This window comes from Vitis riparia, chromosome 16, assembly GCF_004353265.1.
Source record: "Vitis riparia cultivar Riparia Gloire de Montpellier isolate 1030 chromosome 16, EGFV_Vit.rip_1.0, whole genome shotgun sequence".
Lineage (NCBI taxonomy): Eukaryota > Viridiplantae > Streptophyta > Magnoliopsida > Vitales > Vitaceae > Vitis > Vitis riparia.
Window position 1 is genome coordinate 14463673 of NC_048446.1, and position 72089 is coordinate 14535761.

General features: G+C 30.7%; 7 protein-coding genes and 1 long non-coding RNA gene across 12 annotated transcripts in view; 5 read left to right on the plus strand and 3 right to left on the minus strand.

Moving 5' to 3' along the window:
- LOC117932955 (LRR receptor-like serine/threonine-protein kinase GSO2) overlaps nt 1–2291 on the plus strand; it is a 4077-nt gene extending 1786 nt beyond the window's left edge. The window contains exons 2-4 of the mRNA XM_034854281.1: nt 1–79; nt 167–1039; nt 1454–2291. The exon at nt 1–79 is cut by the window's left edge and continues 182 nt beyond it. Coding sequence (XP_034710172.1) covers nt 1–79; nt 167–1039; nt 1454–1935 — 1434 coding nt within the window. The 3' untranslated portion in view covers nt 1936–2291. The remainder of the gene's footprint in view (nt 80–166; nt 1040–1453) is intronic.
- Nucleotides 2292–5915: 3624 nt separating this feature from the next.
- On the minus strand, nt 5916–6940 carry LOC117934110. The gene is made up of 2 exons (XM_034855728.1): nt 6810–6940; nt 5916–6712 (listed from the first exon to the last, which is right to left on the minus strand). The coding sequence occupies exons 1-2, from the start codon at nt 6864–6866 to the stop codon at nt 6110–6112; spliced, it is 660 nt and encodes a 219-aa protein (XP_034711619.1). The 5' UTR covers nt 6867–6940; the 3' UTR covers nt 5916–6109.
- A 5510-nt stretch (nt 6941–12450) lies between these two features.
- On the plus strand, nt 12451–15443 carry LOC117933857. Of its 2 annotated transcripts, XR_004654384.1 has the most exons (4): nt 12451–13167; nt 13241–13371; nt 14406–14769; nt 15067–15443. It is a non-coding gene; the product is annotated as an uncharacterized LOC117933857 (long non-coding RNA). The 2 variants fall into 2 exon arrangements; XR_004654383.1 differs by having other exon boundaries at nt 12451–13371.
- A 447-nt stretch (nt 15444–15890) lies between these two features.
- Nucleotides 15891–16628, plus strand: LOC117933294 (rust resistance kinase Lr10-like). The gene is made up of 2 exons (XM_034854666.1): nt 15891–15919; nt 15993–16628. Exons 1-2 carry the CDS (start codon nt 15891–15893, stop codon nt 16507–16509), a joined length of 546 nt encoding a protein of 181 aa, XP_034710557.1. The 3' UTR covers nt 16510–16628.
- Nucleotides 16466–42210, plus strand: LOC117933855 (rust resistance kinase Lr10-like). 4 transcript variants are annotated; one of them, XM_034855417.1, is made up of 7 exons: nt 16466–16541; nt 16983–17163; nt 21779–21882; nt 39659–40417; nt 40548–40580; nt 40687–40716; nt 40844–42210. In XM_034855417.1, the coding sequence occupies exons 4-7, from the start codon at nt 39700–39702 to the stop codon at nt 41950–41952; spliced, it is 1890 nt and encodes a 629-aa protein (XP_034711308.1). In that variant the 5' UTR covers nt 16466–16541; nt 16983–17163; nt 21779–21882; nt 39659–39699; the 3' UTR covers nt 41953–42210. The 4 variants fall into 4 exon arrangements, with proteins under 4 accessions (XP_034711308.1, XP_034711305.1, XP_034711306.1 ...); XM_034855414.1 differs by lacking the exons at nt 16466–16541; nt 16983–17163 and adding an exon at nt 23563–23663 and having other exon boundaries at nt 21795–21882; XM_034855415.1 differs by lacking the exons at nt 16466–16541; nt 16983–17163 and adding an exon at nt 23571–23663 and having other exon boundaries at nt 21800–21882.
- On the minus strand, nt 21880–24571 carry LOC117933856 (rust resistance kinase Lr10-like). The gene is made up of 3 exons (XM_034855419.1): nt 23625–24571; nt 23242–23265; nt 21880–23161 (listed from the first exon to the last, which is right to left on the minus strand). The coding sequence occupies exons 1-3, from the start codon at nt 24328–24330 to the stop codon at nt 22113–22115; spliced, it is 1779 nt and encodes a 592-aa protein (XP_034711310.1). The 5' UTR covers nt 24331–24571; the 3' UTR covers nt 21880–22112.
- Nucleotides 42211–50791: 8581 nt separating the features above from the next.
- Nucleotides 50792–51253, minus strand: LOC117933295 (zinc finger A20 and AN1 domain-containing stress-associated protein 1-like). The gene has a single exon (XM_034854667.1). The coding sequence runs from the start codon at nt 51251–51253 to the stop codon at nt 50792–50794; it is 462 nt and encodes a 153-aa protein (XP_034710558.1).
- A 4488-nt stretch (nt 51254–55741) lies between these two features.
- Nucleotides 55742–62001, plus strand: LOC117934092 (hypersensitive-induced response protein 4). Its single transcript, XM_034855706.1, has 5 exons — nt 55742–56046; nt 59045–59165; nt 59292–59383; nt 60551–60647; nt 61266–62001. The coding sequence occupies exons 1-5, from the start codon at nt 55858–55860 to the stop codon at nt 61634–61636; spliced, it is 870 nt and encodes a 289-aa protein (XP_034711597.1). The 5' UTR covers nt 55742–55857; the 3' UTR covers nt 61637–62001.
- The last annotated feature ends 10088 nt before the right edge of the window (nt 62002–72089 follow it).

A 72089-nucleotide genomic window follows, 5' to 3' on the forward strand; every position in this document is an offset into this window, starting at 1 on the left:
CCCAGAAGACTAGCTGATGTTGTTTCGCTAGAAGTTCTAGACATTCGAAACAACACTCTCTCTGGAAAAATACCTCCTGGTAAAGGTGTTTTTATCTAGTTTTTATCATTTCGATTTGTTGGAAAAGATTGAATCTAACTTTATCTTGTTCTTGCTTTGGATGAAGCTCTGAAGAGATTAAATGGAGGGTTTCAATACAAAAACAATGTGCGATTGTGTGGAGATGGGTTTTCATATCTGAAAGCTTGCAATTCTTTGGATCTTACTAATCAGAGCAGACCTGAACCCTATGGAGCCGGCTCAAATACTCAGTCAACAAGAGACATTCCGGAGACTGCAAATGTGCAGTTGCACTGTGACAAAGCTCATTGCTCAAATCCTTCTAAATCTTCACATGCTCCAGTGGTTGTTGGAATGGTAGTGGTAACCATTGCACTGTCTGCTATTGGAATACTTTCCTTTGCCCAATACCGTCGCAGGAAACAGAAGCTAGGTAGCTCATTTGATATTTCTGATAGCCGTCTTAGTACGGACCAGGGGAAGGAGGTTTACAGGAAGAATGGCTCCCCTCTTGTCAGCCTTGAATACTCCAATGGATGGGACCCTTTGGCTGATGGCCGAAATTATGGTGGTTTTCCTCAGGAGGTTTTTCAGAGCTTTAGGTTCAATTTGGAAGAGGTGGAGTCGGCTACCCAGCACTTCTCAGAGGTTAATTTGTTGGGCAAGAGCAACTTCTCGGCAATCTATAAAGGAATTCTGAGAGATGGGTCTCTTGTTGCCATCAAGAGCATCAATAAAACTAGCTGCAAGTCAGAGGATGCTGAGTTCTTGAAGGGATTAAATATTTTGACATCATTGAGACATGAAAACTTGGTTAGGTTGAGAGGACTTTGCTGTTCAAAAGGTCGGGGTGAGTGTTTTCTCATTTACGACTTCATCCCAAATGGAAATTTGCTGTCCTATCTCGACTTGAAGGACGGTGATAGCAAAGTGCTCGAATGGTCCACTAGAGTTTCCATGATCAGTGGCATTGCCAAAGGTCAGTTTCATTTTCTGCTGATCTCTAGTCCAAATCTCTATTTTTTTTCACTTGGTTTTGTGAGAATTTGAAATTATGTGGAAATTAATTCATTTCATTTTACTTTCAATTGAATTTAATGTTCCTTTCTCAAAATGATCGATCTTAACAATGCAGATTCAATTTCAAATTGGAATTCTATATTTTTGTCATCTTCAAATGATCCTTGTAATAATTTACTGGGTTTTTTGAGGGACTCGAGCTATATTTTTGTAGTTTGTACTAAAATCCAAAATACTTGTTTATTGTATTTTGTTTATAGATTAGTCTTGTCCTTTCCTCATGGAAACTTGCTTCTGAAACCTGATAAAGATGTCCATTTGTCGGGTTTGTGTTAAATTGTCTGAACTGAGCTATGTTCCTCTTCCCATACAGGCATAGAATACTTGCATGGGTACAAATTGAACAAGCCTGCCCTGGTTCACCAAAACATTTCAGCTGAGAAGGTGCTCATTGACCAGCGACTCAACCCTCTGCTCTCGGATTCTGGTCTGCACAAGCTTCTTACCGATGACATTGTCTTCTCAGCACTCAAGGCCAGTGCTGCCATGGGATACCTAGCCCCTGAGTACACCACTACTGGCCGCTTCACAGAAAAAAGTGATGTGTATGCATTTGGGGTGCTAGTCTTCCAAATCCTCTCTGGGAAGCGAAAATTCACCAGCTCAATCCATCTAGGTGCTGAGACATGCAGATTCCAGGATTTCATCGATGCCAATCTCCATGGCAGTTTTTCTGAATATGAGGCAGCTAAGCTTGCAAGAATTGCTTTGATGTGCACCCATGAGTCTCCCATCGAGCGGCCATCAATGGAAACAGTTATCCACGAACTCGGTAACTGCAATAACTGTTTCTGATTTCCATGATTTCTTCTATAATTCCCTGAGAAATTTTCATGTGGGCAATGGTAAAGCTTGGAATGAGACTTTTATTATCACTAACCACCTACTGGTGATGTAACTGGTAAGGTTTACCGGTATGTTTTTGTGTCCTCTTGCTGAGGACTATGGCTTTTTGCTGCATGTTATTGAAGTTCAGTTTCTTCTGGTCCATGGGATGAATCTCTTGGGGATTTCGGCAGTAATCACTTGTATGAATGGGATGTTTCCTTGTAAAAATTCCATTATCCCCTGTTAACTCTGCTTAATTTCAAATGTTTCAGAGCCAGACATAGGCTGAATTTAGTATATAATTTACGCTATTAAGTTTTTGACATTATCATTGGGCACAAAGTTGAATGAGAGCAATAGTTCAACATTATCATTAGGCCTAAAGTCGAAGAAGAGGGAATAGGTCATTACAAGGCTTTTGCTGGCTCAAATGTAGGATTGCCTTTCTTCCTACTTCCCTTGAGGTGGTAATTGGTAAAATGGTTGGCAAGGGAAGTGGGAAGACTTGGCCTTTTCCAAAATATAAGTATTGGGTTTTGTTTGGATCTCATGCATTATGGGAGAGCATAATATCAAAAGTTTTCTGTTTGTCTTGATGGAAAATAAGGGAAGAAAAAGCAAATAGGATGAAACCATCCATATGATTTGAAGCTTCTCATTTTCTATTCAAAAAGTGGGGAAATTTGACCAAGGAGAGAAAATTGATCATGTTTCAAATGAAATTTCCATTACCCACATTTTTTTTATGGTGTTATTCTAAAATTGGCTTGGAATCATTGTTCAAAACCCTTGGAAATAAACAAAATTAAAAACATGAGTGCATAATACCATGGAGTTTATGAAACAAAATGATTCTTAGGCAAATATTAGAGGAATGTGAGGTGGGCATTCAAGTAACCATAATGAATACAACAATCGACAGCAGAAAAGAGCTCAAAAATGGTTGTGTTAATGTGAACATGACCTCATTCCAAATCCCGAAGAATATTTTTTAGTTATGCATTAAACCACTGGGAGCACGATATGTAAAAAGTTATATAAAAATATATATAAGAGAATGTTCTAGAACGGGAGTTGGAAAATGGCCGCGTTAATATGAACATGGCCTCGTCTCAAATCCTAGAGAATATTTTCTAGTTATACATTAAGGTGGTGTTTTTTTACTTAATTCTAAATAGAAACTTAATACTTAATAGTGTTAAATATTAGGTTATTTGTTTTTGTAGTTTTTTTTTTTATTTAGATTAAGTATTAAAAAGTAGAGAAAAATCAATATATTATTTTTTCTATTTAGAAAAAGCTAAATATTTTGGTTTTTTGTATTTAGTAAAAAGTTTATAATAAGTAATGGAAAAAGTATAAAAATAAATTAAATTCTGAAAACAAATTGCTTTAAGTAAAAAGCCGAAAAAACAAACACCCTTTAAGTCAATGGTAACACAACACGTAAAAAGCTGTATAACAATATATATAAGAGAAAGTTCTAAAATAGGGCAAGCTAGTAGATAAAATGATAACAAACAAAATGATTGAAAAATCCCAATTATGATTTTCATGGTTGATCACCAAAATAATGTCTTGTCCCATTTCTTTTTATACCTTTTCCCTTCCAAAGTATTGGTGTCTCAATGAAAGGATCCTATGTAATAGCACCATGCTTCCATATCAAATCACATAATACCAACACTACTTTGTTGTTATTTTGATAGACAAAATGATTAAACAATGTTCACCAATTTCGTAACCTTGGGAGAGGGCCCAAGTTAATGTTTTGTTTGTAATATTGGTATCTTATTATATTATTATTTTTAACAAATATATTTTTTTTCACATAAAAGGATGAGGTTTTATTTGAAAACCGTTCTTCAAATCAATTTTTTATTCTTAAAAATAAATTTTTATTTTTTAAATAGAAAATAGTTTTTTGATTTAGAAAACAAATTTAATAAATATTCTTTAAGAAAAATCAAGTTTTTAATAATTCACATTAAAAATAAGTGTTTTTGGAAATAAATTTTTAATGCTTTCAATTTTTATTTGGAATACTATAAAAAATAATTAAAAATATAGAGACTACCTTGAAAACTTTTACATTTTCAACAACCGTGTAATGTTGGAGTTTTGACCAAAAGTAGTCTTTTTTTTTTTGTTTTTTTGAAAAAAAAAATTGGAAACTAAATCACCTACCAAAATAATTTCGCATTCTAGTGAATTATTGCCATGTAAACCTTTATATCACAAAATCATAATTGGTGACTATAATTTTGATTTTTTTTTAAAATGATAAAAATTGAAGTCACCAACTAAAGTTTTGACTTAAACATTATATATATATATATATCATAAATTTAATATTTTAGTTTAATTTTTAAAAATAAATTTAATATCATAAATTTATTATATTATTTTTATTTTTATTTATTGATATGCAAGTGGTTAATAAACTTATATGATTGTTTTAAAAAAATAATATATGAAATTAAATAATTGATATTTTTAATTTGATATAAAAATATTTTTGTTTAATTTTATTAAAAAATAAGCATTACAAATTATTATATCAATTAATAAGGAGGTCACTTGTATACATTGAAGATGAAATGGAACAAGATTGACCACGATTTTAAAATAAATTTTGAAACCATAATTACCAACTAAGAATTTAAATTTAAGTTTGAAATTATAGTTGATCACTGTAGTTTTAACCATTTAAAAAAATATTCAAAACGGTAGTAACCAACTACGTTTACATGACGTGAATGTTTATATGGCAGAAATGCGCTAAAATGAGAATTATTTTAGTCTTAGGTCTAGTTTCCGGATTTGTTTTTCTTTTTTCTTTTTTCTTTTTTTTTTTTAAAAATTACTTTTGGTCAAAACTCTTTTTAGATACCAAATCAAGTTCACAAATAGAATTTTATTTTTAAAAATAATTCAAAATTATTTTTTGAGAATTGTTTTAAAAATGTTCCTAGACTTGAATCTCACCTAACCAAAGCTTTAAGGAGAGAAGTTCCCTTTACAATTTGGGCTGATGGATCATAGACGTACACATTGAATTTATTTTAGAAAATAAACTATCACAGCTTCACATGAAAAGATGATATAAAGTATAAATAGAATAAGCTGTCACATATATATCCACATGGTTTAGGAATATATGAGTATGAAAACTAATACTTAATTTCAAATTGAGAACCAATCATCTAGTATTAGAATTATGATACGTATCAAAATTAAATTTGGTCATCTGGTACTAGAATTATTATACGTACTAAAATTAAATTTGATTTATAACATGGTTGACAATATTTTTATACAAAGTGTTTTAAATAGAAATGTTTTTTAAGAGAAATATTTTTAAAAAAATCGAGTGTTTCTTTAAAAAATATCACAAGTGATTTTTCATGCTTTTAAAAGTGTTTCCTAAATTTTGTTAAATACTTAATTTTTTTTCAAAAATACTTCTTAGATTAAAAACGCTTTCTAAATTTGAAAAATTATGTGAACAAAATTCATTAATATTAAACCCATTTTTCTTTTCATTTTCTTTTCTTTTTTTTTTTTTCCTTTTTTTTTGTCCTATGGAGCTTTCCTTCAAACTTTCTAAGATAGACCAGGTGAAAGAGCCTAGGTCTTTTGTCTTCAAGCTATGTCCCATAACTTTGGATAAAACTTTGAGGTAAGCGACTGGCGTTGCATTGTCCAACAACTCATTTAAGGGCTTGTTTGGCTTGGGAAGCACTTTGTGTTTGGTCCAAAGACAGGTGGGTAGATGAAGGATATGCCATGCCATGGAAACCAATGTCCATGAAAAGAGAAGAGCATACCAAAAGGAAAATTAAGTTGTAATATGTATGCCAATTTGAAGTGTCTTCCAATCACACCCTAATTGACCTCTCCCATATGCATCCAAAATCTTTCATTAATTGAAAATATTTCTCAGATACCAAACATTTGACATTGAATTAATCCTTCAAAAAAGGTCTAATACATTTATATATAACTAGCTACAAGCTATGTACATTTGAGATTAAAAAATCAGCATGAGGCTAAAACCTCATACCTTGTTTGGTTGCTGGGAAAGCATTGGAAAGAAGAAAAGAAGATTCTGTCTTCTCCTAGCAACCTAATTGGAAACCTAAGCTTCTATTCGTTTCCCTTGCGGAAATCTGACCCTGAACACATGTTCTTCACCTGTGCATTTATCTACTTTGACAACCCAATGACTCCTCTTCCCAACCCCACCACAGCTACCATTAACCTTTGCCTTGGCACCTATTCTGGTTATCAGCAACCCTTCTCCAATCGGCAACAGCTGAGTTTTTGATCCGTTCACCCTCCATGTCCCCTTTCCAAATGCATTATATCCAATAACAACAGCCCCATTAGGCTTCCCACCGGCTTGGACCGCTCTCAGGATCCCTTCATGGTTCTCAAGATTGCAATCGATGAGGACGAAATCGGCTTCCATGTAGTCATTTAATAGGAGAGTCTGAGCTTCCCCAACGACAAACTCAATGTGACATGCATCAAGGCCTAACAGCATTTTGGATGAGTGTAGCTCTTCGAGCCCCCGGAGGATGCAAACGACACGGCCACCGGTTTGATGAGCCGCGGCCGCTAGGGCTAGGGCGGTGGAGCTGGTAACACTGGCGCAGGCAACAACCATAAGTTGGGCATTGTTGCCTGCAGCTAGGGCTGAAATAAACTCGGCTACATCTGGCTCTTTAGCTCTATGTCCCTGCATTGATAGTAAAAATCCGGGTCAGAAAATGATGAAAAGAAAATTTTCTAAAGTTGTTAGAGGTTTGAAGGAGAAGGGTGTCTCAAGAACTCACCATCTTCAAGGTGCTAAGGTAGGCTTTGGTGGCATTCTCAGCAGACCAACAAGCCATTTTTCTCTTCTTATCTGCTTCTTGATTCTCTCCCTCTATCTCAATCTTCTTTGTTAACTTGTGATACAAAGGTGAAGGCCCTTCAGCTTTATATTTAAAGGGTGGGCAGCCCTAGAGAAGCAATCAAGGGAGGCTGGCCATTGAAGGCACTTGTCATCACAACTGGCAATGTTAAAAAATAATAGTAAGTAAACAAATTGGAAAATCAACTAAAAAATTATATCAACTAGAATGGGCATCAATTGTCTTTAGCTATAGATTCACAGTTCAATTTTTTCGATAGGTCAAAATCGTATTAGTCCAAATATTATTGTCGCCATGAGAAATTAGTCTGCTTAACAACCATATTCAGACGCTAATTATTTATAAACTCCTGCGTCCAAATTTCTGAAAAAAGTCTAATATTCGGGAAAAGATCGATGGGATTTAGATCTCTATAGTTATATATTAGGGTTGAAGACTTTGAGCCTCCATGCGCAACACAATTGCAATTAAAAATAACATAAAGTACTAATGCTGCATTAATCAATCTTAATGCTGCCTCAAAAAAAATTGTTTTGGTGAGCTTCCTAGACACCAACTTGAGGATCAATTTTTTTTTTTTAATGGCTGATGCTTATCTTAATACTGAATCAGCACAATGCATTGGGGCTCTAAACCATTTCTGAAATATTCATCAATTAGCTGTAATGTCCCATATTAGAGGGACAATGGGAACTTTGGAACAAAAATGAAGAAATCTGTGGCAGTGTGTTAAGTTTTGTTAATATTTCTTGGAGACAAATCTAAACAAAGCCCATGTTAGTTCAGGCAACAATCCAACAAAGTTATGGTTATAAGTATATAAATTTTGATGGATTTAGCATTAGATTAGTGCAAAACTAGGTGCTAATGTAGACCGGTTTGTATTGCTACGTACGGGCTGCTTTGAAAGCAAAAACATAGTCATGAATTAGGCTATTTGTGTTCTACTCAACCTTCATTCACAATCCAACTTTAGATTAAATACATGTACATAAAATGACCATGGATATACACCAAGTGACACCTCAAGATGAATTGGATATGGTGGGGTTGTCTCGAGTTGTCCTAAATCGTGTTTGGAACTTCAAAAAGGCCTTAAGACCAAGCCGCCTCCATTAAGGTCTTTTTGAAGTTCTAAACATGAATTAGGGCGAGCATATATAGACAACCCTAATTAGCTTTGAGAAGAACAAAATAGGCTAAGGTGGGGTTGTCTCCAGTCGCCCTAATTCGTGTTTAGAACTTCAAAAAGACCTTAATGGTGGCGGGTTAGTCTTGAAGTTCGCCGTGCTAAAAGGGCATTGACATGTAATCTAGTAGCAGTACTAGTTGGATATTAATCAGAAAGCCACCACCAGAGAATTGGAATCTGCAATTTTTTTTTTTTGACATTTATCTAATATTATTGATCCTTTTGTTGCATCTGCCTTGCCTTTGTTTGTCCCTACCACAATGGACAAGGCCTTATGGCAACAAGCTCCAAGACCTTCACAAGACACAATACTGAGGGGGTATAGAGTTCAATGTATATCATGGGCCAGTGCAATAATGTAACCAAGCTATCTCCTCTTATCTACCCTATCTTGTACTGGACCTACTCCTTGGAACTTGGAAGTTCAGGAAAACTATTAAAAAACAAAATTAAATGAATGTCACCAAGATGACAAAAATCATTCAAACTCTATATCTGATGAGAAGTAGACGGAAACCAAACAAAATCATTCAATTTCTGCATCAAACACTCTCTGAAAATAATAAGAATGCTACATATTTCTGCCCCCAAAGGGCCAGAACTGAGATCTAGATCCGATCAAGTTGTTTCCCTCACAAAAACATCAATAACAAGCAAACCCCATATATAAAATTTGATACATGTCTACTGGTCTCTCTTCAATTATCACAGGCCCCATTTGTCTGATCCTGCTGATCAGGCGAAGAAGCAGTGGCAGAAATAATAAAGCTTGCGGTAACGGTTGTGCCAGCATGATCAATTTATGGATTTTTCTAATGTTGTTGTGATTCCATTTTCCTTCCTGCTGGGTGTGATTGGGCACCAAGAAAATGATAAGAAAATGAAGGGAGAAGATGATGGAGAGAAGGTGGGGAGAAATGGGAGTGTAATGGCAAGTTGGGGTCTAAAGATTCTGGCTGAATGGGCAATGCATCCTTACAAGGGAACATGTTTGCATGGGTCAATGCTAGAAATGTCATTAACTTATACAATCTACCATTACAATCTTGCTATACATTTTACATAATAATAAAAAAATAACAATTATTGTAAAATATTTTGGTGTGTACGTGTGCTTGTGCACGTGTGTGAGCTGGATTCAACATGGGTCTATATGTACGCATTTTGTACCTGGCACATGGGGATCAATACACTGCGACAGAAGCAAGTTTAGGGTTAAATCCTCAGCAGGGATTAATAATAATAATAATAATAATAATAATCTAGAGATTCTTATAACTAAGAATTATTTTTTGGTAAATCTTGAACCATAACACGAATGTGTCACATGCAAAGGAGAGATTATGAATTATTTTTGCCTGGTTGTCTCTATGCAAGTGTTGGGCTTGCACTGCCTTGGCGACAAAGCTCAACATGAGCTTTAAGAGAATAAATATTAAAAGAAAACAGAAGGTTGAAATATATAATATTCTAAGTTGAGTGTTGTTTATTGCAGCAAATCTGAAGCTGAGCCGACCCTCTGAGAAACTAAGAGGCTTAGGAGAAAATGGCTTAAGAAAATTAATGCTTGAAAATCCAAAGGGGGACTCAATTATTTTCCCTTTTATTGTTCCTCTTTGAAAGCACAAGTTAGAAAATGATCATCATATTAACGGACTAGTTAGTGTATTAGGGTTTGATTGGTAATTTTATTCTATTTTTTTTTTCTTTACAGATTATAATACAACTTATTTCCTTGGGTTTTATCAGTCTTAAGACAACTTCGGACTTCATTTCATCTGGATTTAGATTGTTTCAAAGTCATTAAATTCAAGGGTAAGTATGAATTAAATTAGTTAGTAAAACTTTTGGAACAGCTAATATAAGAAATTTGATGGAAATTATGAAGACGAATATGAAAAATTGCAAACTTAAAAATTCGAATAAGGTTGAACATTCAAATGTCCCCAAGGGGCGTTTGCATGAGAGTTTTTATTTTCCCATTCTATTTCAAATTCTAAAAACTCATTTCTGGAAAGTTTAAAATCGAGAAACTCCCCATAGTTGATTTTTTGAGTTTTTTTCCGATATGAAATGGTTTATTTTATTAAAAATTGGAGGACTCTTGTACCCTACAAAGAACTTCTTTCTCAAATCTTTCAAAATTCTTCTTGAATATGTCTATTAGCCATAATAAAGGTTTGAATTTCACATTGAGTAAACTTTGATAAGAGTTTCTAACAACCCACTTAGAAGAGCAAAGAAGTGTTGTAGAAGAGAAATAGAAAAAAAGGTATCGAAGGTTGATGATATAAAATCATATGGAGTAGGTACATCTAATTAGTTAAAATTATATACCATTTTATTATCCTTAGTAGATTAAAAGACTATTCGTGATTTTTTATACCTAGGAGTTTCTAGATAGGCTTTTTATTTATTTTTATTTTTTATGCTACCTTGTGTTTGATTATGCAATTGAATATTCTTTTATATAGGTTTTAATTATAATTGATATAACTAATAAAGAAAATTAAAAAGTCCAGATTAAAATACCTTTTACTTATCATCAATTAACTACATACCCATACTCATATAATCTTCATTTGATTCTATAGCAAACTTGAGTATTCAAGGCAATATAAATCATAGGAAGTTTTAAAACAAAATAATAATTACGTAAACCCTTAATACTCTCAAATTAACGAGTTTATAAATCAATCAATATCACTTATGTCTCAACCAAACATCCAACATCTGACTATATGTGTGTATTTTGTACTTGGCACATGGGGATCAATACACCGTGACACAAGCTAGTTTAGGGTTAAACCCTCAACAGTGATTAATATTCTAGCGATTCTGATGATTAAGAATTATGTTTTGGTAGAACTTGAACCATAGCACGAATGTGCCACATGCAAAGGACAGATTAAGAATTCCGAAAGGACATTGGCACGTTTTTTTTATTTATTGCTTGGTTGTCTCTATGCAATTGTTGATCAACTTGCACTGCCTTGATGACGAAGCTCTACACATGAGGATAAACATTGAAAGAAAACAGAAGGTTGAAATGATTTATGGTGTCTTTTATTACAGCAAATCTAAAACTTGGCCAACCTCTGAGAAACTAAAGAGGCTTGGAAGATATGGCTTCTTAAGAAATTAATTTATGCCTGAAAATCCAAAGGGAACTTAATGGTTTTTCCTTTTATTGTTCCTTTTGAAAGCACAAGCTAGAACATAGAAAATGATTATCACCTGAATGGTACCTCCCTCCATCTTCCTCAAATACATTAATTTTCACTGCACTCATTTATGGATCACTTCCCAAGGCCTTGGGAAGCCATGCAATGTTAAAGAACCTTTTTTCCATGACCAACATAGAATATCATAATTTTCTCTTACATGCAAACATAACGGTTTTGTCGTGTCCTACGACATTGTGAAACTAGATATTAGCACACCTTTTAGGAAATTAGATAGAATTCCATACCAAAATTATGGATCACTCTCATTTCATTCTTTAAATATTGTCCTATGATATAGTTCCTTTTTGTATAAATATCGTCCATTCTGAATCCAATGAATTCTTATGACGTTAAAATACATTTATTTGGCTAAGAGGATATGAGAGAGTGAAAGTTGTTATAGAATACTATCGAAGTCAATGAATTCTAAACCCAATGAATTCTCATTGACCTTAGTATGAGATTTTTTTTGACCTTATAATTTTGTGAAACATGATGAGGCCGATTATCCTATTTGGATAGGATGTGGGGAGGGGGTGATTATGATATCCGACATTGATTAAGAAAATAATTAATTCTTGATATTATATATAAAATGAACTTCTCTTGACTAGGTAGATGCATTTGAAAATTGTGAAGGGACTTCAAAACGAACAATAGTAATATTAGAGAGAGGGCCTTTACACAAACTCATTCTAAATATGCAAAAATTTAATTATTAGATTTTTTTTACAAGTTTAATATTTTTTTAAAATAATTTAAAATGCAAAAATCAAATCTATTAATACCAAAATTTTCCAAACCACACTTATTATAATTCTAGCTTAAGTTTAGTAGTTTTGAACTAGTTTTGGTGTGAAAAATTATGGTACTAATTGACTCAATTTTGATAACTAAATTGTTTTAAAAATTACTAAACTTGTTAACTAATTTTAATCGATTGTAAATTATTTTAAAAATTACTAAATTTGGTAATTAATCTAATTATTAGCTCTTTCCTTGATTTGGAATCCAGTATATCTAGTGAAAAATTCAGAAAAGTTACGCAAATTCATTAATAGAGTTACAATAAGTGTTCAATGACCAGAATAATACATGTCTCAGTATGGAGTAGTACAGGCATGAACAAAAGAATAGTATAGATTTATTTCAACTGAATTAGGGAAGAACAACATGACAAATAAGGGATGTTTATACTTTATAATCTGTTGGAGGAGGGCTTTGTGCCAAATGCCAGTTTTATACCCTTCTGATATATCACTTCTTAAAGGAGGGGAAGAGCTTGAATTTGCTTATAGATTTGTTGATTTGATGGAAAGAAAACAGATTGAATGTGATATGATCATGTATATTGCATTGGTCACCCCTGAGAGGAAGCTGGTGTTCTGTGAATTGTGGGTCTGAAAGGGCAAGACCCCAGGGAAAGCAATAATTCATTGTAATTCTCACAAACTACTTCATGGGTCATAATGGTCACATTTAATGCATAATGGGTGTTTTTCTCAAGTCTGGTTTCTTGTGAAAACAACTGAAATGTCTTTAGAGCATTCTTGCCTTCAAAGTATTTGAAGAAATGTTTGCCAATGATTTTGTACTTAAGTGCTTTGCTTATATAGCTGTAATTGCTTACTTTGCATCTTAAGTGGAGAGGATCGGATGTATGAAGCTCATATACTAATTGATGTGGTGCTTAGGATATGAGAATATCTAGATGAAATGGCAAAGACTGTTGTGGTGGAAGCATGGGCTGGGAAAAAATTTCAGGATTGAGAAAAATATCATTGTTGGGTAGTTCTATAACATTATCATATATGGTGCAATACATCTGGAGCTTGGCAGTAAGGGACTTTTCTTATGGGTAACTCCATATTCCTTGAATGACATAGTCTGTTTTTCCTGTTGTGCTTCTGTATTAATATTGTTGTTTCTAGATGCAGCCATGATTATTGGGTGTTGAATATTAGCCACGTGGACTATTTATATCAGTAAATTTCCCAGGGAAGATTGAAGTTTAGACACTCTTTTCTGGTTGATGACCAAGGGGTTCTTCAGTGTGCAGCAGGTAACCATCAGGTAGTTTTTGACCTTAATGTGAAAGGATCTTTTGTTTGCTTATAAACTGATGGGAAACGGTACTTGAACTCCTATTTTGGTATTTTCGTATTAGAAGCATAAGGTGCAAAGGATGTAATTGATATTGGACACAGAATAGGAACTCAGTACTATTAGATGCATGTTCATGCAACCATCTGTTACTTTTGAGTGTATCACATGGATGCATGGAACATAAGTAGAAAGGAGAACAAAAGACCTCAATTATGCAGTTCTGTTTGTTTTCTTTGTTCTAGATTTAGAAATATATAGGAATTTTTGGAAGATACCTGAAAATTATTATTGACACATCAGAGAAGTGCTTGGAAGGATCTAACTCTTCAAAGGTTTTCACAACTTCAAGGTAGTGTAAGGAGAAAATTATGAATAACCCAAAAGAAAAAATGGACCTAAGGGAAAAAGTGATGCATTCAGTATGGAAGATATCTTGTGAACTTTTGACTCCATTTTTATTTTCATCTCTGGAATCATTATGTTACCTGAATAAGTTGAAAATTATATTGTTATTTGTGAAGAATTTTAAAATCAATTAATTGCATTGTAAAGATTGAATCTCCATTTTCAATGCTTTTGGAAACTTTAATGTCGATAGATGATGGAACTTGAGTTTGCGCATTTCTTGGGTATGTCACCAGCATAATTTACACAGTACCCATGACCAAGCGGGGTTGTTAGAGAAAACTAATGGAATGAATAGGAGCTAAAATATTGTTACTCTTATTCGGATTAGTTGGGAAACATTTGTGATGTTCATCAGTTGAATTCTGGTATGTACAAAAGAATTCTTCCATTAAACTGAGACTGTACATTTCATAGACTTCAGTCTTATGTAAATTTTATTAATATTTTGTTATCGAATTTTAGTTCATGTGCCTGAGCATATGAAGCTTAACCCTCAATCAGGAGTCTTGTAGTCATTCACCGCTATCATAAGCTTATTTGTTGTTACTTTTATAAGTTCTAACTCATGTTAGTTAATTACAGTCTTGTTCAAATAATGAGAGGATCATAAAGAGAAGTGAAAGCAAAAAAGCGCCTTTTTCCCCCTTGTATTCTGAGGATAAACATTCACAAATAGATGGATCGATACACGCAAATGGGAGATGCTGTCAAGAATGAAACAAGAAGATGATGATAGTTGCAATGTGGTGTATAGAGTTGAAGACCGAGGACCGTCCTTCAATATCAAAGGCTTCAAGATGATCAAAGGGGATGTTAAATGCTTGAAAATCCTAACCAGGCCTTCTTTATGTTCTCTGGAAACATCATTGAAGATCATAAGAAGAATTCCGATGGGGATAATGATTTCATCACATGATGCCATGGACACAATAATCTTAGAAAGAAGGTAATGTTACTCTATATCTATGTTCATGCTCTGTAATAGTATATTTGTATGTATATTTGTATGTATATATGTATGTATATATATATAATGCACATACATCAGTCTAATGTACTGTCTTGATGCACTTGCTTGACATCCTAGAAATAAGAATCTATAGATATAACAATAAAGCATTAATCCAGGTGTTTGAGTTACCTTCTCCTTTGCTCTTGAAAATTTGGAATAAATCTTTCCATTTCCCTTCAGACTAGTTCCATTTCTTTGCAGATTCTAGAGATATAATTATTTGGTTTGCAGGGAATTGAGTAGTCTAGTTTGTTATGTCTCTATTGCTAGCAAGGCTGGCTGTTCCAATATTAATGATGCCCCTAAATAACAGCCTCAATGCACAGAGTGATCCAAACACTTTGAGGGTGAATGAAAACAGAGATTCAAAAGCCACATTTGGGTTGAGGGTAACAGAGAAAGTTAAAGGCTGCATTCTAATCTCAAGAGAGGGATGGCTGCATTTTAATCTTGAGAGAGGGATCAGAGGAAAGCAGATGCAACATTTTGGCACAAAGAGGAAAAGTTTTGTAATCCTGAGAGAAGGAATGGAGAAACATAAATGTTGTGTTTTTCGTGAGAACTTTCTCAGTTTTGGTTTTATCATTTTGCATCCTTGATATTGTTGTTTTCTCTGTTCACATTTCTGTTTATTAGTATGACATCTTTCAGCTTGTGTTAGTTTTGTTGTTTCTAGTAAGGTTAATTTTTTCTCCTGTCCCTGGAAAAAGAAAAAACCTACTTTGATTTTTCTTTTTCTTTTTCAGATTTTTATTATCAGTTACATTGTTTTGTTTCCATTTGTGCCCAGTCAAAATGACAGTATGCTAGGTTCCCCATTTTTTTTTTTAAATCTTCTTAGGTCTCTTTGTTTCTTGTGTTGATACCATTTTTTTGCATATCTTTTCTTCTGTTCCAATTAACATAGCAATCGTTTTATATTTCTTTATTTCTTCCCCTCAGTGGAAAAAAATATCTTCATTTCTGCCCTTGCTTCATGGCTTCAAAGATTCTTCTCCATTCACCACTACCACAACCTTTGATTTCCACATTTTTCATTCTCTGCTGATTAGAAAATGGCATTGTTTATTTTCACTGTTTCTAGGTTTTGCTTTGTAAATGCAATTGTTTTGGTTTTGTCCTGCTAAAGCTACTTTTTGGCATATGCAACATTGAAGAACAGATGAAGAAAATGAGGAAACGATTATCAATTTCAGTCCAAAGGTTTCAGACTTTGGCCTTGCAAAACTGTATCCAACAGATCATAGCATTGTGTCTGTAACTGCAGCAAGAGGGACAATGGGATATATGGCTCCAGAGTTGGTTTACAAAAACATTGGGGGAGTCTCATACAAAGCTGATGTTTATAGTTTTGGAATGTTGTTGATGGAAATGGCAGGCAGAAGGAAGAATTTGAATGTGTTTGCAGAGCATTCCAGCCAAATGTACTTTCCTTCTTGGGTGTACGACCAGTTCTCTGAAGGAAAGGACATAGAAATGGGAGATGCCACAGAGGAAGAGCAGAAACTTGCAAAGAAGATGATCATAGTGGCCTTATGGTGCATACAGCTGAAGCCGAGTGATCGACCTTCAATGAGCAAAGTGGTAGAGATGCTAGAGGGGAATGTAGAACTCCTGCAAATGCCTCCAAAGCCCTTCTTAACTCCACAAGAGGTGCCAGCTGAGGACCATTGAAATATTTGAACAAATCTTCCATTTCCCTTCAGGTAGTGTTATCCTATGTCTTGTTTCATTCTCTGTATCTCACTTGCCCTTGAAATATTTGAATCAATCTTCCATTTTTCTTCAGGTAAGTTCCAGTTCTTTGCAAATCTATAGAAATATATAGTTGTTGAGCTTGGAGAGATTTAAGTTGTTAGTTTGTTATGCATTTGTTGCCAGCAGTGTCCCTAAGGCTATGTTTGGTTCCCGGAAAATACTAAGGAAAGAAAAAAAAATGCAAAGGAAAATGGTTTTCTTTAGTTTGGATGACATGAAAAAATAGTGAGGAAAATAAGAGAAAAAAAGAAGGGAAAAGGGGGGGAAAATTTTATCAGGCTCTTGTTCACCGAGGCTTCACCTCTAACTTCCTCTTCATCTGTGGCTATGGCTTCTCACCGTCGTCGACCCTTTCAATGGCCACCACTATCACTTCAACCACCTTCCAGTGCTGAAAACCTACCCTTTTCAGGCACCTGAGTTCCCATGGATGAAATGCGTTATTCAAATCAAGTTTCCATGGATGAAATGAATTCTTCAAATCCAGTGAATCTATTCGGATCCATGTCTTCAAATCATGTATGAATTGAACTCCAATCCACCTCATCTTGTGAAAACCCGGAACCCAAGGTAACCGCTCTCTCTTGGGTTCTCTATTTGGGTTTCTATGTTGCTTTCACCTTTCCTGTTTCTTAAATTTCGCCAGAATTTTTCTTGAACATATTACCTATCACATATCCTTGCATCACCCAAATTGGAGTTAGCCATATCAAACATTTGGTATCATCTCTGTGCTTCCATTTGATCTCAGAAACAAGAATTGATTGAAAAAATGGGGATATTACATGTTTGAATAATTGCCTCTAAGAAATAGTGTATGCATATATTCATGACTTGGTTGGGGGGAATGGGTCTGCAGTTGTGTATTGCATATTTATATGTTGTTGGTGCCTTTGAGTGTTTGGTTATTATTTTGTATCATTTATGGTGGCATCAATTTTTGGATGGTTTAACATTGGATTGTTAGAAGTATCAGTTTCTACTCTCCTGATTAGAAATGTTACCATAAAAACAAAATTAAGATGCTTGTTGCGTTACAAACCCAGTAGATTAAATACTAAAATGAACTGAAAATAGTCAATAAATTTGGTAGTGGGCTGAGATGGGACCCTTCCATATATCTTCAAATGTGAAATTAATCACATGACACTAAATGAGAAACTTGACTAGAAGTTGCCATTCATCTGTATTATTGTTATTTTACTGAAATAAAGACAAGTTATTCTCTTGATTGTGAAAATTGTTTTTGCACTGCTGTTTTATTGTCCAAAGCTTTTGATAAATGCTTAGATATGCTGTATTCTGTCAATTTCAATTGCCTTTTATTGTCAAGCCTTTCTGGTATCTAGGGATAAGCCTGTCCTGTCTTTTGGTTTGTGTGGGGCTTGAAGGTGGGATATGCTGTAATTGGGGTTGTGTTTTCAAATGCGATGAGTTGCAATTGCTCTTGAAGTTGTCACTATTGATTTGATGACACATCCCTAGTTCAACACAACAACTTCAAGTATCAGAATCATACAGAAATACCCAACATTTGGATTGGAGCAATAACAGTAATTTCTATTATCAAAATGATCAAGATCGACCCCTTTACCTGATAGATTGATCTTGCCTCACCAAAGATAAAGTCAATGCTTCCTTGGATGTAACACTGGTTAAAGTAGTGTGTTCCAGACAAATCCATGAGGGTGTCCTGTGCCCCTAAGGCCTGACATTGTAGAACATGGCTTTATCACCGTTTATACTCAGTGCCACTGCTTGCATTCTAGGCACTCTAGGCCTTGCATCCATTGCTTTCATTGATTTCTCTAATTATCTACGTTTTTGCGGCTACCGAACAGAGCACAAAGTTCAGTTTGATTGCCTCAGGTGCTTAAGGTGGTTTTGTATAAATAGCATCATGGGGTTGTGGAGTGGCACTCTGTATAGTTGCTAATTTCCGGGGTGTTAGATTAATAATATGACTTCTTGGGAATGTTTCTGTTACTTAAAGAAACCTTTTGTTGATTTTGAAAATCTCCTTTGATTTTTGTAGCCGTTTTTGGTTGATGGCATAGAGATCACAATAAATAATTACAATTTTCTGGCCATTTTTCTGATCTATTGTTCTGTATCATGAAATTGAAAGTTTGGTAATAAAAACGTTTTTCCAATTTGTAGCACTGAAAACTTAAAGTTGTAGAAAAGGTAAAGTCGTGGAAGTTTGTGACTGAAATGTGATGGTTTAAATTTTAGCCTGCGTGGGTTGCAATGGAAATTTCAATGGCTAAATGTAACTAGTTTCTGCAACATGTTTTCAACACGCTAGGCATGAAAATTTGTTAATATTTTTTTTTTCTCAATTTTATTAGTCCAAATAGTCTAACTATAGATGGAAAATGAATAATACAGATAGTGGTGTGTATCACTAAATACAGTTAGAGGAAGGGTTGAATGAGACTGATATCTTTCTACCAATCTACTCCAAGAGTTCAATTTTTGTTTCCTTGAAATTTTTTTAATTATTCAACAAATTGATAACCATCTAAAATAAATTGTTGATTTTATTTTTCTTCTATTTTTCCTTTACTTTTTTTTGTGGTTAACCAAACAAAAGAAAATGTATTTTTTTTTCCCTTGAATTTTCCATGGATAACGAAGCAAGTGAAAAAAATTTATATTCATTTCCTTAGCTTTTTCTTTCCTTCCATTTTTCCTCCCAATTTTCTTTCTCTCGCATTTTCCGGGAACCAAACATAGCCTAAATGATGGCTTTTCTTGCCTTGAGTGATCCTGATAACTCTTGAGCCTTTGGCAAAATGGAGAATTCAAAAGGCTTTGATGTCGTTTGGTGTTGTGATTTGAAAATAGTTTTAAACAAGAAGTGAAATAGGGAATAAGTAAAAAGTTGTTTTCACTTGTTTTGAAAAATAAAAGGAAAATGTTAAATTTTCAAATATGATTTTACTTTGAGTTACATATGTTTTTCTAAATTTTTTTAAATTTCTTTGAAAATTTTCATTAAATAAATAAATTTCAAATTAGACTACACTTGGTACATTAAATTTATTAATTTATAAAAATAATTTTAAACTCAAAAACCGATTTAATTAGTACTAGAAATCATGAAATTCAATAAAATTATAAAGTCATGAATCAAAATTCATTTTGAATGACTTAGAGCTTATTTGATCATGTGATTTAAAAACAATTTTTTGTTTTTAAAAACAGAAAATTGTTTTTAAATTTTTTTAACACCATCGGGTTGTTATTCTCTGATTTTTTTTTTTTTAAAAAAAAGTAAAGTAAAATAAAAAATAATTTTTAGAGAATAAGTAAGAGTTGTTTTCACTCATTTCTAAAAGCAAAAGGAAAACATAGGCCTATTTGGTCATGTTTTCGAAACTTATTTTTAAAAATTGTTTTTAAGTTAAAAATAAGAAATAAAAAAAAGTTTTTAAAAACATGACCAAACGGGGCATTGGTTTCTTCTTTACATATAATCATATTGTTGTAAATTTTTTTTAGTAGGTAGATAAACTCCCAATCAAGCAAGACCAAATGCATGAGATTCATTAACAAGTTTGGTAATTTTAAAAAATAACTTGAAAATAAAATAATATTCCAATTAATACAAGAAATTTATGAATAAAATTTGATATATAATAATTTTATTGTTTCTCTTGTACATGTAATCATATTTTCCAATTTGTTTGTTTGTTTTTTTTTAAGAAACAAATAAACTTCAAATTAAGCAAAATGTAATGCATTGGATTCATTAAAAAGTCTTATAATTTTTTAAATAATTTGAAATTAAAATAGTAATCCAATTGAGACAAGAAATTTATGAATAAAAATTGGATTACAAGGACTATTATTTATTTTCTGTATATAATTATATTTTTATAATTTTTTTCACCAAAAAAATGAGTTTCAAATGATGTGATTTTTTGTATAGAATTTCTTAATAAGTTTAATAATTTTTAAAAATAATTTAAAATTTAAATTTTGGTCCCATTAATTGAAGATTAAAATCAAATCATTTCAGAATATTTTGGTAAGTATTAAATGTGCATATGTAATGAAAAAATAAACTCATTTCCATATTAAAAAAGTTAAACTTTATTTGATTTTAAATTCATTTGAAATGAAATATTAATAACAATGATTATTTTTAAATAATTATTATTTATTATCAACAAAAAAAATCAATTATGCTTTTACAAAGATGAATATTTTTTTAAAAAAAAAATTATAATATATGATATTTATTATAATATCTCTCTTCATATTTTACTAAAAAACTATTTATTTGAATTAAAAAATATTTTCAGTTTTAATAGACTTGAATTAAAATTAATTAATAATATATAAATTGAATTTATTATGTTTTTACAAAAATCAAAATTTAAAAATTATTTTTATAAACAACTTATTTAAACATGGATTTTTTTTTTTAAAAAAAAGTGTTTTTTTTTATAAAAAAGAAAAAAAAAACATGTCAAACACCCTTATTTTATGAAATACTAAGTTCCCATTTGATAATTATTTTTATAAACAATTTTTTTTTCTAAAATAAAAAAATAGTGTTTTTAGAAAACATTTTTCTATTCTGAAAAACACAAATATAGTGCTTTCAGAAAATATTTTTTAATTATTTTCACTTGTTTATTTAAATCAATTTTAAAAATAATTATATAAATATGGAGAAAAATTAAAAGTTATTTTCAAAACATATTTAAAAATATAGAACTCATATTAAAAACATTTCAAGTTAACTTTTACTTTACAAAACATTTAGAGAACAGTTTTTAATAACGGTTACTAAAGCTTATTTTTGAAAACATTTTCTCAACATAACTTGGAAAACTGTTTTTTGTTCTTGATTTTTAAAAACAAGCATAACAAAACATGAAAACAGTTTTTAAAACCAAACATATCAAACCTTAGACAAAGAAAGTCATAGGCTACACAGTAATCACCTGTCACAATGGTTGATTTTTGCTTAGCATTTCTTCTGTTCCAGTTAATCCGACAATCTTTTTACTTTTCATTGTTTCTTCTCCTCCAAGAAAAAATTTCTGCCCTCGCATTCTGCTTTACTGATTATTCTTCTTCTTCATTTGTCAATACCACAAGCTTTTGATTTACATCTTCTCTTTTGACGCTGAGTAGAAATGGCATTGTTTGTTGTCCCTGTTTCCAGGGCTTCTGTCTTGCTAAAGCTACAGAGGACGAAACCGAGGAAGGCAAATGCGGCATTACATAACAGAGAGAAGGAAATGCCGGGAAACAAACAGATTTTTACAGGTATTGGAACTAAAATGGCCAAAATCATGCATTTTTTGATAATTCTTTCTGGTTTTCACTTGCTATGGAGCCCTAGAAAGTGCTCTGTTGTACAAACATTGGTTGGCTAGCAATGATTGAAAGAAAGGTTACATTGATAAAATTTACAACCTGATTGGTATTTTTCTCTATTATTCTGAGATAACTGTCAACTCTTGTTGAAAAGGTCTTCCAAGGCTGCTGCCATTTGTTCATGTTGGGCTTGTGGAGGCAAAGGGATTAGGGGGCATGGTTAAACTGTCTCCTTCTCCTTCCAGCATTTGAACCACAGCTTTCATGGGAGGACGATCCATAGGGTACCATTGAATGCACCAAAGTCCCACAATTGTTAATTGCTTTGCTATTTTATCATCTCCCTCTTTTTCAATCCGGATATGCAACTCTTCTCCCTGATCCAAATGATTATATGCCCATTCTGGGAAATATAATTGGCTGGTGTTGTCCACTGTAACATCAGTATTCTTCCTTCCGCCTACCATTTCAAGCAACAGCATCCCAAAACTAAAAACATCTGACTTGTAGGACACATGCCCAAAATTTCTAGATAATACTTCTGGGGCAATATAGCCCATGGTCCCTCGAGCAGCCGTCATAGAAACTGTACTTAGCTCCTTGGAACACAATTTTGCCAGACCAAAATCAGATATCTTTGGGTTGAGGTGATGATCTAGAAGAATATTATGAGGCTTGATATCAAAATGAAGGATTCTCTGATCACAACCTTGGTGAAGATACTCAATTCCTTTGGCTATGCCCAGAGCAATATCTTGAAGCTTCTTCCAACCAAGTGAACGGTTCTTAATGGTGGTTGAAAATATGAACTTCTCCAGGGATTCATTTGGTAAGAACTCATAAATAAGTGCTCGACTAAATCCATCGGCACAAAAGCCGACCAAGCGAACAACATTGACATGGTGGATTCTGCCCATTGTTCTCACTTCATTGATGAATTCTTCCCCATTTCCCTTGGAATTGCTAAGAATCTTTACTGCAACAAGAACTTCATTGGAAAGCTTTCCTTTGTACACAGTTCCATAGCCTCCTTGGCCCAATTTATCCTGAAATTGATTTGTTATCTTCTTAATATCAGCGAAAGAGTATCTAGAGGGCTTGAGAGCTCTGTAATCTTCCAAAAACTTTTCAATCTTTATTTGATTCTCTCTTTGTAATTTATTTGTGCAATGAACACGGTAGAATATAATGACTACCAGCACAAGAAGAAAGGAACCAACCATAGGACCTACAAAAAAAAAAAAGGTTAGGGACCCCTGTTCCCTAATCCCAGGGAGCAAAAGAAGCATGAACCAATGAAAACTTTACCTGTAATCACTAGCTTTGTCACACCTGTAGAAAGGTGAAAAAACAAACAAAGGTTTTTAGCATGTTATACTTTGGACATTAATAAAAATGATTATACTTTATGTCTCAAGAATTCCTAGTGACTTGTAGAGCAAAAAACAATATCGTCTATTCTGATCTTTATTATATATGTACCATTGTGATTTTGGACACAAGAAAGTAACCTGCCTGATTTAAAGCCTCCATGAATTCCATTTCTACAACCTTGGATCTTATAATGACACTGAATCTTTCAAAATTGTTTTCATTCTAAATTAACTAACTAACTTCACAAAATGTCAGGAATGCAGGTAATCGTGTAAAGGATATGAGGACATTCGATATTTGTTATCTGACTGCTGTACCTTGAGCTTTTTTGCTGATGATGAAACATTCAGTTTCAGGTTCTGTGCTATTACTCTTCAGTCTGCATCTTTTACCATCTGCTTCACAGTTTCTGCATATTGGTTTAGACCAATTCAGATAAAAATGCTCAAATATATCATTAGGGACTGATGAAATGTTATACATCTTGCTGCAAGATAATAGGTCATAGTTGTCATAGTCATGGAAGAGGGTATAGTAGGAATCAACAACATAAACTTGGTAGCCAGGGACACTTGAGCAAGGGATTTGTCGCATGAATCCTCTGTCAGCTGGTAAGGAACAATTGAGCAAGGTTATGTCCTGTAGTAGGCTGTGGTCATGTTTGACTTTGAACTGGAAGGGAGAGGCTGATAAATTAAGGTCTGAAAGCTGTTTGGGAAGGCAATCAGCAGGATCATGGACCTGAATTTCCTGAGATTTGTAATTGATTTTCTTCACCAACAGCTTCACTGAATTTGGTAGCTCTATCATAGTCTGATGCTTTTCTGTGCAAGATAACTGAAACCCAGGATACCCACAGTGGTCTGGCTGGCTATCTTTAAGCCAGAAAGGGAACCGGATGGCTGGACCATGGTGACTGCACCTTGATATCACACACTCATTGGCAGTGGCTCCAACTTCTGCAAAGATTGTTACAAACAAGAAGCAAATAAAAGAGAGAAGCATTTTCAAGAAATTGCTCATGGCTCAAGAGTCCTGACACTGCTCCTGAGGCCCTTTATATGCTTTTTAGCTCTTCTGCACACAACTGAGGAAGAAGTTTATTATTTAGAAAGGAACAGAGTTAGAAAAAAAGAATCACAGAAGGTATGAAATTTAAAGCATGAAATACTCTCTAAGCATGTCAAAAGCAAATTACTAGATGATAAGTAATCCTACCTGCCTGCCATATGATGCTAACCTAACAATGCTTTTGGGTCAAATTGATTGCTAGCTTAATATGATATGAGAACCTTGTTTGGGAGGTCATGAGTTCAAATCTCACTGCCAAAGAAGGCAGTGTTACAGCTTATACCGTGATATGCATCATTGGATTATTACCTAAGACCTTAAAGCTTTTGAGTCAAATTGGAGCTCAATTAACATTTCCAAATAATCATCTAAACTCCTGTGAATTCAAAGGCCAATGAAAGAGGAAGAAACTAGAAACTCATTAGGTGGCTGGTGATGTTTGGTTGGGAGGAGTTGTCATCTGGGGATTGGATGTGAATATAGTTTTGGAAGATAGTCTGCATTGGGTGATCAATGCAGATTGGACTGAGGAATGAACCTTGCAATTACTATATTTATGAGTTATGCATTGTGTGTCATGTAATGGCTGGCTCCTTTCCGTCAAATAAGAAAAATTGGAGCTGACTTTTGACTTCTTAGTTCAAAGTTTCATGTCATATTCTTAGAAAATTTTAGTTGACCAAGTCAAATGAAATGTTTTCATTAATATATTAAACAGGTAATTTTTTTTTCTCTGGTTTTATGTTGCTAATTATTACAAACATGATGGGGTCTATTAACAAGCTTCTTACTTGTTTGCATCAAGTATTCTATATATTATAGATTCTTAGTTTATTATTGATTTGAAGATCTTCAAGGCCTGCTTGCATCAATGGGCTGCACTAAGAAGACAAAGCAAGAAGGAAGGAGAAAAACTTATTTTTGAATATTTGTGGTTTAGTTCAATTCCATGACTAAATAATTGGCCTTGTTTATTGGGTTTTAAAGTCTTGGTCAAGCATTTTTATTAAAAGACTTTCAAATATATTTTTACTTGATATCCTTGAATTGTTAGTATGATTGTAAACTCCATTTCATTTTTTTCTTTAAAAAATTGGGCAAATCATAAAAAATGGTAGGCCATGTGTGATAATTCTTTTTAAGGATCACCATGTTTACAGGTTCATGTTAGTCCTCAATTAATGATTTAAAAGTTGACAATTTCGTAATTCTAATTAAACCCTCTTTTGTCTTTTCCTCTTATTCCCATCCAACTTTACTTTTTTATTTTATTTTATTTTATTTATAATTTTTTTACTCATTTTTGTTATTAGGTATTAATATTATTGTTTATATATTAGTAGAATTATTCATGTTATTATTAATATCATTCTTATTAATATTATTTATTATTTTTATAATTATTATGGACTTTATTATTCATATTTTTAATATTATAGTAAAAATAATATTATTATATTTTTATTATTAGTACTACAAAGAAACCCTAGAAGATAATTTATATTTTTTTTAATTCTTAAGGCTTGTAAGATTTATTAAAAAATTATTTATTTATTTATTTATTAGTCTTTTATGCTTTATATGCTACATTAAGACTAATTAAATTATTATTGACACCCCCATTAATATTATTATTTATGATATTAGTTTTATATAATTAATAAAACTAATATTATATCCAAGTTATAGATATGACAAAAATGCATTGATCTTACAATATTAATATTTTAAATATATAATATATTAAGACATAACCTAATTTTATTTTAAACAAACGCCTGTGAATAGTTGCTCTATACTCTTTCAAAATTTTCTAAATGGCTTCAAAATGTAAGCACAACAATTATATATTGAACTTAAAACATAAATACGCTAAAAGTATAATGCATTATGACAAGCCTTAATTTTACTTTTTAATAATTATAAAAACAAATATTTTTATTGTAATATTTTCTTAATAGTTCTATTACAAAATTAAACATTTTAAAATTGATGAAATCTATATAATAAAAATTATAATAGCTTTATATTTTTAATTATCAAAATGAATCAATAATTTGTAAATTTAATATATTATTATTATTATTATTATTATTATCTTGGATAAGTTATTGATAATATTTTTAAAATAATAATTAATAAAATTGTAATTTATAACTTATGTTTATATTATATATATGGATTGGTATTAATATTATTATTATTTGATAGGTTAATAATAATAATAATAATAATAATAATAATAATAATACTAATAATAATAATAATAATAATAATAATTAGAAAAGAAAAAGAGAAAATAGAGAAAAGATAAGGTAGGGATATGCTTGATTTTAAAGTGGAAAGTGCCAGAGTATACTTAACTTTTTGTATTTTGAGGCATGTGGAAGACTTATCAAAGTTGATGACCCTTTTGGGACATTATCACCTATAACTTATCCTATATGGAAATTTTCCCTAAAATGTTTTACTAATGGGTTTAAAGTCCCTCCTCAAAGCACACGAGGATATTTATGAACTATTTGAATGAAAATTGGAGCTAAAATCAACTATAAGAGCGACTTAGTTTAGTGGAATATATAGTTAGAAGATAAATCTAATCCAACTATCTCTTTACTTATAAGACAAAACTCATTTCTTTGTATAATGGGATGCAAAAATTGCATATAAATAGGCTCTTTTTAGTTAAAATTGTGTTCCATGATCATATCACAAATTAAGTTAAATAAGAAGTAAAAATTTCTAAATTAATTTTTTTATTAAAATGATTTCTTAATTGTGAAGTAAATTAATCTTACATATTTTTGTATCTAAAATTTTTTTTACTTTTATTTTTATTAAAATAGGTGGAGATGTTTAATAATTCTCCTTATCAAATCCTAGTCCTAACCCTAATTCTAATCATAATTATTTCTCATTTCTTTTCTTTCATTTTCTTCCATTCTATTATATTTAAATACTTAAATTAAATCATTAGCTCAATTTATCAGATTCATCTTAAGGATCACGTGAAAAACTTTTAAACCACTTAGTGAATCCACTCATTCATTATTCATGATTGATTGATTAATGTAAAGATAACAATACTGTTTATATGTAATTTAGAGACTCTCACCCAGTATACATATCAATTGCTATTAGAAAATAAATAAATAAATAAGCATAAAAACAAATTAATTAAAAACTAAAAAAATTTATTTGTACTTTTATACTATTAAAACAAATTTCTTACTTGTCAATTAAAATTACATATTTACATATAAATAAAAGGTTCCCTTTCCAATTGCATGTTTTTAGTCAAGACTTTTGTTGTCTTTGATAGGGTGGAAAATTCATTGCAATCCTAATTTTTTTCAACAATTGTGTGGAAAAATGGTTGCATTCCTAATTCTTGTAAACAATTATATGCAAAAGTCAACTTTGTAATTAACCCATTTAAAGCCTTCGCCTAACTTGAAATCATCTTAAAAAACTTGTCCTGTAGCTTCACATGCATTCATGACTTCGATAGGTAGTGTTAATTTCCTGCTTGACCCGTTTTAAAGTCTTTGCCAACTTCAAATCATCTTAAAAGACTTGCCTCATAGTTTTACATGCATTTATGACTTTGATAGAATGCATGGCTTTGATATGTGGTACCAACTCAAAATACCAAAATACACTGAAATAATCACTCATGCTTGACCCATTTTAAAGTCTTTGCCCAACTTGAAATCATCCTAAAAAACTTGTTCCACAGTTTTCACTTACATTCATAACTTTGATAGGTATTGTCGACTTTCAAATGACCAAAATAATTGCTCCTACTTCACCTATTTTAAAGTCTTTGCCAACTTCAAATCATCTTAAAAGACTTGCCTCATAGTTTTACATGCATTTATGACTTTGATAGAATGCATGACTTTGATATGTGGTACCAACTCAAAATATCAAAAACCACTGAAATAATCACTTGTGCTTGACCCATTTTAAAGTCTTTGCCCAACTTAAAAACATCCTAAAAACCTTGTTCCATAGTTTTCACTTACATTCATAACTTTGATAGGTATTGTCGACTTTCAAATGACCAAAATAATTGCTCCTGCTTCACATATTTTAAAGTCTTTGCCCAACCTTAAATTATCTTTAAAAAACTTGTGCCATACTTTTCACATGTGTTTTTTTACTTTGATAAGCCATTCCAACTTTGTGCTTAACCCATTTTAAAGTCTTTTCCCAACTTGAAATCATCATAAAAAACTTGTTCCATAGTTCTCCCATGCAGTCATGAATTTCATAGGTAGTGTCGACTTCTGAAATAGAAAAATGACTCGACCCATTTTAAAGTTTTTGCCTAACTTGAAATCATCTTAAAAAACTTGTCCCGTAGTTTCACATGCATTCATGACTTCGATAGGTAGTGTTAACTTCCCGCTTGACCCGTTTTAAAGTCTTTGCCAACTTCAAATCATCTTAAAAGACTTGTCTCATAGTTTTACATGCATTTATGACTTTGATAGAATGGATGACTTTGATATGTGGTACCAACTCAAAATACCAAAACCACTGAAATAATTACTCGTGCTTGACCCATTTTAAAGTCTTTGCCCAACTTGAAATCATCCTAAAAAACTTGTTCCATAGTTTTCACTTACATTCATAACTTTGATAGGTATTGTCGACATTCAAATGACAAAAATAATTGCTCCTGTTTCACCTATTTTAAAGTCTTTGCCCAACCTTAAATTATCTTTAAAAAACTTGTGTCATACTTTTCACATGTGTTTTTTTTTTACTTTGATAGGCCATTCCAACTTTGTGCTTAGCCCATTTTAAAGTCTTTTCCTAACTTGAAATCATCATAAAAACTTGTTCCATAGTTCTCCCATGCAGTCATGAATTTCATAGGTAGTGTCGACTTCTGAAATAGAAAAATGACTCGACCCATTTTAAAGTTTTTGCCTAACTTGAAATCATCTTAAAAAACTTGTCCCGTAGTTTCACATGCATTCATGACTTTGATAGGTAGTGTTACCTTCCTGCTTGACCCGTTTTAAAGTCTTTGCCAACTTCAAATCATCTTAAAAGACTTGCCTCGTAGTTTTACATGCATTTATGACTTTGATAGAATGCATGACTTTGATATGTGGTACCAACTCAAAATACCAAAAACCATTGAAATAATCACTCGTGCTTGACCCATTTTAAAGTCTTTGCCCAACTTGAAATCATCCTAAAAAACTTGTTCCATAGTTTTCACTTACATTCATAACTTTGATAGGTATTGTCGACTTTCAAATGACAAAAATAATTGCTCCTGCTTCACCTATTTTAAAGTCTTTGCCCAATCTTAAATTATCTTTAAAAAACTTGTGCCATACTTTTCACATGTGTTTTTTTTTACTTTGATAGGCCATTCCAACTTTGTGCTTAACCCATTTTAAAGTCTTTTCCCAACTTGAAATCATCATAAAAAACTTGTTCCATAGTTCTCCCATGTAGTCATGAATTTCATAGGTAGTGTCGACTTCTGAAATAGAAAAATGACTCGACCCATTTTAAAGTTTTTGCCTAACTTGAAATCATCTTAAAAAACTTGTCCCATAGTTTCACATGCATTCATGACTTCGATAGGTAGTGTTAACTTCCTGCTTGACCCGTTTTAAAGTCTTTGCCAACTTCAAATCATCTTAAAAGACTTGTCTCATAGTTTTACATGCATTTATGACTTTGATAGAATGGATGACTTTGATATGTGGTACCAACTCAAAATACCAAAAACCACTGAAATAATTACTCGTGCTTGACCCATTTTAAAGTCTTTGCCCAACTTGAAATCATCCTAAAAAACTTGTTCCATAGTTTTCACTTACATTCATAACTTTGATAGGTATTGTCGACATTCAAATGACAAAAATAATTGCTCCTGCTTCACCTATTTTAAAGTCTTTGCCCAACCTTAAATTATCTTTAAAAAACTTGTGTCATACTTTTCACATGTGTTTTTTTTACTTTGATAGGCCATTCCAACTTTGTGCTTCACCCATTTTAAAGTCTTTTCCTAACTTGAAATCATCATAAAAACTTGTTCCATAGTTCTCCCATGCAGTCATGAATTTCATAGGTAGTGTCGACTTCTGAAATAGAAAAATGACTCGACCCATTTTAAAGTTTTTGCCTAACTTGAAATCATCTTAAAAAACTTGTCCCGTAGTTTCACATGCATTCATGACTTTGATAGGTAGTGTTACCTTCCTGCTTGACCCGTTTTAAAGTCTTTGCCAACTTCAAATCATCTTAAAAGACTTGCCTCGTAGTTTTACATGCATTTATGACTTTGATAGAATGCATGACTTTGATATGTGGTACCAACTCAAAATACCAAAAACCATTGAAATAATCACTCGTGCTTGACCCATTTTAAAGTCTTTGCCCAACTTGAAATCATCCTAAAAAACTTGTTCCATAGTTTTCACTTACATTCATAACTTTGATAGGTATTGTCGACTTTCAAATGACCAAAATAATTGCTCCTGCTTCACCTATTTTAAAGTCTTTGCCCAACCTTAAATTATCTTTAAAAAACTTGTGTCATACTTTTCACATGTGTTTTTTTACTTTGATAGGCCATTCCAACTTTGTGCTTCACCCATTTTAAAGTCTTTTCCTAACTTGAAATCATCATAAAAACTTGTTCCATAGTTCTCCCATGCAGTCATGAATTTCATAGGTAGTGTCGACTTCTGAAATAGAAAAATGACTCGACCCATTTTAAAGTTTTTGCCTAACTTGAAATCATCTTAAAAAACTTGTCCCGTAGTTTCACATGCATTCATGACTTTGATAGGTAGTGTTACCTTCCTGCTTGACCCGTTTTAAAGTCTTTGCCAACTTCAAATCATCTTAAAAGACTTGCCTCGTAGTTTTACATGCATTTATGACTTTGATAGAATGCATGACTTTGATATGTGGTACCAACTCAAAATACCAAAAACCATTGAAATAATCACTCGTGCTTGACCCATTTTAAAGTCTTTGCCCAACTTGAAATCATCCTAAAAAACTTGTTCCATAGTTTTCACTTACATTCATAACTTTGATAGGTATTGTCGACTTTCAAATGACCAAAATAATTGCTCCTGCTTCACCTATTTTAAAGTCTTTGCCCAACCTTAAATTATCTTTAAAAAACTTGTGTCATACTTTTCACATGTGTTTTTTTACTTTGATAGGCCATTCCAACTTTGTGCTTCACCCATTTTAAAGTCTTTTCCTAACTTGAAATCATCATAAAAACTTGTTCCATAGTTCTCCCATGCAGTCATGAATTTCATAGGTAGTGTCGACTTCTGAAATAGAAAAATGACTCGACCCATTTTAAAGTTTTTGCCTAACTTGAAATCATCTTAAAAAACTTGTCCCGTAGTTTCACATGCATTCATGACTTCGATAGGTAGTGTTAACTTCCTTCTTGACCCGTTTTAAAGTCTTTGCCAACTTCAAATCATCTTAAAAGACTTGCCTCATAGTTTTACATGCATTTATGACTTTGATAGAATGCATGACTTTGATATGTGGTATCAACTCAAAATACCAAAAACCACTGAAATAATTACTCGTGCTTGACCCATTTTAAAGTCTTTGCCCAACTTAAAATCATCCTAAAAAACTTTTTCCATAGTTTTCACTTACATCCATAACTTTGATAGGTATTGTCGACTTTCAAATGACCAAAATAATTGCTCCTGCTTCACTTATTTTAAAGTCTTTGCCCAACTTTAAATTATCTTTAAAAAACTTGTGCCATACTTTTCACATGTGTTTTTTACTTTGATAGGCCATTCCAACTTTGTGCTTCACCCATTTTAAAGTCTTTTCCCAACTTGAAATCATCTTAAAAAACTTGTTCCATGGTTCTCCCATGCAGTCATGAATTTCATAGGTAGTGTCAACTTCTGAAATAGAAAAATGACTCGACCCATTTTAAATTTTTTGCCTAACTTGAAATCATCTTAAAAAACTTGTCCCGTAGTTTCACATGCATTCATGACTTCGATAGGTAGTGTTAACTTTCTGCTTGACCCATTTTAAATTCTTTGCCAACTTCAAATCATCTTAAAAGATTTGCCTCATAGTTTTACATGCATTTATGACTTTGATAGAATGCATGACTTTGATATGTGGTACCAACTCAAAATACCAAACACCACTGAAATAATTACTCATGCTTGACCCATTTTAAAGTCTTTGCCCAACTTAAAATCATCCTAAAAAACTTTTTCCATAGTTTTCACTTACATCCATAACTTTGATAGGTATTGTCGACTTTCAAATGACCAAAATAATTGCTCCTGCTTCACCTATTTTAAAGTCTTTGCCCAACCTTAAATTATCTTTAAAAAACTTGTGTCATACTTTTCACATGTGTTTGTTTTACTTTGTTAGGCCATTCCAACTTTGTGCTTCACCCATTTTAAAGTCTTTTCCCAACTTGAAATCATCTTAAAAAACTTGTTCCATAGTTCTCCCATGCAGTCATGAATTTCATAGGTAGTGTCGACTTCTGAAATAGAAAAATGACTCGACCCATTTTAAAGTTTTTGCCTAACTTGAAATCATCTTAAAAAACTTGTCCCGTAGTTTCACATGCATTCATGACTTCGATAGGTAGTGTTAACATCCTGCTTGACCCGTTTTAAAGTCTTTGCCAACTTCAAATCATCTTAAAAGACTTGTCTCATAGGTTTACATGCATTTATGACTTTGATATGTGATACCAACTCAAAATACCAAAAACCACTGAAATAATTACTCGTGCTTGACCCATTTTAAAGTCTTTGCCCAACTTGAAATCATCCTAAAAAACTTGTTCCATAGTTTTCACTTACATTCATAACTTTGATAGGTGTTGTCGACTTTCAAATGACCAAAATAATTGCTCCTGCTTCACCTATTTTAAAGTCTTTGCCCAACCTTAAATTATATTTAAAAGACTTGTGCCATACTTTTCACATGTGTTTTTTACTTTGATAGGCCATGCCAACTTTGTGCTTAGCCCATTTTAAAGTCTTTTCCCAACTTGAAATCATTTTAAAAAACTTGTTCCATAGTTCTCCCATGCAGTCATGAATTTCATAGGTAGTGTTGACTTCTGAAATAGAAAAATGACTCGACCCATTTTAAAGTTTTTGCCTAACTTGAAATCATCTTAAAAAACTTGTCCCGTAGTTTCACATGCATTCATGACTTCGATAGGTAGTGTTAGCTTCCTGCTTGACCCATTTTAAAGTCTTTGCCAACTTCAAATCATCTTAAAAGACTTGTCTCATAGTTTTACATGCATTTATGACTTTGATAGAATGCATGACTTTGATATGTGGTACCAACTCAAAATACCAAAAACCACTGAAATAATTACTCGTGCTTGACCCATTTTAAAGTCTTTGACCAACTTGAAATCATCCTAAAAAACTTGTTCCATAGTTTTCACTTACATTCATAACTTTGATAGGTATTGTCGACTTTCAAATGACAAAAATAATTGCTCCTGCTTCACCTATTTTAAAGTCTTTGCCCAATCTTAAATTATCTTTAGAAAACTTGTGTCATACTTTTCACTTGTGTTTTTTTACTTTGATAGGCCATGCTAACTTTGTGATTAGCCCATTTTAAAGTCTTTTCCCAACTTGAAATCATTTTAAAAAAATTGTTCCATAGTTCTCCCATGGAGTCATGAATTTCATAGGTAGTGTCGACTTTTGAAATAGAAAAATGACTCGACCCATTTTAAAGTTTTTGCCTAACTTGAAATCATCTTAAAAAACGTGTCCCGTAGTTTCACATGCATTCATGACTTCGATAGGTAGTGTTAACTTCCTGCTTGACCCGTTTTAAAGTCTTTGCCAACTTCAAATCATCTTAAAAGACTTGTCTCATAGTTTTACATGCATTTATGACTTTGATAGAATGCATGACTTTGATATGTGGTACCAACTCAAAATACCAAAAACCATCAAAATAATTGAGTATGATTAACCCATTTTAAAGTCTTTGGCCAACTTGAAGTAGTTTTCACATACATTCATGACTTTGATAGGTAGTGTCAACTTTCAAATAATAAGAATAACCTAAATAATTGCTCTTGCTTCACCCATTTTAAAGTCTTTGCCTAACTTGAAATCATCTTTAAAAAACTTGTCTCATAGTTTCACATGTATTTGTTGCTTTGATAGGCCATGTCAACTTTGTGTTTAACCCATTTTAAATTCTTTTCTCAAATTGAAATCATCTTAAAAAAACTTGTTCTATAGTTCTCAGATGCAGTCATGAATTTCATGGGTAGTGTCTACTTTTGAAATCGAAAAACTACTCAACCCTTTTTAAAGTCTTTGCCTAACTTGAAATCATCTTAAAAAATTTGTCCCATAGTTTCATATGCATTCATGACTTTGATGGGTAGTGTCAACTTTGTGCTTGACCCATTTTAATGTTTTTGCCCAACTTGAAATCATCTTAAAAAACTTATCCTATAGTTTTGCATGCATTCATAACTTTGATAGGTAGTGTTAACTTCTTGCTTGACCCATTTTAAAGTCTTGTGCCAACTTCAAATTATCTTAAAAGACTTGTCTCATAGTTTTACATGCATTTATGACTTTGATAGAATGCATGAATTTGATATGTGGTAGCAACTCAAAATCCCAAAAACCACTTAAATAATTGCTCATGCTTGACCCATTTTAAAGTTTTGCCCAACTTGAAATCATCTTAAAAAACTTGTCTCATAGTTTTCACTCGCGTTTATGACTTTGATAGGTAGTGTCGGCTTCCAAATAAAAAAATAAAAAAAAACAGCCAAAATAATTGCTCTTGCTTGACCCATTTTGAAGTCTTTGCCTAACCTGAAATCACCTTAAAAACTTATCCCATAGTTTCACATGTACTTTTGACTTTGATAGGCACTGTTGTCAAGTTCATGCTTGACCCATTTTAAAGTCTTTGCCTAAGTACTTAAAATCATCTTAAAAAACTTGTCCAATAGTTCTCACATATATTTATGAATTTAATAATTAGTGTCAATTTCTGAATAAGAAAAACAATCAAAATAATTGTTTGTGCTCGACCTATTTTAAAGTCTTCGCCAAACTTGAAATCATCTTTAAAAAACTTGTCCCATTGTTTCACATGCATTCATTACTTTGATAGGTAATGTCAATTTCATGCTTGACCCATTTTAAAGTCTTTACCCAACTTGAAATCATATTAAAAATAACTTGTTCCATAGTTTTCACATGCATTCATGACTTTGATAGGTAGGGTCAACTTTCAAATAACAAAAATGACCAAAATAATTGCTCATGCTTGACCCATTTAAAAATCTTTTCCTAACTTGAAATCATCTTAAAAAACTTGTCCCATAGTTTCATACGTATTTATGACTTTGATAAGTAATGTAAAGGACATGCTTGACCCATTTTAAAGTTTGTGCCCAACTTGAAATCATCTTAAAAAACTTGTCCAATAGTTTTCACATGCAACATGACTTTTCGAGGCAGTGTTGACTTCCAAATAACAAAAACGACCAAAAATAATTGCTCATGCTTGACCCATTTTAAAGTCTTTGCCTAACTTGAAATCATCTTAAAAAACTTGTCCAATAGTTTTCACATGCAACATGACTTTTCTAGGCAGTGTTGACTTCCAAATAACAAAAACGACCAAAATAATTGCTCATGCTTGACCCATTTTAAAGTCTTTGCCTAACTTGAAATCATCTTAAAAAACTTGTCCAATAGTTTTGCATGCATTTATGACTTTGATAAGTAGTATCAAGTTCAAAATACCAAAAAACAACCAAAATAATACTCATGCTTGACTCATTTTAAAGTCTTTGCCCAACTTAAAGTCATCTTTGTTTGGTTGTGAAGCCTTTATTAGTCTTATGGCACTATGCAAAGGCTATTGGGGAATCGAGCTCAACTTGTTAACATTTTCTTTTTATTTGTTGAAGGATGACTTTTCCTCTATAGTTGTTATATTTAACCCTCTTATAATTTAGGATTCCGTGTGAAAGTTTAGAAGAGAAGGAGATTATTCACTATTGTAACCTTTTTACCTTCTTTTGATTGGTGGATTATTGAGTGTTAGTGCACTCCTTGTTAGTGCACTCCGTAGAAGTAGGGATCATATTGATCATCGACCCATACTAAAATCTCATATGTTTTTCTTTATTACTACTCATGTGTGTGGTTGTGTTAAGAATCTTAAAAAAAAACTTGACTCATAGTTTCACATGCATTCATGACTTCAATAGGTAGTGTAATGATGCTACTTATCTCCTTGAATTTTCTTTTGGAAAACCTATTCTAGAGGAGATAAGAAACTTATTGAATTTCAATCTGACCTCACCTTTAGACATGTCAATCACCTAAAGCCCGCACTCCATAAAAAGCTCCAAATGTTTGTTATTATTACTTTATTTATTTATTTTCTAGTTTTTATTAGATATTTTAAATAATTATTCATAGTTCTTTATTTTAATTAAATGATAAAATAATAAAAAGAAAAGAAAAATGAAATAAATGTCCACACTTGTATAATTATCTAGATATTTGTTTGCATTGAGACATTGATTCAACTAAACATTTTAGTCATTAGAATTTATTATTTTAATTGTATTATTCTAAAAAGAGAATCTATTGATTTCATTTTGAAAACCTAAAAGTTTTAATAAGCCCTTTTGTCTTTCTCAACTCCATAAATTTTATCTCATGCTATCTTTTTCATATAGTAGCAAAAGAATTGTAATTGAATTACACAAAGGAAACAAACTATATGTCCTACATACGAGTCTAATAAGAAAAAACTTTATAGTTGGATGCCCATTGACTTCCTCTTTAAAGATGATTCTACCTTTCTAATTGGCACACAAGAGTCTTCACTTAAAAATATTATATTCAATTGGATTAACATAAGATTTAGTGAATACACCAGAGTTATGATGAACAAAACAAATTTAGACCATGTCAAAAGTCATAATAGGATTTAAGGAATATATGAGATTTAAAAATATGTAATCATGACTTTAAACATATCTATGGTCAATCTACTAGCTATACATAATTAAGCCTTTACTACTTGTAATAGTACCACATCAACACCATTTTTAGGGTCTCATTATCTTGGATCATACTACCAAGGAGCTCATTCCTGGCCATCCATCAAGGCCACAATGGAGCATAATTTACCACTTCAGAATGTACGACATAGCCTAGTATCAGAACCCACAATGCCAATGTATGATCCCATCCCTTACTACATAAGTGGTGTAAAGTTTCATATCAAAGCAAAATAAAACACCTCATTGATATATGTGTTAAGTATGATACCTGTTCTATATAAATCTCTAAAACTTTAACAATTAATTTAAAATTTAACAAAGTATGTGATTACATTATTGTACATATATGCAAGGTATTAAATAATAAGATCATCAAGCAAAATGGTATTGAGATTGTTAAATGATAAATGAAGATCATCAAGCAACCTCAACCATCCAATTTCTTGAGTGATGGAACCAGAAAGCTTGTTCTTAAAAAGAGGCAAAATGGTTAAATTTCTCAAGTTATGTATGGAAAAAAGGACCGGGCCAATGAGATTATTAGTTGACAATGCAAGAATATTAAGAGATTACAACAATCCAATTTCTTAAGGAATGGAACTAGAAAGCTCATTCTCAAAAAGATGCAAAGTGGCTAAGTTCCTCAAGTTTCCTATAGGTGGAAGGATTGGACCAATGAGATTGTTATCCGACAAATTAAGAACATTAAGAGATCTCAACAATCCAATTTTTTGAGGGATGGAACTAGAAAACTCATTCTCAAAAAGATGCAAAGTATCTAAGTTCCTCAAGTTTCCTATAGGTGGAGGAATCAGACTAATGAGATTGTTAGTCGACAAATCAAGAACATTAAAAGATCTCAACAATCCAATTTCTTGAGAGATGGTTCTATAGAGGTAGTTGTTACAAAGATTAAGAGTACGAAGGTTGGGGAGTGATGTGAACTTGAGATTGTAGAGTGTAGCACTCAAACTGAAATTGTTAAGGTATAAATTGGAGATACTTCCCGACTCGTGACAAGTCAATCTAAACTAATGATGGCAAGAATTGCATCTAGACTAAGAAAAGAGGAAAGATTGGGTTTGATTGTCAAGACTAGCCTTCCATTTTAGAAAAGCAAGTGCTTCCTAATATTGTTCAATATTCAAAAGAGAAGTGGTAGGTGTAGAAATAGATGTAAAAGTGACATGGAATGATGGAATTGAATACATAGGGAAAAGGAGAAATATGAAGAAGCAAGTAATGATGATGAGTTGGGGGAGTGAGGAATAGGATGAAGGATATTCACGGGCCATTGTTGAATTGGTAGAAATGAAGTTATTAGGGGGTTTAGTTGGAGTGAAGGATGAAAAGGACACACTTATTTCTAGACTTAAATGTGATGCATCCAACATTTCCATTAGTTGGTGTTGACATCCAACTACATCTTTATCATCTATAATTTTTTTTTTTTTTTAAAAAAAACCCTTAGGCATTTTACATATCCAAATCACACCTCTGACTCTAATATTAAGAAAATATGTTTGTCTTTTAGTAGCATTATTATTTCGTATAAAATTACTTCTATTTTAATATTTTTGTGTTATATGTAGAAAGAGGAAGGGAGAGGAAAAGAAAAAAAACACACTTCTATACCGCCAGAAGAACTGTGGAGCATCGTTCTTGGGGAGCTTCCCTGACCTATTGATTGGCTTCTACTTTACAGCATGAAACAACAGGTACTGGCTTTTTCAGCAGCATCCAAACATTTACTTTAAACATTTGTGAATGTTCCTCTGGAAGAGGTTATAGGTTATGAGAGCAAGGAAAGGAGCTAGCAAGTTCCCATCCTCTTTAATTGATAGACACTGATATTGTTGGGTTGTGTCTTAAGTTCAATCTGAGCCATCTTGAAAATCTTGTATTGCCAACATTGGAGAAGAATGGCCTTTGATCCATCCCAGGGGAGTCCCAAATTTATCTGGGCTAGTTGACATGCCTAGGATCAATCCTACCAAGAAACTTGTTTCTGATGAATATTATGTTTCAAGTAACTCTAAATACTTTTGATACTAAGTGATCAAACAGTTTAGCAGGCAATAGCTATGTTAATGAGTGTTGCTTTCGTTGAGCAATAATTTTATACGCGTGATGATGGTGCAGCCTGTTTCACGATAAATTATAATTGATTTTACCTTGCAGAAACTGGTTATTTGGTAAAAGAGGGGGGAAGCAAATAAAGGATGATCTCTAATTCTCTAGGCATGTCGAGGAGGCTGTTCTTTTCAAGTTTCACAACCCTGTTTCTACTCGTCTTAATTCCTGTGACATGCAAAGCCAAAATAAATCATCATCATTGCCATTCTTCTTGTGGGGATGAACTTAACATAAGCTATCCTTTTCGACTGAAAAGTGATCCAAAGAGCTGTGGGCTCCTTAAGTTTGAGCTGGCTTGTAAGAATAATCGCACAATCTTACAATTACATTCTGCAATATATTATGTAGAAGAAATCAATTATAATCTCTCCTTGATAAGGGTTGTTGATGCTAGCCTACAGAAAGATGACTGCTCTTTTTTGCCTCTTCATTCTTTGACGCATCGAAACTTCAGCAGTAGAGATATGTATTGGCTTTCTCATAGGAACAGACCAATAAGTTTTATCTACTGTGCAGCTCGACAAAATTTTACTCCCTATGCGGATACAGAATTTTGCAGTAAAAACCATTCTTCGAATCTTCTTTTAACTTCATCACAACAACGAAAAGTTGTAGTAAACAACCCCATTAGGGTGTCAGATATGGAGGACTCTTGCAGCATAAGCATGGTTGTTTGGGTTTCATCTCATGGACTGAAGACCAGGAATACTTCTTTTTCAGTACATGAGTGGCTGCTTCATGGTACTGAGCTTTCATGGTCTCACAATTGCTACCTTGAGCTCCTGCGTTCTCTGATACCATGTGGTAAGATGAAGCTAGCCTTGATATGAGACTGTTTCTTCTTTGCTTTTACAATTATTTGTAACTTTCATATCTAGCTTTTTGATTCAACTCCTGTACTATTCTGACACTGTTCATTGCTTGGACACTGTAGATTTTCTGTGTTTATTTTATTCCACTACAATAGGTCAGACTCCTTTCTCCATCTCGAAGTGCTTCCTTCTTTCATAAGGCTACTATGTACAGTTCCAATGTTATTCCCCTTGATTTTGTTTTCTTGTTATTTTGAACAGGAACTTTGTATCATGGAAGCTTTCTTATCGGTAAGAAGTTGGGTTGGTTTTATTGATGAAACTATTACCAAAAGGATTACTACTATGAACGGAAAAATGATGATGTGTGGAATAATTAAAGCTTCCTGCTGATTTTTTCTGTAATGTTCCTCTCCAGGATGGATCGTTGCAGCCAGAAACCTCCTTGCAATTCCATTTGTGTTGATATTCTTGATCTACAAATGGAGAAGAAGGAACCTATCCATGTATGCTGCCATTGAGGAGTTCATTCAAACTCACAATAATCTAATGCCAATCAGGTACTCTTACTCAAACATTAAGAAGATGACAAAAGGTTTCAGTGAAAAATTGGGTGAAGGAGGCTATGGTTCAGTATACAAAGGAAAGCTTCGAAGCGGCCATCTTGTGGCAGTAAAGATGATGAATATCTCTAAAGCTAATGGGCAAGATTTTATCAATGAAGTTGCTACAATTGGAAGGATTCATCATGTCAATGTGGTGCAACTGATTGGATTTTGTGCTGAGGGATCAAAACGCGCTCTTGTGTATGACTTCATGCCTAATGGGTCACTGGACAAGTACATATTTCCTCAGCAAGAAGATAGAATCTCCTTAAGCTATAGGAAGATGTATGAGATTTCTCTAGGAGTGGCTCATGGGATTGAATACTTACATCGGGGTTGTGATATACAAATCCTACATTTTGATATCAAGCCTCACAACATTCTGCTTGACCAGAATTTCACTCCAAAGATTTCAGACTTCGGCCTTGCAAAGTCATATCCAACAGATCATAACACTGTGTCCTTAACTGCAGCAAGAGGGACAATGGGATATATGGCCCCAGAGTTGTTCTACAAAAACATTGGGGGTGTCTCATACAAAGCTGATGTTTATAGTTATGGGATGTTATTGATGGAAATGGCAAGCAGGAGGAAGAATTTGAATGTGTTTGCAGAGAGTTTAAGCCAAATTTACTTTCCTACCTGGGTGTACGATCAACTCACTGAAGGGAAGGACATAGAAATGGAAGATACCTCAGAGGAAGAGCAGAAACTCGCAAAGAAGATGATCACGGTAGCCTTATGGTGCATACAGTTGAAGCCTAGTGACCGTCCTTCGATGAACAAAGTTGTGGAGATGCTTGAGGAAAATGTAGAACTCCTGCAAATGCCTCCAAAGCCCTTCTTAACTCCACGGGAGGTGCCAGCTGAGGATGATGGCAACACCACAAACCCAACAGAAATATCAATCAATATCAGATGAAGGTTGGGGAAAACTAGCATTTGTACTCGAAACAAGTCTGCTAGTCCTCTCAATCCCCCCAACCCACATATGGTTTTTTCTTCTTTTTTTTTTTAAATGTAATGATCCAGAAACCTTTGAGTTGTGTTGTTATGGTCGTCTTTTCTCTGCTTGATGCTCTGATACTGATTTCAAGTTGGCATAATTAACAATATTTATCAGCTTGTAAGGTAGATAGAGTTATAGCAATGAAGTAGTAAAGTTACTTTTGTTGTTGCAGGCATTCCTAGAGGAATTAAAAATATCATCTTATTTATTTATTTATTCTTTATTTTTCCTACTTTACAAATTCATTCTTGATAAATGCATCCATTTTATTTTATTTTATTTTTTATTTTGGAAAAAGTCAAATTTGATTCACTATGAAAATATATAAAAAAAGAATCTCAAATATTTTAAATCAATATTATCTTCATGTATTTAAAAATAATTTGAAATATATGTGTTTTTTTAATGAGTCATCCAATTATTCCCAAAAATATCCTTTTACTTCATGTCATATAACTAGACTTCTTAATGTAGATGTTCCCTTCCTTTAATATATTTTATTATTTATGATTTTTTTTTCTTTTTAGAAACATTATAAAGTAAGAATTTGAAAAAAAAAATAGTTTATTCTAACATTAATAAGTTAAAAATAAATTCATATTCTTGACAATAAATAAACCAATAATAAATTTGTATTTATTATATAATATTAATAATTATTTAATATAATAGAAAATAAGATTTGTTGTAAGAGTTTTTTAGATATAAAATATTTTACAATATGGTTGTACTTTGATATATAATATAAAAATAAATAAATAAATAAATAATTATTTTATATTAAATAAATTAATCATAATTAAAAATAATTATATATTACTAAATTTATTATTTATTATTTAATAAACAACTTTATTATTTTTTGAATGGGTAATTATAATTAAATAGGATTTGTTTAACAATATTTTCTCTTAAAACTCTAGGAAATAGAAAAAACATTATTCCTATTTAAATAGGATTTTTTTACATAATAGTTTATAAACTTTTAAGAAACTAAAATAAGAATCCTACGAGGTATTTGTTTTTAAACAAAAAAAATCTCAAATAATAATAATAATAATATATAAAAGAAAAGGAAACATCTATATGCAAGAGTCTAGTTGTCAATTGGTTTAAATGACATGACAAGTAAAAGAGCATTTTTTGGAATAATTAGTTGACTCATTAAAAAGTGCATGTATTTCAAATTATTTTTACATAGACGAAGATAATACTAATTAAAAAACTTTGGAGTTCTTTTTTACATATATTTTCATATTAAAGAATCAAATCTCACTTTTCCCTTTTATTTTTTTTATCTCAAATCATATGTTTTGATAAAATTTTAAGAATGAATAATAATATTTTAAAATTTTACACAATTTTTTGAATATTAAGTTAGGAGGAATAAATATAAAATAAACGGATAAATTTCTTCCATAATAAAAAATCCAAATTATTGTTTTTAAAGGTGCTGATTTTTTTTTTCTAAAAATAAAATAAAAATAAAATAGACATAAAATTTTTAGTAAATCTATAAATTGTATTGATAGTATTTTTTATTTAAAATAATAATGAAAATATATGCAATCCACAAAAAAACCTACTTTCTTTATTACATGTATACATTTACAGATTTACTTCTTAATTACTATCATAATATTCTACACCCATAAGACTGTTAGTTAAATTAACATAATGATTTAATAATTTAATTTAAGTCATTAAGTAAATTAAACATATTTGATTAATAATTAAATAATTTTTAAATATTAAGTTAAAATAATTAATTTATTTTTAATTTCAAATCTCGTTCTTTTATCCATGTTTAGTGAGGGTATATTTTATGATCATGACTTTACATTCATAATTTATCTTTTATGATAAGTATTTTTATGGATATCTTGTCATTTATAATACTTTAAACATGCATGCTTAAAAAATAAATTTATTAAATAAATTTATTCCTTAAAATTAGAACAAATATAAATATTAATTAAAATTAATGATGAGATAAGATAACATGAAATATGGGTATTACGTATTTTAGGAGGTGCACAGAAATTTTAAAAATCAATTAAGATTTCAAATGAAGCTTCAATTTTATTTTTTTTTTCTAATTTGAAAAGTGCATAAAGATTTAAAAAGAAATTTAGAATGATAGATTCAGGGGTTAAAAGAAGCATGAGGAACTTGTACACACTTTTAAGATCTTTGGAGTTTGGCACTTTTGAGGATCTTTGGAAAGTCATCGTCTGTCTAATTAAACTTAATCTATTTAATAGAGAATATTTAGAATTAATTAAGAAGTAATTTTTATTTAATATCTTGATTTTTATTATTTAAATTAATTGATGATATTTAAGATTAATTATTATTAATATATTTAATAAAAATTAATTAGAATTAATCACATATAAATTTTTTTAACTAGGATTAATGGTTTAGAATTTTTTACTAAATTTAATTAGTAACAATTTGAATACAGTTGGGAGTATATTGTTTTATAGAAGTTTAATTAAAATTAATTAAGTCTTTTATATAACAAAATATTTAAAAATTTTAGTTACAATTAATTAGGTAATGAGGTAAGATAATATAAGATAAAGAAAACAAGCTTTGCTAAATAAATAAAAAAAATAGAAAATTATGTCACAAAAAACATTTCTTCGTATTTAAAAATAGAATATATATATATATATAGTGTTTTTTTATAATATATTTTAATTATTTTTGCTTATTTTAAATTTATATAGAAAAATAGAAAATTTATTTTTAAAACCATAGAAAACACCAACAAACTTTTGTTTTAGAAAATATCATAGAAATGTTTTTGAAAAATGTTTTTTAAAAATTGTTTTTTGATAATAGTTTTTGCATATGTTCTCAGAAAATTGAAAGATTTGTTCGATTTGACAGTCTAATCGCCAGGTTAGATGGTTCAAAAGAGGTTTAATTTTACAACGGTTTACTCCATTGAACCAAACCAAATAAGCTAATGATCGATGGTTCGATCGCCGATCTGATTTTTAAAACTATGGTATGTTTGGTTTTTATTTTAAAAAATAAAAAATATTTGATAATCATAATAAAAAATAAAAATAAATTTCTTTTTATGTTTTTGAAGGTGTTTTTTTTTTATCTTCACAAATGGGCATGTCTTCGTGATTTGTGAATGTTAATTATTAATTTCAAAAAATTTTAAAAGTTTTAAAATTTTAAGATTATTATCAATTGCATATTTAAAATTTTATTGTTAATTTTTCAAAACAAAAAGTTATAACAGGTTAATAATTAAATCTAGTCTTTTTATGGTTTTTTTCAAAATTTTAATTTTAATTTTTCATATAAGATTTGAATCTATATAGAAGTTCAATGACTTGGAAAATCCTATTAGAAGAGCTGATGATAAATCCTTTGTGTAAATAAATACAAATTATTTTTTAAAATAATTCAAGAGAGGTATACATAAATAAATTCAAATAGAATATATTGATTTTTTATATTTCTATTTTGCTATTTAAAGTAGGGACAAAATCTACCACTAGAAGGAAAAGGAATCCAACATTTTGTCTTTTGACTTGACATAAAAAGGTTGCTTATGTATTTCTAAATTTTTTATTTCCAAAATTAAAAAAAATAAAATAAAATAAATGTGAAAGTTTAATTTTATTAAATTTAAATTTATTATTTGTGTTTATTCATTAGTTTTTTTTAGCTTATATAAAAATAGAAATTTGTCTCTATAAGAAATTGATTAATTTTTTGGAAAGTAGTTTCTCCGAAAAGAAAACTAAATTTAAACTATTCTAATTGTTATATATATATATATAGTTCGAGTCCCTTCAGAGCCACTGGAGGTTTACCCGATCATTAATTTCAGGGCCCCGTGGGATTAGTCGAGGTGCGCGTAAGCTGGCCCGGACATCCACGGTTATAAAATACATATATATATATATATATATATAGAGGGATGGATCTTTATTTGCTTTTGAATCTTTAAGAAATGTTCAGCTTTATGAGTTTATGTCCATGTCCCCTTTGCAAGCTCATGGGACAGGACATGGCTTCCAAAAAATATACTCAACTCTATATTGGACAATCTAATCCCTATGTTGCCCTCAATAACTATGAGAAAAAATCAAAGTCTTGACCTTCTTCATTGCTAAGTAATCCAACTAGGCTTGAAAGCTAGAAACACTTAAAGCTGTTGGAAGAATAGAACTTGTATTGTGGCTTAAAAGTGAGGAACACTTCAAAGGCATTTGGAAGAACATAGAACCTGTATTCCATTAGAATGCTTTACAAGACTAAGATTGTTCTCAAGTATTTGGTGCTTTATCCAAATGAGGCCACCTCATATTTACCCTTTACCCTTTGAAACCCTTGAAGGTTACTTATTTCTCTAGGAGTCACAAAATTACCCTTTACCCTTTGAAACCCTTGAAGGTTCCTTATTTCTCTAGGAGTCACAAAAATTCCCTACACAAATTCTATATACAAAAGATATATGAAACTCTTTAGATCTAGAACTCTTTATAATGTTGCACACTACTCCACTTTCTTCATATATATGTATGAAACTCTTTAATCTAGAACTCTTTATAATGTTGCACACTACTCCATTTTCTTTCATCCATGTGTCAGATAAAGAAGAACTTGAGGGGGCTGTTGATGCGAAATCCTTTAACTCGGGTAAAGGGCTCAAGACATATTTCTAAAAAAGAAATAAAATTTTAAAAACACTATAATAAATATTTCTTTAGAAAAATATTATAAATAATTTTTTAATTTTTTAAAAATACTTTCTAAATTATGTCAAATATCTATTTTTTTTATTTAAAAAAAAGGGTTGTCATTCTCAATATTCCTTTTGCTAAACGTAACACTTTTTAGTAATATTTTTCCACATATACCATTTTTAATGAAGAACTCTCTCTAACCTTCTCTCAACATATTAAACCTAAATTCTAGTTGATTGAAGTTGCGAATCACATACGAAATTCAATCATCTAATGATAATTTTAAAGTAAGATTTATAACTTTCATTTTGTAATTAAATATTGAACACAATAAAAAATATATTTTTTTGAAAACCATTCTAATTAAATATTGTTTATTTTAAAATTTTAGTAATAATTTTTATTTAAAAAAAATGAGTTATGAATTTCACATTAAAACATTGAATATAATAAAATCATTTTACTTTATATACTTTTGATGAAAAAAATCATTTTATAATTTATTATTTAAAGAAATTATTTTGTTTTAAAATAAAAGAAGAATATGAAAAACAATTGAGTGTGAAAAAATAAAAGAAATGAAAAGAAAAAAAAAGTTTACGTGGGTGGGGGGTTGGGTGGGTAGAGATGAAAAGGAAGATAACAATAAAAGAAAAAGAATGCTAAAATGTGGGGTGGGGTTGGGAAAAAAATAAAGAAAAGAAAAAAAAAATCAAAATGGGGTGCAAATGGGACGTGAGGGTGGGGAGGAAAGAGGGGAGAGGAGAAAGGAGAGAGAGGAGGAAAGAATAAGGGAGGGTAATTTAGGAATGTAAAATGTTGTATTAGTAAAAATGGTGTTGCTAATAGCAATTGGGAATTTTTTCTTTTCAGTGTTTTTTAAAAACACCATAAAACTAATTCTACTAGAGGATTCAGGAGAAGTTTTGTAATTTGGAAATATGACATCCCATGCGAATGTATTGTTGAGAATGAATGCATAATTGGAAATTTTCATGGTTGATTGTTAATTAGAAAGGAAAGAATAACAATAATGTTTTATAGGAAAATATATTAAAATTGTGTCCTCAAGACATAATATAATTTTAATATTTTACACTAAAGTTATATATATTGAAATTTTATACATATTTTAAAATATTTTTTAAAGTGCCATTTCTTCTAAATTATTGTATTGTTTTTATTTTTTATTTTTAACCTGTGAATAAGAGTGATAAGTCACTAAGTGTAGATAAATTTTCTATTTGAAACAATAGAAAGATTACTATTCAAATTTGTTGTTGATTAATTAATGGGTCATTACTTTAAAATATGCAGCCGTGGATTCCAATGGGAAGATATATCAATTTGGGAAGATATATCCATTAATATTTTCGGACATTTTATCTATATTTCACCTATTTTTCTTCGATTTTTTTCAATATATTTAAAAAATTTTCCTTTTTTTATTATTAAATAAATTAATTCTAATTATTTTATTTTTACATTTAATTTAATTTATTACCAAAAATATAAAACATAATTTTCTTAATTGTTCTTTTTTTTTATATAATATATATTTATTAAATATAAAAAAATATAAAAATGAAAATTTTTTCATATATTATTATTATTTGATATCATTTAATACATTTAAATTAAAATGGATCATGATTTTAATATTAAACATATTTTAAAAATTAAACATATTATCGTAATATTATTGTAAAATAATATATAATACAATTTAATAATAAATATATACTTATTAATTTATATTTTCTTATAGACGTAGAGGATATTATTATCAAACAAATTGTATATATATCAATTTTTAAAAAATTAAATTAAATGTCCATTTTTATTTTTCTTATATAATTTATTAGAAAATTTTTTAATATTTTCATAATTTTCATTAATTTTTACGTTACCAAAAAACCCAACTGATATTTTCATTATTGATTACTATTATTATAAAAATAAGACTATTTTTCACCATAATACTACTTTCTATTAACTGTTTGCAAATATTTTCTTGATACACAAAGGGTGAAAATATTATAAATGTTAGAATCATTACATAAAAATTAATTTTTTATGTTTGTAAAAGTGATATTGATCTATTTAGGGGGCTTATAAAAAAAACATTTTCTTATTTATGGTGCTTTAGAAGAGAATATCAATCAAAGGAAGTACATTAAAGAAATACTTGTACTAATCATGCTAGAATTACATTTTAAACAAATTTAATTCTCTCCATAAATAAAGATTTAATTAAAAGTTCAATCCTAACCCTAAGAAACACTTCATGACTCTCTTCTCATTGAAACCAAAATCTCAAGATTTAACAATTTCCATGTGACAAAGCTAAAATTAAAATATTCCTCCTATTATAGTTTAGAACCTTCCTTGTAGCTTATCAGGTTTCAATGGTGGGTTTTGCTTCATCAAAATCTCATGTCCCAGGGCTTTGTAGTCGAAGTTGCATTCGTGCTTTTCAAAAAACGATGTTTCCCACAAAACATACTCCCACATCTGCACTCGAATCCTATTATTCCCACATTCTTTTTACACATTTCGCATCATTCTGGCTTCTTCTTCATAAAAGAATCGCCATTAATAACCTTGTTAATATTCTCAGAAGATAAAGATAGTTGAGCCATGGAGGTGGCAACATAATCTAAGGATGAGGTTGACTCTACCCTTGGCCCCATAGTTTTCTCCATGGACATGGCTTTTGCTCTCTTAGACTCTCCTTCTTCCTTAAGAAAATCTCCATAGCACTTGGAACATAGGTTTCGAGTAGCAAGCATCCCAAAGAAGCCACAACCATTGATACATAGTGGTGGATCTTCCATGTTTCTCTTGTTTGTAGAGGACTCACTATTCTTCTCCTTCTCCTTTGGGGTATTGCTTGAGATTTTTCATATGTGAGAGGGTTGCCCTTTCTACACCATTTATACATACATATGGTCGAGTTGTATTTGGATTTGGAAACCTTTTGGAGGGAAGTTTCTATTTTCTAAAATCCTATTTAGATAGCGTTTCTAAACTTACATGATATATCCACAAAAATTACTATATTTAGAGATATTTATGGATGTTAAGGAAATAAATTATTATATTAATAAATATTCTTTTGAATAAATTCCGAATTTTAATTATTTTTAGTTATATATTTATTTTTATGCTATCTGTGTCATTTTTGTTATATCCCTATTCTTATAATGAATTAATTATAATAATAATAATAATATTTTAAATTAGTATTATCCTCATCTATTTAAAAAATAAAGATAAAAATATTTTTATTTATTTATTTTATCTTTAATTATTCCGTTCTTGTTTTAAGTCAATTAAAAAATAAATAAATTTAAGATATTTAGATTATTCTCACAGTAACCTATCATTTTAATAATTAATTAATAATAGTTGTTAAAATGATAATTTTAATTATTTTTGGAAGTCGAAAATATTCCAAATTCCTGAATAAAATTTTTTAGAAGTGTTTTTAAAACACATTCCGAAATTACCATTTTTAAATAGAAAAATGTAATTTTATTTATTTATTTATTATTATTATTATTATTATTATTATTATTTCAAGTATGAATATGTTTAGTAGATATATCTTTGATATAAAAAAATAAAAATACTTTGATAATTATAATAAAAAGTAAAAACAACTTTTTATTTTAATGTTTTTAAGAAGTAAAAACAGGTAATATTAAAAAAAACTGTTTTCAACAACCAACCCTCAATTTTCGGCGGCAAATAGGTTTCCTTTTCTTCTTTAACACTCTTTTATGAATGTTAATGGATTCTGTTGAATAACAATAACGGTTTTTAGGAGTACTGTTGACAAAAGATATTAAATTAATTGATAGAAAATAAATATAAATCAATCGAAGTTCTCACCATAAAACAAAGATTTGATTAAAAATTCAGTCCCAACCATATGAAACATTTCATGAATCACTCCTCCTTGAAATTCAAAATCGTAAGATTTAACAATTTCCATGTAATGAAAAATAAAGGTTTCCTATTACAGTTCATAACCTTCCTGGTAACTTCTCAGGCTTCAATGATGGGTTTTGCTTCCTCAAAATCTCACGCCCCATAGCCTTGTAGTCAAAGTTGCATTCATGCTTTTCGGGCAAATGATGCTTCCCACAGAACATAGTCCCACACCTACACTTAAATCCTATGATTCCCACCTTCTTCTTACACATCTCGCATTGCTCCGACTTCATCTTCGTGGAAGGATCACCATTACTAGTCTTCTTAGTATTGTCCAAAGATAAAGATAGTTGAGCCATGGAGGTGGCAACATCATCTAAAAATGAGGTTGACTCTACCCTTGGCCCCATAGCTTTCTTCATGGACATGACTTTTGCTTTCATAAACTCTTCTTCTTCCTTGAGAAAATCTCTATAGCACTTGGAGCATAGGTTTCGAGTGGCAGTTGTCCCAAAGAAGCCACATCCATTGGCGCATAGTATTGGATCTTCCATGTTTCTTCTTTTTCTTCTTTCTTCTTCTTCTCCTTTTGGGTATTGCTTGAACTCACTATTCTTCTCCTTCTCCTTCTCCTTTTGGTTGCCTTTTCTACACTATTTATAGATATATATGGTTGAGTTGTATTTGGATTTGGAAACCTTTTGGGGGAGAAGTTTCTATTTTCTAGAATCCTATTCAGATTGTGTTTCTAAACTTGTATGCTATATCCACAAAAATGACTAATCACGTGACTTTCCTATAAACAAAAGGAATCTAAAATTTTGTCCTTTAATTTGCCTATAAACAAAATACAAAAATAAAGTAAAATATAATTAAAATTATTTAAAAGCTTATGTATTCCTAAAAATTTTATTCCAAAATTAAAGAAAAATAAATACTAATTTTATTAATTTAAATTTATTATTCAAGTTTTTTATTTTTTTTCTCTTTAATTCGATTGTTTTTTATTAAGTTTGGACTCCTATAAAAATAGAAATTTGTATTGATAAGAGAATGATTAGTTTTAGAAAGTTATGTTTGTTTTTGAAAAATACTAAGGAAAGAAAAAAAAATATTAAGAAAAATGAATTTTAAATTAATTAAAAAAATATGAAATTAGTTTTAAAATTATATATTTTTAAATTATTTATTTCTTATCCCAACAAATTAAAATAAGTAAAATAAATTTAAAATAACATACTAGAGACTCTCAAATTTACAAAATGGTGGAAGAGCATAATACTTCAAAAGTGAACGTCCATTGGGTTGTGGTGAGAAATCTATTCCATTTTTATTTTTATTTTTGTCAAATATATTCAATGAAATTACATTTTGGATACATGCTTTTCACGATTGTTACGAGTAAGGATTTTGTATGGTTTATAGGATACTTAATTTTTCATTTATATTTTATTTTTAATATTCCAAAAGTGAGAAAATATGCTTGTGTTTAATTATTAAATTAATTTAATAATTTAATTTAAGTTTTAGTTACATTAAATATATTTAATAAAATAACTTAATATTATAATTTAAAATTAAAAACAACTTATAATAATAAACTAAAACAATTATTTTTCCTTTAAATCTCAAATATCTTTTGTTCTATTTATTTAAATGAATATTTGACAAAAGAAGCCTGTTACCTAAAAATAATAATGCTAAATATATTATATTAATTGCCCATACCTTAATATCAACACAATGCGTAACTTACAACAATTTAAAGTATAATTTAATTTAAACTCATCAAATATTTAAGGTTCAAGGAGACTGCTTGCTTTTTCCATTGGGTTAGGAATTAGTTTTTCATGTACCATTGGAAGATAAAGTAGAAGGCTCAAGATCAATAAACCTCCTTTCTCTTAAGTCTTGCCGTTGTGATCTTGTTTAGGATCGAAAGCTTTGCGCCACTATTTAATAATTCCGAGTTTAAAGGGAAAGCTACCCAACTCTCTTTAGATTGATGCCCAAGATATTACTTTTAAAGGTCATTGCAAGGATTCTCTTGAAGTGATTCTTCTTGTTAACTCTTTGAGACATATCTTTAAAAAAATAACAACTTTTAAAAACTATTTAAAAAATTTGAGAGGATAATTTTTTTTTATCATATCAAATTTAATTTTTTTAAAAAGATATATGATAATTCCAGACATTTTACATAAAAATTAATATATTTTTTATTTTATTTTATTTTATAGAATTTACTACTATATTTTATTTTTAAAAATGAAAAATAAAAAATACATACAAACAAATACTAAAGTTTTATCAAACTCAATAGATGAAAAAGAAATTTATATTATATGTATTCACTTAACTAAAATTGATTTTATCACATTTGTTAGGTATTTAAAAAATATGTAAAATTTTAAATAAATTTCATTATATTTATTTTGTATTGATTTTTATGGCTAACACAAAAAAAAAAATCATTATTATTTTTATTTACTATGCAAACAATAAGACATGTCTTAAATTTTATTATTTAATTTTATTTTTGTTATGGATGCCATTAAGGCCCTCAAGGCCTAAGAAAATACTTGGGAAAATTTATGCTATCTAAGTTGGATACCTACCCACATTTGTGTTGGATTGTGAAGCCTAAATTAATTTTATTATGTTATACTTGAGATGTCAAAAGTTGAACTACTTGATCAGTTTACAGGGGTTGAACTCATTCGACTGCAATTGAAATGTTTTTTTTCGAGAGGTTTTACTATTATAATTCTTCTTATTCATTTTTATTAGGGAATTGTTGAGTGTTAGTACACTCATTGGATGTATGAATCACATTGATCGTCGAATCACACTAAAAATTTTGTATTCTTTTTTATTTTTTGTTTGTGTATGCATGATTTGCTTAACAATTCATTAGCCCAATTTTGCTACAATTCGAGCCAAAGATCTAAAATAAATAATCATCTCTCAAGTTACCACAAATAGTAATACATTGAAAAAATTTATTTTGTGAACTCATGCATGTTGTTAAATGTAAGACACAATTCTTGCTTTTCTTCTTCTTTCTTCTTCCTCTTTTTTTCTTTAACTTTCTACTTTATAACTCACTAGTCTTGCAAAATATACCTATCTTCTTGTTTTTATTTATTTATTTATTAATTATTTACCTTTCCTAAACTCATCCTTGCTAAATGCACCCAACTTTTTTTTTTTTTTTTTTCTGTAATTTTTAAAATAAAATTTTAATGATGAATTATGATATTTTAAAATTTTACACGATTTTTAAATATTAAGTTATAAAGAAAAAAATATCAAATAAATGGATAAATTTCATACATAATAAAAAAATCCAAATTATTTTTTCAAAAGATGCTACTGTTATACTAAAAATTATAAAAATAGACAGTAATATTTTAATAAATCTATAAATTATATTAATAATATTTTATTCAAAAATAAGAAAAATAAATACAATTGTTTTTTTAAATATGCAAATAAACCCAACTTTCTTTATTATACATACATTTACTCCTTAATTACTATTGCAATATTTTACATCGATTTGGTCTAAATTCTCGTAATAAGTGATATAATTTATTAATTTTAAATTATTTTTAAATAGTATTAAAATCATTAAAGAATCAATGTATTAAAAAATTCAAAGAATACCTTGTTCAAAGAAAAAAAAAGTGACATCATCATTTTGGACAAGTTTTGATCTAAGAAAATTTTATATTAATTGCTCAAAGTTTTTACTTTTAAGTCTTAAATTATTTTAAAAATTTGTTAATGAATCTAATACATTAACTCTCATTTGATTCAAGAAAATTAGCTATAGGAAAAAAAATGAAAAAAGGCATAATCTTAAGGTAGGTAAGGAAAAGAAAATAAAGAAAAGAATTGATTTAATATTTTTTAAAATTCATTTTCACTTATTTTTCTTTTCTTTATAAAAATTAAACATTTTTTAAATATAAATTTATAACTCATTTTAGTTGTATTTATTTATTTTTTCCAATTTTTTTTTTATGTTGTATATCTAAAAAAGAATTTATAACTAATTTTAATTATATTTAATTTAATTTTTTTTTATGTTTTTCATGATAAATCAAATATAGAAAAAATTATTCTTTTCTAAAATAAAATATAGTTGACAATGCCTCCTTTCATAACAATTCATTTTCCTTTATTGACGAAAATTTGTTTAAGCCATATATTAAAAAAGAATTTACAACTAATTTTAATTATATTTGATATTTTTATTTATTTTGATAATAAATCAAATATAGAAAAAACCATTTTTAAATATGAGTTTTTTCTTTTTCTTACACAAAATATAGTTGAGAATGCTCAAGTTTTTTTTTTTTTTTTTAATTTTTTTTTATGTCATATACCTAAAAAAGGAATTTATAAATAATCTTAATTATATTTGATTTTTTTTTAATGTTTTTCATGATAAATCAAATTCAGAAAAATCACTTTTTAATATGATTTTTTTCTTGAAATAAAATATAATAATAATATGTTTACACAATTCATTTTCCTTGACAATTTTTTTTATTTTTTTATTTTATGTTATGTATCTAAAAAAGGAAAAAGAGGGTATGTTTGGAACTGACTTTGAAAACGGTATTTTATTTTTTGGAACAAAAAAATATAGAAAATATGTTGAACAACTAAAAACTATTTTTTATTTTCTATTTTAGTTGTTTTTTATTTTTCAAGTGTTTTATAAGATTTGTTTTAAGAAATAATTATAGTAAAATAATTTATAATAAAATATTAAATATAAAATTTATTTTTAAGATATATTTAAAAATATTAAAACAGTTTAAAACATTTTAGATTCCTAAATATATTTTTATTTTATAAAAATTAAATAATAATTTTAAAATATGATACTCAAAAACTATTTTTTAAAACAGCTGCCGAAACTATTTTTGAAAACTAATACCAAGCACTTTCATAAGATATTTATGGGTATACGATGGGATACTTATCGGACCATAAAGTATTTAAGTAATAATTCAGATATTTCATTGCAGATGCAAAGAACTTTCCAATCTTAGCCACTTGTCTTTCTGCCTCTGTAATCTTCCTTCGACAAGGGAACAAAGGCGGAATCCTAGAGAGAGAAAAAGAAACCCTAAGAGAGAGAATGGGGAACCTGTGTTGTATGGCGTGTGTAGACCAAGCCAGCATAGGGGTGGTGGAGAGATGGGGTCGCTTCGACAAAATGGCTCAGCCTGGCTTCCACTTCTTCAACCCTTTAGCCGGTGAGTGTCTCGCCGGCCTTTTGTCTACCCGGATCAGTTCTCTCGATGTCCGCATCGAGACCAAGACCAAGGTATTTGTTTTGTCTCTTCTTTTTGGGGGTTGGGGGTGCTGTTTCATTCTCGAGAAAATGAATGAAAATGGGTTTTGAATATTATGCTTTATGCTTCTTTTTTTTTTTTTTTTTTTTTTTTGGTGTTTTTAAAATTGAAATATCAAAATATTGGCTTTGCTAAGCGGAATTAGGAAGCCTTAGCCTCAGAGTTTTGGTTTCTTCCCCCGCCCCCTCCCCCCCCCCCCCCCCCCCTTTCTTTTTTTGCATTTTCACGGAAACCAAACATGGACTTTTGCATCTATACGCTTCTCTCCAGAATTGACTGGTTAATTGGTGTTACGTATTGCGATTGCATCGTAATTAACATGTTGAATATGTTTGTCGATTAGGATCCTGAATTTGATGCAACCTATTGCATTGTACTTTGTAATTTTATTCACTTTGGATCAAAACTTTCCATTTCTTATTTCAATTGTAAGGAAGAATAGCGTTCGATGACTTATCTTAGTAGCAATAAACTTTTAGTTTGAAAAGCATAAACATGTTTAAAGCTAAAAACTTTGAAAATTAGATTTGTGGGGTTCAAGATTCTGGGAGTAGATCGGTATGGTTTTGGCTGAATTCAGGTTTGGATGCAATGTACAGGTTGAAGTTGGTTGAATTGAATAAAAGAAATTTTTGTTTGAACCTGAAAAGGAGGGATACAATTTGCTCTCGCAGGATATGTACTTTGGAGTTGGATGCGAATGCTTTATTTAAGAGAACATCTCTTCAGCTGCGCCATGTATTAATGGACAATTGAGAATATGGAGATGCTTTATAGCACTTTCTGTTGGTCTAGATAATAGTGCGGTGCCCAAGAGGATTATTAAGCTTTAGTTATGGAAATCTATTCTTTGTTGTGCAGCATCAAGAGTGCCAGCATTGTTGTTGAGATATCTACTTGCTGCTAGTGTTATGCCACATCATCACAGTCATGAATTGATCCTGTTTTTACTTATGCGGACTGTGTACTGGGTGACATAATCATTGCTAGACCTGTTATAGGTAGATGCCGTGATACAAACTATGGGGCGAGCCTCTCACTTTTGAAATCATAATTTTTAAATCTTCAATCATAGGCAATGGCTGTAGGCATCATGATCTGTTTGGGAGCAGTAATCAACTTTATTTTGATAACATATTCCTAAAAATTCACCTCAGTTGTAGATGAGAAGAAAGCAAGAATATAAACAAACATGGACGATTATTTTAATTAGGTGATCATTTTTTTTATAAGAGAATGTATTAAAAGTGCACAAGAGTACAACGTATACAATGATGATTGAAAAGAGCAAAACAAAAAAGAGGGAAAACAAAAAAAATACTCCCTCCCTCAACAAGAACCCATCCAATCTACACAATCAATTATGGACAAAGTACTTATATTTATGCACACCCGAATCCACATAACAAGATTGTTAAGGAATGAACTTTTAAGTCCGACAATCTCACAGTTGAGATACTGATTAGGTGATTATGTGGATGAGTTTTGAACAATCTCACAATTGAGATGCTGATGGACTAAAAGAGTTGAAAAGCATGTCTCCTTCAATTTCCAGCCTGTAGCTTTAAGCATGTTATATGAGACTATCAATTGTATCTTAGCACTTGCAGGAGTCTTGAATAGGCTTCCTGCAACAGTTCAAGAAGCTGTCTTGTCCAAGATATGGATATTTAAAAAATCTTATCATTTAGCAACTATCCAGGCAACAACTAGGTACACCTCATTCCTCCCAACACCAAATAATTCTAAAATGAATCTGATACCTAGATTCAAGGAACCAAGTAGAATGTGGTGATTCAATTGCAGAAGTATAACCTTTTGACATTTTACCATTCTCTTCTTCCTTTGCCTTGTTGCTTCCTTAGTGATAGTAATTTCTTTGGTTCCATTTGCATGTTATTTTCCACATGTAAACAATACATATAGAAAGAGCATGGTAAGTTGTTGTCTTTTTTTATAATAATAATTAAAAAGAAAAGAGTCAATAAATTGTCTCTAGTGTAACCAGTGATCCACATATAACAAAAATTATGTAATGGTGCTAGGTACTCATTGAAACTAATAGATGTTCCTTCAGGCTGAAAAATCTCAAAAATAAATAAAATCAAAAACGAAAAAAAAAACATAAAAATTAATCCTCTTTGCCATTGTGGGCCTATTTATACGATCTTTTTATTTATTTATTTTAAACAGGATAGTCCTGTGATGATTTGCCCACCGTTCTTTCTCATTGAGGTCCATGTCTTACTCTTAGTCATGGTATATGATGTCCTTGCCTACTGCTTCAACCCATAATTTTTTTTTTTTTCTTTTTTGAGCTTAGCAACTTAAACTAGAACTTCTTAATCATATCGCTCCTAGCGCTAGCCTCTGAGGCTTGTCTCAGGTGGCAAGGGCTTAAGGTGGGGATGTGGGAGGTTCTAGATTCGAGTCCTAGAAGGGACAAATAAAAACATATGACTCCTTGTTCTATATCTTTTTGCATTGCCATATCCAAGCCAAGTTGCATTAGGTTGACACTTTGCATAAAACCAAATGAAGGAAAGTAAGGAACTTTAAGATAATGGCCATTAATGAAGAAATGGAAGTGAAGTTCAAGATCGAATTTCATTCTTCTTAACCTTCAACTGGTTTTCTATTAGTTTTAAATTCTTAAGGCACCCAAGCACCCCATGTGAATGCTTTACTGCATTCTTTTGTCAGTGATTGAAGACAAAATTGTTGAAATGCAATACCAAGGCTTGTAATTATAGCAGTTATGTGCTATCGTACTCTATGCTATGTTCAGATGCTTGGCAGGTATACTTCTTCAATAAGCTGTTCTATTATAAATGTATGTGATGAGAAGGAAAGCCTTGTCAGGCTAGTAAAGATTCTTGTGCATATTTATATAGTTCAAAATATTAGTTGTTTTGTAAAGCATTAGATTGCCTTTCAAAAGAACAGGTATAATGATTTTATGTTCTGCAGGACAATGTATTTGTTCAAATGCTTTGCTCAATCCAATATCGTGTGATTAAAGAAAATGCGGATGATGCCTTTTATGAGTTACAGAACCCCAAAGAGCAGATTCAGGCTTTTGTGTTTGATGGTAACTTTTGCATGGTTATCTGGAAATTTTTAGCCATATTATGCAGTAAATTTTCTGGTTTTTTGGTTTCTTTCACCCTTGATTCTTGATGCTATTCTGATGATGCATTTTGTTGTGTGTTGCAAGTGGTTCGAGCTCATGTTCCAAGAATGACTTTGGATGAGCTGTTTGAACAAAAGGGTGATGTTGCTAAAACCGTCTTGGAGGAGCTTGAGAAGGTAATTTGATGCTGTTACAGATGATTGAATGGTTAATAGTGATATGCCAAGTTTTATGGAAAGATGCATATTCAATTGACCTATATTTTGGTTCATTCAATTGCCTGTACTTGATGCAAGTTTATAGTTTTTTCTTGTTTTTCCTTTTTAAAGAACTCCCTCTCACCTATATTCTTCTCTCAACAATTAGAACTAGTAGCCAGCCATTGACACATTTAGGGAACTACACCACCTTCCACCAACTAATTGGTCCAAAAAAATTTTCCTGTTGGAGTTTCTCTGGCATTTAGAATGTGAGACAATATTTAACTAGAAATCTTATGGAATCAATACGTCTTTCTAAGCTCAACTTGCTTTCTAATTTATTTGCTTCTGTGTTATAGTTTCCTTTTTAATCTTAGAAAACTAGTTCAAGGATGACTTACAGCAAGTCCGGAACTGGAGAAAAAGGTTTTAATGGGTAATCTATTCATGTGGCATCCTGCTTCAGAGCTCTTCTAGTCCTCATCACAGAATTTTTTTGAAGTTAATTAGTCTTTAAAAAGCTTGCTAGATTATGATTTCTACGTTTTAATGTTTCCTCATTTCCATTTCCATTACCAGCTATACTAATGCTTTTATGTTCTCTTTATTTTCAGTGATTCATATACTTTCCCTGCTTTATTGGGTTCTTATTGTGCTGTTGCCTCTCCCTTTTTCTATTAAAATGAAAACAAGATCTTAGCTTGAATGATTTTGTTTAAAAACTTTTATGCCTTGCCTTATGGGAGGATGAGGAAATAAAATAGGAGAAACTTTTTTTTTTCCTGGAATTTTGAAGTGTATTATCTTCACATTTTGAAATGGAGGAGATAGCTGTGAATCTATGATCCTATCCATTTCATTGTAACTTTTAGTTTCCCCTCAATGATTCTTAAATTACTGTTCTTTGTTTAACTTCTGTATGCATTTTATTGGATTATTTGAATTAGTTGCAGTTGACTTTAGGGTATTAGTCATCAACTTATCATCTGATGGTTTCACCGTCACACTTTTTTGTCACCTTATTTAAGATGCTGGAGAATCTTCTTTGTATCTTCTGCCATTGCATAACTGAACAAAATTTTGTGCACTAAAAGCAACTTTATTTTTCTAAAATATCTATTATATGTTGAAAACATGGATCAGGTGATGGGAGCTTACGGATATAACATAGAGCACATACTGATGGTTGATATTATACCTGATGCTTCTGTACGCAAGGCAATGAATGAGATAAATGCAGGTTTTGACCTTCTACTGTTTTTTTCTTGTTCTTATTGCAACTGGACAAATTTTCTCATTCAAACTTCCAATGTAGGTAGAATGGATTTTCAATATCCAGATATAAACTATAAACTCTTCCACTTCTTAATAAGGATAAAACAAATTATGTTTTAGTAGAATAAGAAGGGTGTTAAGTGTTGGATTAAGAGCTTAATGTTGGTATCCAGTTTTAGAGCAAATTTGAAAGAAATCTACAGAATATAGCTCCTTGTATCTGAAATGTAAGTCTACAGTTTGTGAGAGCTAATTTAAAAGAATGCTAATGTAAGTAAACAATCTGTAATATATGTAACAAGAGTGAACTTTTGGCCTGTTTTCTTTATATATCTCCTCTCAATCATGAGCTAATTTGAAAGAATGCTAGTGTAAATAAAGCATCTTTAGTGTAAGTAAAGAGAAGGAAATTTTGGCATCCTTTCTACAATATTCCTGAATTAGTCATGGTTCTTTCCAACTTTTAATATTTTCCCAATTCTTTACATTCTATATTTCTGTTGGGTCCCCTGATTCCGCAGCATGCATGAGTCATGTGACCGCACCTGCAACTGTACTACACAGCATTATTTTTGTCTTACAGCTCAAAGGCTTCAGCTTGCTAATGTATACAAGGGAGAGGCTGAAAAGATCCTCCAAGTTAAGAAGGCAGAGGCTGAAGCTGAAGCCAAGTACCTAGGTGGGGTAGGTGTAGCCAAGCAGAGGCAGGCAATCACTGATGGCTTGAGAGAGAACATCTTGAACTTCTCCAACAAGGTGGATGGTACCTCAGCTAAGGAGGTGATGGATCTGATCATGGTCACCCAATACTTTGACACCATCAAAGACCTTGGGAACTCGTCAAAGAATACGACTGTTTTCATACCTCATGGCCCTGGTCATGTCAGGGATATTGGTTCACAGATTCGCAATGGGATGATGGAGGCAGGCAGTGCTCAGCTGAATGTGGAGTAGTAGTCTGCCCAATTCATAGGTACCATCTGAAACTGTCTTCCCTGTCTCATAGCGTCAACATATAGTTACATTTCTGTTTTAATAGACAAATAACTTTCACAGGAAGACCGAATAGGTCAAATAAAATAGTGGTAGAGTGGGTGCCTGTGGAGAGGAGAGTTATAGGGGACCGATACGCGGTTATGTGTTCGAAAGGGGGTGTAAATAAGATCTATTTGTTTTTATTTATTTCTTGGAACATTCTTCTTGAAGATGTGTCATGGTATATGTGATTCCATAGTTGTACAGAGATGATTCAAGATGATGATGGTACTGACGCTGGAACAAGGATTTCTGATTTTATTGTTGAACATATTTTAGTATTTCCTATGCTTCAATTTTATTTCCTTTCTTCTATTGGTTTTCTCTTTCTTTCCTCAGTCTTGAACAAAAACGACTAACTGCGTTCCAACCATTAATGTCTCCGAAAAATTTCCCATGTTCCTGTGAAATTTTCATGTTTTCTTTGAAATTTTGACAATTTATCTTGATTTTTTGGAAGGAAAGTTGACTCCTTGGCCACGTGGACTATTTGCCATTATCATTTATACTTATATATGCTATCTCAAGAAATAATATGATATATTTATGCAAATTAAATATTAAAATAAAACTTTTATAACGATATATTAAAGATTTTTTTATATTATTTTTATGAGTCTCGATGAAATTTTAACTCATACGATATTTTTAATATTTTCATAAAATTCAACCACCAACATTACCTCAATTTTCAATGTTACAATAATTGTTTGCAATTTAAACTTTTGAAATTTTTTGTCTTGGTTTTTCTTTTCCTTGTAATACTTTTTTCCCATGAATGATTTATCAATAAAATAAAATCTTTTTTTATAATAAGTAAAATAATCTTTTCATATTTTATTGGAGATTATGATATATTAATTAAAAAATATACAAATTTTAATTAAAGGAATTAATATAATATGCATCAGTTTTTTAGGATATTAATTTCAATGGGTAGCTATAAAATTGTTATGATGCATATATTAATTAACATCCAAGCATGTTAGGAAAAAAAAGGCTCAAATGATACAAATCCTCATCAATTTGAGAGCTTTTCCAAAGGCCGGAGACGTTAAACATTTTAGGCTAATTAGCCTTGTGGATGTTTTTATAAGCTTCTAACAAAACTTTGGGAGAATAAGCCGGAAAGAATGATTGAAAACATGGTGTTAGAGAACCAGAATGCCTTTATGGGAGGTATATAGATCCTTAATGCAATTTTGATTGCAAATGAGATAGTCAATCCGAGGAAAAAAAATTGCAAGGATGCTTTGTATTGTAAATTGGATAAAAAAAAAGACAGGATATGACCATGTGACTGAACTTCTCTATTGTACCAAAATACTTAGCCTTTTTACGTAACAACTCTGGTAAAAAAAAAAACTAGAGAAATAGTCACTACGACTTTTATAGTACTCCGGGTATCGTCCTCAATGACTGGTTTATGGAAATTGTCAATATTAGAATAAATGAATTGCTTTTGTTTAAATCCGAAAGTGAAAATCAATATGTGAATAATATGAAACTAAGTAAAAGAAATTAAATTAATAAAAAAATGAATATTGATTTTAAATTCGATTGATTCAAGTTTGGGGTTTTCCACAATCCAACCTAGGGTACAGAAATTAGAGAAAACAAGGGTCTTTTAAGTAATATAATCTTAGGGTTTTGGGATCCTTGGCGACTTGTGATCAAGTTGAGTTCTATAACTCAAAATTGCATCTGAAACCTAATTTTTCCTTTTTAAAACATATTCCTAAAACCATCAAATGAATGAAATTGATTACTAGTTTAAGATTTGACTTTTAAACCTTCCTACTCCTTATAGCTTTGTTTTGGGGCAAATAACGATATGGAAGACAAGGATAACCAATAATCAAGAATTACCAAGAATCACTAGTATCGGGTAATAACCTACCGTATCATTCCCTAAACTAACTCACAAAGATAGAATAAACAAAAAATGATAAATTGTTACCCAACCAATAGTTAATCTCATTGTTCTAATAATTTACCCATTGTCTCTATAGGTTTGCTAGCCCTTAGGTTTTCATGCTTCAAGCCCCAAGTTGGCTCTTAGCCTTTGATGGGGGTGATGTCACATTCACAATCCATAATAGGGTAAAAATCCGTAAATTCAATCAAAAGTACCTAAAACAATATATTAAATAAAGAAGAAAAAGAAAACAAATCAAAGTTCTAGTCTTCTTCCACCTTTAATGTCAAACTCTTTGGAAAAAAAATCCAAGATCCCTAAAACCTAGAATTAAGAGAGTTTATAAAATATCATCAATTACCTAACATGTGACACACTCTCATTGGCCACTTATTACAAAATAAATTCCTAAAAATGATTAAAAAAAATAATAAAATGATGATTTCTAGTCGTGTAGGGTCCACGTAGGGCAAATGGAGTGCCCTAGATGCAATTCTCGGGGTAGAGGAAGCGAAACATCAAAGTGGCAATGGGTGAATTCGAAATTGGTGTCATTTTGAATTGGATTTCGAATTCATAAATTGGATTTCGAATTCATAAGTTGAATTTCGAAATCATTTCGAAATGACCCTTTAGCTTGGTGTAGTTGTCTTCAAATGGCCATAACTTCTTCATTTCAGCTCTGATTTGCACACCGTTTAAAGCGTTGGACTCCTGACTTCCCGAGATTTGAAATGATATATATTATATATAAAATGGACTCCAAAAAGTGCTCCAAATTTGTCCTCACAATCAAAGTATATATTGTCATCATATTTTTGAGTTCTGAATTTCCATGCAGCTAAATCATGCTTCATGCCTCATTTCCCATGTTTTCTTGCCTTCTTTCTTACTCCATAATGGTCATTTCTCATCTTCCAAACTCATGATGTCCTCGTCTTGCCTTTCCTTATGGTCTATGAGTCTTGACTCACTTATTTCCTCATTTAGCCCTTTCTTGATCTTTCAAAATCTAAAGTGATTCAACTTGCACCCTTTTCTTCCCCTGAACCTGAGATAAGTCTCCAAAGTACAAATTAAACTCATGGCTAGGGTCTTAGCATTGATTTCGGTTAAGTTGGGTGATTTGAATATCCTTTGGTGCACAAATCATATCGAATATATGCCATTAGAGCTCATATTTTGGCTCCAATCACCATGTGGATTCCAAATTTCTCCTATGGTCTTAAGTGGAGAAAATATATATATTTTTTTTGCTAAGGAGACCCCTATTGAATTCTTCCCAACTTCAAGAGGCTTGTAGTAGGGAGATCTTTTTCTCTCTATCTTTTTATGATAGTCATGGAAGCTCTTAGTTATCTATTTTCAAAGGATGAATATGGAGCTATGGTTCATCAATGGCTTCAAGGTCAAGGATAAAGATGAAGAGGGAATGCAGACTCCCACATCTTGTTTGTAGATGATACACTTTTGTTTTATGAGGGCAATTTGGATGAACTAAGATATTGGAGATGGGTTGTAAATTTGTAATTGACTTTGAGCTTGTGTTAGGTCTAAAAAAACTTGTAAAAAGTGAGCTTATTCCGATAGGAGAAGTGGAGAAAGTGGGTAGATTGGCATCTATGTTTGTGTGTAAAATAGGCTTCTTACTTCTTATCTTAGTTTAAGAGTACACTCTCGAGCCTATCAATCTATTATATGTCCATTTTTGCAATTCTTAGGAAAGTGAGGAACATATTAGGAAAAATTCAAAAAGATTTTTTGTGACAAGATCCTTTCGAAGGTAATAAGATACATATAGTGAATTGGTCTAAGGTTTGAAAGGATGAAAAATTGGGAAAAGTGAGATTTGATTCACTGATATAAAAATATATGGAAAAAGGAACCTCAAAAATTTTAAATTAGTATTATCTTCATTTATTTAAAAATAATTTGAAATATATACACTTTTTAATGAATCATCAAATTATAAAAAAAAAAAAAAAACCCCTTTCCTTGTCATGTCATTCAAATCAATTGAAAACTAGACTCTTCCATGTAAATGTTTCTATTCCTTTTAGATTTATTATTATTATTATTATTATTATTATTATTATTATTATTATTATTATTATTATTATTTTATTTGGATTTTTTTTTCTCTAGAAACATTATAAAGTAAGAATTTGAAAAAAAAAGAGATTTTATTCTACTATTAATAATTTAAAAATAAATTCATATTCTTGATAATAAATAAACCAATAATAAATTTTTATTTATTATACAATATTAATAATTGTTTAATATAATAGAGAATAAAATTTACTGTAAGTGTTTTTTAGATATAAAATGCTTTATAATATGGTTGTACTTTGATATATAGTATAAAAATAAATAAGTAAATAATTATTTTATATTAAATAAACTAATCATAATTAAAATATTTATATATTATTAAATTTATTATTTATTATTAATAAACAACCTTATTACTTTTTGAATTGGTAATTATGATTAAATAAGATTTGTTTGACAATATTTCTTCTTAAAATTCTAGGAAATAAAAAAAATATTAATCTTATTTAAATAGGATCTATTTTGCATAGTATTTTCCTAAATTTTTAGGAAACTAAAATAAGAATTCTACGATGTGTTTGTTTCTAGAAAAAAAATCCAAAATAATAAAATAATAATAATGATAATAATGATAATGATAATAATAATAATGATAATAATAATAATAATAATAATAATAATAATAATAATAATAATAATAATGATAATAATAATAATGATAATAATAATGATTATAATAATAATAATGATGATGATAATAATAATAATAATAATAATAATAATAATAATAATTATTATTATTATTATTATTATTATTATTATTACAAAAGATATTACAAAAGATAGAGAATTACAAAAGATATTTATGGATGATCATCTACAAGTTGCTACTGAATCTCATATTTTATAACACTCTCCCTTGGATGATCATAAGAATAATAATAATAACTCAATTGAATTTAATTAGGGGTCTCTCCCTTTGATAGGGAATTACAAAAGATATTTATGGATGATCATCCACAAATTACTATTGAATCTCATATTTTATAACACTCCCCCTTGGATGATCATAAGAATAATAATAATAACTCAATTGAATTTAATTAGGGGTCTCTCCCTTTGATAGGGAATTACAAAAGATATTTATGGATGATCATCCACAAATTACTATTGAATCTCATATTTTATAACACTCCCCCTTGGATGATCATAAGAATATGCTTCATTAAAATCTTACTAGGAAAATCCCTAGTGAAGGAAAAAGAGTACAATATTCTTTTGGATTACTACAACTGCCTCGTTAAAAACCTTGTTAGTAAAACCTAATAGGACAAAACTTGGACGAAGGAAAAAAGAGTGCAACGTAGTGATATTCTTATCAATTAGTTCCCCCTCATGTTGACATGATTATATTTTCTCTAGTAACATAGCATGGAGATCTTTGAGTCGACGTATTCCAATGAGCTTCTTGAGTATTGTAGTTGACAATGCCTTTGTAAATAGATCTTTGATGGAGGGTAGTCCACATGTTTCCATTATTTTCTTGATTGATCTCCATGATATTGTCATACCATCATATATAAATACATACCTCATTTGAGATCGAGCTTTGTGAGGGTCTAAAAGATAGTCAACATCTACATATTCAAGCAATTAAGATTATGATCCTTCAGAATAACATAGACCCATGTTATTGTAATACATGATTGATTTTATTCCAATGTCTTTGAGTTGGTGCAGAACTATATCTCACAAGTAAATTAACAAGAAATACAATATATGGTCGTGTATAATTTGCAAGATTCATCGGTGCACCAATAATACTATAATATGGTACTTCTGGACCAAGTAGTTCTTCATTATCTTCTTTAGGATAGAAGATGTCCTTTTTCACTTCAAGTGAATAAACTATCATAAGATAATTTAATGTAATTGATGTACTAAATCTCCATTTGGAAAATACTCAATCTGCAGGTCGAGACAAAATTTTGCTTTTCCAAAATCTTTCATCTTAAATTCATTTTTTTCAAGTAATTTGTTGTTCTTGTGAGCTCGTCAAGAGTTCCAACAAGATTTAAGTTATCAACATACACTGCAATAATTGCAAATCTGGTTTCTAATTTCTTAATGAAGATGTATGGGCATATAGGGTTATTCATATACCCTTCTTTTAGCAAGTATTCGCTAAGGCGATTGTACCATATGCATCCAGATTAATCCATACAAGGATCGTTGTAACTTGATTGAGTACATGCTACGAGGCTTTGTACAATTTGCTTTCGACAGTTTAAATCCTTCAGGGACTTTCATGTATACATCATTATCCATGGATTCGTATAAATATGTTGTGATAACATCCATGAGACGCATATCTAGTCTTTCTAAGACTGCTAAACTAATTAAGAAACAAAATGTGATTACGTTCATGACGGGAGAGTATGTTTCCTTGTTGCCAATACCAGGTCTCTACGAAAAACATTGTGCTATTAATCGTGTTTTATATCTTATAATCTCATTATTCTCATTGTGTTTTTGTACAAATACCCATTTGTACCCAACAAGCTTTACATCTTCAGGTGTTTGGACTATAGGTCCAAAAACTTATCGTTTTGTTAATGAGTTTAACTCTGCCTACATAGCTTCTTTCCATTTTGGCCAATCATTTCTATGTCGACATTCTTCCACATTTCGTGGTTCAGGATCTTCATCATTTCTTATGATATTAGAGGCCACTTGGAAAGTGAAAAATATTGTTAATAATAATATTATTTCGATCCCCTTTTTCTCCTGTGTATACAAAACTTACTAAGATTTCACAATTTTTAGGTAATTATGCATCTTCAGGGGCTTCTTGTTCAATATGTGCATCTTCAAGGGCTTCTTGTTCAATATGTGCCTCTTCAAGGGCTTTTTATTCAATATATGTCTCTTCAGGGTCTTTTTATTCAATATGTGTCTCTTTAGGGGCTTCTTGTTCAATATGTACCTCTTCATGGGCTTCTTGTTCAATATGTGTCTCTTCAGGGGCTTCTTGTTCAATATGTGTCTCTTTAGGGGCTTCTTGTTCAATATGTGTCTCTTTAGGGGCTTCTTGTTCAATATGTGCCTCTTCGGGGGCTTCTTGTTCAATATGTGCCTCTTCAGGGGCTTTCTCCATTATTTGTGCTTCTTCTAGGGCTATAGATTTATCAATTTTAAACTGATCAGTCATTTTGATGGCCTCTTTTAGAGTGTCAAGTTTTTCTTGGGTTCTTCTCTTTCGGGGAGTTACATCCTTTGAGCCGACAGGTCTACCACACTTCAGGCGTATCTTATATTCATTTGTTAACTGTTCTACAGGGACATCAATCCATGCTGGAGTATTCTAGGTTAGTGAAAATGATTTTGTCACTTTCTTTGCATTAATGAAGGCATTTGGTAGTTGATTTGCAAGTTCTTGTAAATAAATAATCTTTTAAACTTCCAGTTCACATTAATTGGTACGAGGATCAAGATAAGTCAAAGTTAATGCATTCCAAATAATTTCATGTCGTTCTTCTAGAACTGGCTTTTCTCCCCCTAATGATTAGAAAATTGTCTGATTAAAATGATAATCTACACAACATGTTATTCTACCTTTTAAGTGTATAGGTAGACTAGTCACTAAATAAAAACTTCTAGTTTTATAATGTACATCCATACGACCTTTTACCCCGAGGGACTAAGTTAGTCTGAAAATGTCATTCACAAGATTCTTCTGGATCTAGCATTGTATAAAATGTCATTCACATGGAATCAAATACTACTAGTGATATGGTATAAGCTCTTATAAAGCCATTAGTCAAGTTTCTATCACCTGATATAGTATTAACAATGTCTATCATCAATGTTGTGCAATTAATGAGACAAAAGTTTCATCAAAGTAACAAGTCATAAAACATTGTCATAAAGACCCTGTCTTTATAGAGTTGAAGAAATATTATCATAGAGAAAGAGTTAAAACAATGGAAAAATATTAGTCATTGATGATGACTTAACTTAATAAAAGCAATGAGAGTATATATAACACAATAAAACAAATATGAAAAGATAATTTAAAGTTATATATTTCTTAAATAATCTCACACATTTGATTTTGTAAGTGTGGAACAATTTATACATGAAATAACGAGGAAGTATTTCAATAATCAAACTAATTGTAGTGATAGATCAATAATTTTATTCAAAATATTATTATGATCTAAATCAATGTGCAAAAATTAATTCATAAATCAAAATTTTAAGAGAACATATCATGATTTAAAGCATCTTGTTGTCTCAAAACTTTAATTGAAGTACTGCAAATCCATCTGAACATATATGTAAAGATATAACATAATATATTGAGAACAATAGTTGAACCTATTGTAATTTCAAAATTATTTTTTGATAATGAAATTATTGCATTAATAAAAATACCATATGTGGCAACATGCAATAATATATATTATTTTATATAACTCAAATTTTCAATCATAAAAACATGCTATAAAGAAAATTGACATGTAAAATCAATTTATCAATCATATGACCAAGTCATATATTTCACACGTATCCAAAAAAATCTCAATTTTCTAAATCAAAAGATTGTTGTGTATTAAACAACAAAAAATATTCCAAATGACCACCTCTAATGCAAAAATATCATACTTTCATGCATTAATAACAATATAACTTTTAATAATAGAAATTTATAAAAATTATCAAACACTTACCTATTTGTATAAATTGATATACAAAATATTAATCTTTTGATAACATATAAATATTATCTATATGCTTGTTATCATAGCTTCAGGCTATAATATATTTCATTATAACTTTTGGTTATATAAATTTTATAAAGTTGTACAAAATTGTTAGTTAACAATTTTGTTCTTTATAGCTTCTAGTTATAAGAAAGTGCGTATTAACAACTTTAGCATAACCCTTGATTAGCACAAAGAATATTAATTTCTTATTTTCATAACTTCGGGTTATGAATAATAATATTTATATAACTTTTGGTTATATAACTAAATTTAAAAAAATTATGTATCTTCTAGGTACATAGTTGTTTATTGACAATTTTGTTTTGTATAACTTTTGGTTATACAAGAGAATTAAAAATTGTATGCATAGCTTTTGGCTATGAAACAATTGTTAATAAAAATTGTTTTCCATTATTCTTGTTGTGAAAAATAAGTGAGTACAAAATAAAAATTAAAAGCCAATATTTTTCATAACTTTGAGTTATGATTATTTTGTCAAAACAAGAAAATCTGCAAATTTGTACATAACTTTAGGCTATGAACTATTTATGTGTAACTTCTAGTTACACAATATAATTAAAAGAAATTAAAGAAATTAAAAGTTAATATCTTTCATAGCTTAAGGTTATGATTATTTTGTCAGAACAAGAAAATATTTAAATTTATGCATAGCTTTAGGCTATGAAATGCTTTTTTATATAAATTTGTGCATAACTGCAAGCTATGAACTATTCATTTTATAGCTTCTGACTGTATAATATTATTTTGTATAACTTTGAATTATACTATTGTAGACCCCATTTGGGGCTTATTCACTTTTGTCATGCAGGTTATTTTCTTTGCCAGCTGGAGGGCTCCTTGAAAGCCACGTGTTGCTTCATGACTGGTTGCTAGGGAATCACAATAGTGGAGTTGATGGACGAATGAGAGAGCAACACATATGGGAGGATATGCTGGGGATTTTGCAGGCCGTTATTGGGTAGCAGGCCAGCTGCATAGTAGAGGAGGCTGGCAGCTGTAGGAACCGGGGGATGCTTTTCAGAGAGTTTTTGGCATGCTGAAGAAAAAGGGAAAAAAACGGTGAGAGAGGGGAGCTGGAGGAGAGCTCAGGGAGAAAACCAGAGCTCAAGGGGAGCGTATGAGGGAGAGTAGGCTTTTGAGTATGAGGCCAGCTGCAAGTGAGGGGAGGGGAGATATTGATTTTTGAGGATTCGAAGGAGAAGGGGGCTAAGAGAAGAGATGAGAGATTTTTCTGGAGAGGTGCAGCCCAAAACATCCAGCTGAGGAAGAGACTTTCAGGTTTGGTTACTATGGTTTTCACGTACGTTTTCATTCTTCATGCCTTTCATACATATCTTATTCTCTTGGATTTTCAATTCCGTTTGTTGGTTTGTTTTAGTTTGGAGTTGTTTTGGTTTAATATCTGAAGAGTTTGCTGTATGTTGTGCTCTATTCTTGTAAGCATTCTCTGTTTTTTTTAACCCACTGATTGTTGGCCCCATGGATAAAAGAGGACATGGGCTCAACATATTTGTTAAATGCTTCATGTTCTATTCCCGTTTTTGTTTCTTGCTCCTCTGTTTTCTCTTGAATGCACGCTCAAGGCTTTAAGACTGTAAATCTGTGCTGG

Excerpts from the sequence above, each read along its gene's own strand:
- LOC117934110 (XM_034855728.1), bottom strand. The coding sequence starts at position 6,866 with ATGGCTTGTTGGTCTGCTGAGAATGCCACCAAAGCCTACCTTAGCACC. Across the intron at positions 6,713-6,809 it reads ACCTTAGCACCTTGAAGATG|GGACATAGAGCTAAAGAGCC; the intron begins GTGAGTTCTTGA and ends CTATCAATGCAG.
- LOC117933294 (XM_034854666.1), top strand. The coding sequence starts at position 15,891 with ATGGCATTGTTTATTTTCACTGTTTCTAG. Across the intron at positions 15,920-15,992 it reads TTTATTTTCACTGTTTCTAG|AACAGATGAAGAAAATGAGG; the intron begins GTTTTGCTTTGT and ends GCAACATTGAAG.
- LOC117933856 (XM_034855419.1), bottom strand. The coding sequence starts at position 24,330 with ATGAGCAATTTCTTGAAAATGCTTCTCTCTTTTATTTGCTTCTTGTTT. Across the intron at positions 23,266-23,624 it reads CATCAGCAAAAAAGCTCAAG|GTGTGACAAAGCTAGTGATT; the intron begins GTACAGCAGTCA and ends ACCTTTCTACAG. Across the intron at positions 23,162-23,241 it reads GACAAAGCTAGTGATTACAG|GTCCTATGGTTGGTTCCTTT; the intron begins GTAAAGTTTTCA and ends TTTTTTTTGTAG.
- LOC117933855 (XM_034855417.1), top strand. The coding sequence starts at position 39,700 with ATGATCTCTAATTCTCTAGGCATGTCGAGGAGGCTGTTCTTTTCAAGT. Across the intron at positions 40,581-40,686 it reads ATTTTATTCCACTACAATAG|GAACTTTGTATCATGGAAGC; the intron begins GTCAGACTCCTT and ends TATTTTGAACAG. Across the intron at positions 40,717-40,843 it reads TCATGGAAGCTTTCTTATCG|GATGGATCGTTGCAGCCAGA; the intron begins GTAAGAAGTTGG and ends GTTCCTCTCCAG.
- LOC117933295 (XM_034854667.1), bottom strand. The coding sequence starts at position 51,253 with ATGGAAGATCCAATACTATGCGCCAATGGATGTGGCTTCTTTGGGACA.
- LOC117934092 (XM_034855706.1), top strand. The coding sequence starts at position 55,858 with ATGGGGAACCTGTGTTGTATGGCGTGTGTAGACCAAGCCAGCATAGGG. Across the intron at positions 59,166-59,291 it reads TCAGGCTTTTGTGTTTGATG|TGGTTCGAGCTCATGTTCCA; the intron begins GTAACTTTTGCA and ends GTGTGTTGCAAG. Across the intron at positions 59,384-60,550 it reads TCTTGGAGGAGCTTGAGAAG|GTGATGGGAGCTTACGGATA; the intron begins GTAATTTGATGC and ends AACATGGATCAG.